General features: G+C 61.4%; 1 protein-coding gene across 4 annotated transcripts; it reads right to left on the reverse strand.

Moving 5' to 3' along the window:
- Positions 1 to 12629: 12629 nt before the first annotated feature.
- Positions 12630 to 58424, reverse strand: PHF24 (PHD finger protein 24). Of its 4 annotated transcripts, XM_084628806.1 has the most exons (9): positions 58289 to 58424; positions 57985 to 58133; positions 42821 to 43214; positions 39341 to 39526; positions 35205 to 35283; positions 32317 to 32519; positions 24183 to 24349; positions 23636 to 23737; positions 21845 to 22156 (listed from the first exon to the last, which is right to left on the reverse strand). In XM_084628806.1, exons 3-9 carry the CDS (start codon positions 43208 to 43210, stop codon positions 22006 to 22008), a joined length of 1278 nt encoding a protein of 425 aa, XP_084484932.1. In that variant the 5' UTR covers positions 43211 to 43214; positions 57985 to 58133; positions 58289 to 58424; the 3' UTR covers positions 21845 to 22005. The 4 variants fall into 4 exon arrangements, with proteins under 4 accessions (XP_084484934.1, XP_084484933.1, XP_084484932.1 ...); XM_084628808.1 differs by lacking the exon at positions 21845 to 22156 and adding an exon at positions 12630 to 18245 and having other exon boundaries at positions 57985 to 58424; XM_084628807.1 differs by lacking the exon at positions 21845 to 22156 and adding an exon at positions 12630 to 18248 and having other exon boundaries at positions 57985 to 58424.
- Between the last annotated feature and the right edge of the window lie 10456 nt (positions 58425 to 68880).

Genomic DNA, 68880 nt, shown 5'->3' on the forward strand with positions numbered 1-68880 from the left:
CCGACACCCAGCCGTCTGGGCAGCCCTCCCCCAGACATGCCAGGCTCAGCTCCGACACCCAGCCGTCTGGACAGCCCTCCCCCAGACATGCCAGGCTCAGCTCCGACACCCAGCCGTCTGGGCAGCCCTCACCCAGACATGCCAGGCTCAGCTCTGACACCCAGCCGTCTGGGCAGCCCTCCCCCAGACATGCCAGGCTCAGCTCCGACACCCAGCCGTCTGGGCAGCCCTCCCCCAGACGTGCGAGGCTCAGCTCCGACACCCAGCCGTCTGGGCAGCCCTCCCCCAGACGTGCGAGGCTCAGCTCCGACACCCAGCCGTCTGGGCAGCCCTCCCCCAGACATGCCAGGCTCAGTTCCGACACCCAGCCGTCTGGGCAGCCCTTCCCCAGACATGCCAGGCTCAGCTCCGACTCCCAGCCGTCTGGGCAGCCCTCCCCCAGACATGCCAGGCTCAGCTCCGACACCCAGCCGTCTGGGCAGCCCTCCCCCAGACGTGCGAGGCTCAGCTCCGACACCCAGCCGTCTGGGCAGCCCTCCCCCAGACGTGCCAGGCTCAGCTCCGACACCCAGCCGTCTGGACAGCCCTCCCCCAGACATGCCAGGCTCAGCTCCGACACCCAGCCGTCTGGGCAGCCCTCCCCCAGACGTGCGAGGCTCAGCTCCGACACCCAGCCGTCTGGGCAGCCCTCCCCCAGACGTGCGAGGCTCAGCTCCGACACCCAGCCGTCTGGGCAGCCCTCCCCCAGACGTGCCAGGCTCAGCTCCGACACCCAGCCGTCTGGGCAGCCCTCCCCCAGACATGCCAGGCTCAGCTCCGACACCCAGCCGTCTGGACAGCCCTCCCCCAGACGTGCGAGGCTCAGCTCCGACACCCAGCCGTCTGGGCAGCCCTCCCCCAGACGTGCGAGGCTCAGCTCCGACACCCAGCCGTCTGGGCAGCCCTCCCCCAGACATGCCAGGCTCCGCTCCGACACCCAGCCGTCTGGGCAGCCCTCCCCCAGACATGCCAGGCTCAGCTCCGACACCCAGCCGTCTGGACAGCCCTCCCCCAGACATGCCAGGCTCAGCTCCGACACCCAGCCGTCTGGGCAGCCCTCCCCCAGACATGCCAGGCTCAGCTCCGACACCCAGCCGTCTGGGCAGCCCTCCCCCAGACATGCCAGGCTCAGCTCCGACACCCAGCCGTCTGGGCAGCCCTTCCCCAGACATGCCAGGCTCAGCTCTGGCATGGCCCAGCCGCCCAGAGGTGAGGCCTGGAGGGGACGTGGGGTCTCGCCTCAGCCTTGCTGAGTAATCTCCGGGCAGTGCAGTCCTCGCTGTCTCAGAGGCGAGCGGACGACGGCAGAGGGCAGCCTGGGCACTGCTGCCGGGACGCTGTGCCGGGCTTGGGCAGAGCTCACAGGAATCCAGCCAGGAGGCAGCGAGAGGAGGGGGCCAAGGCCAGACCTAGGCCCGGGCTCAGGGCCAGCAGGAGCCCGTTCAGGATTCGTCCTGGCGCCTAGTCTCCTGCCGGGGCGAGTTGCTCTCAGACCCCTCGGGAGTGACTCCAGGCAGAGATGGGCCGGGACCAGAACCACTTGGGAAGGGGGGGGGGAGGGGCTGGACTGGAGGCTGCCCCATTGCAGTTCTGGCCCCGAGACGTGTGCCCACCCGGTTGTTTTCTCAACCCGGACCAGCTGATCTCAGCAGCTCTCCCCCGCCGGCGTGTGTGGGGGGATCAGCCGGCAAGGCCAGCTCTCCCAGACCCACCTGCAGCCCTGATCCAAACCCTGCCCTAGCTCCAGTCTGGACCCAGCCACGGGTCCCCGGCCAGCTCTGCGGGACACCTCCTTGCTGCCCCACGTGCAGCTGGAAAGGGGGGTGCTGGCATGTCCTGTGACCCCTTTGGCCACAGGGCAGCCCTGGCCGGGAGGGGCCAGCCCGAGGCAGAAGGGCAAACTTTGTCCCCCTGACCAGGCTGTTTGGTGGCCCCATGTGTGAGATGAGTGGGAGGGTCTCAGCCCCGGGCCCACGTCACAGCCACCCCCACCTCCATGGCAGGCACTGGCTGACCCTCTGGCTCGCAGAGGGGCTGGGATCGGAGCCCACGCTGCCAGGGGCTCTCTGGTACCAGACGGCTGAGGCAGCTGCCAGGGCAGGGTGTGTGTGGTGGTCTTGCTGGGGAGGGGTTGTGGGGCGGCCGTGCTGCCTGGGGGGAGCCCTGGACGTGGCTGTTCCTGGGGCCGGGCTGCGGCCCACGCTCTGGTTCACCGCAGAGGTTGCTGAGCCGCACAGCAGTTGCCAGCTGCGGACGCTCCTGCTGCCCCCAGCTCCCCCCAGGCCCTGGGGGCTGCCCATGCCGCGGAGAGTCCCCAGTGGGGCTGCTAATCGCTCCTTGCTCGCACGGGCTGCGGAGCAGCAGCCGCGCGGAACAAAGGGCAGGGCCCAGCGGCCGGCAGGGGGGAGGCCAGCCAGCCCCGGCCACCTGCTGCCCTAATTAGCCAGCTCCCCGCCAGCGGCTGGAGGGAGCGTCTGGGAGCTTGGCCTCGCCTGCATGGAGCCCGGGTGGGAGCACTGGGCACAGCAGCGGGAGCGGAGCTGCAAGGACAGGCTGGGCCCTGCAGGGCGAGGAGCAGCCTCTCCTCCTCACCCCGAGCGCTGGACTGTGGCTGCCTGACCCCCCGCAAGGCCTCGCCGAGGGAGCCCCCAGCTATGGGGACGTGGCACAGGGTGGCTGGAACGACACCGAGGCCCCCGCGCTGCAGCAGGGCTGGGCAGGGGGCTGGCAGAGGCTGTCACTGTGCAGGGGGTGGCAGATCCCTCCTGTCCCAGCAGAGCCGTCTCGGTACCTGTCCGGTTGTATCTGGCAGGGGCGTTAGCCGCCCTCCCTGGGATTCTCTCCCCCTGGCTCTGCAGCGTCCCCAGCCCCCAGCGGGCAGGAATCGCGCGGCAGGCCCCAGGCAGGCCTGGGGTCGGCCCTTTGCCGCCGGGCGCTGGAGGATTTCAGGGCTGGGGACGTCCGGGTGCTCCTAGCGAGAGCTGAGGCTCCCCGGTGATGCCCTGGTTGCAGGAGCTGAGCTGGTGGAAAGCGCCGAGTGCGGCGAGACTTGCGGTAAAACGCCGACAGCAATTCCGGGCCCCAGGGCAGACCTGTCCATGGGCCCCCTACCACAAGCCGCGCCCGCATGGGCCGCCTGACGTTTGCGCTGCCCCCAGAACCCCTAGCTCCAGCGGGGCTCTTTCCCCCTCCGCCCCAGCCTCCCCATCAGGGCGTGCCCCCCCAGTGCAATGGGGCGTGATTGGTACCTTGCTTCTCCTCCACCACACCGCTGAGGCAGAAGTGGGTGAGGAGCAGCACCAGGACAGCGGCTGCCGGCGGCTCCAGTCCCCCATCCTGGGCTGAGAAATAACCCTCAGGGCTCGGTGCGTCCCCCCGGCGGCGCTCAGCTCCTCTCCCCGGGTCTGCGCCCCACGGCTCTGCTGACCACGCTGAGTGGGTGGGGTGGCGGCGGTGGCACCGGGGCTAAGAGGTACGGGCATCGTGCTCCCCGGCGCCTGGCAGCGGCTCCCACCCCATGGGCCTGGCAGAGAAAGTGCCCAGGGTGTGGCTGGGAGCTGGTGATTTAAAAGGGCCTGGGGCCCCTGGGCAATTGCCTCCTTCGCCCCATCCCGTCAGCGGGCCTGCCCTCGCTCCCTGTGGGAAAGGGCTGAGCCTGCCCCCTCTGCGGGCCTAGGGCTTCCTGTTATAAGAAAGGGCTTATATGCTATTTTATATGAATGTTCAATAAGTTTGCTCTTATAACTTAGCCTAAGTGACTAACTTAGCATAAGTGATTAAAGTAGTTGAAGCCTTAGGCCGAGGTCAAGCTGACCTGAGAGGAAGGTTGAAGAAGCAGCTACAAAACCAGTTGAGACTGCCCGTTATCCCTGAAGAGAAGCAAAGAATGCAAGGAGTAGGACTGACTGTCTCCGGAGCACATCCAGCACCCGACAACAGACTGTCCACTCAGCAACAGAGCTGTCCAATGGGAAAAAGCAGAGACCCCTACTCAGATTAGGGGATTGGACTTTGGACATGGGCGAGGGCAGTGTTACCAACTGTAGAGGGTATAATTGCTTGCAATTTCTGCAGGGCGGGGTTCCCTCTCCGGAGGCACCCAGCTCGAGCTGTATTTCTGTACACCGATAAAAGATGCCCGTGTAGATTGGACTCTGAATCTAGAACTCTGTGGGATCCTAGAGTCGAATCAAGCACCTAGAGGGGTGAGAGAAAGAGCTAATTGTTCTTTTTTCTTAACACTTCCCTCCCCGCTCACATCTGCAATTAGGGGGAGAGCATGGCCCTTGTCTCCCCACGGGCAGCGGCTGATTGGCCGTGGCTGCTGAGCAGCATCTGGCTGGCCCAGAGGGGCCGACGCGTCGGCTTGGCAGGAAAACACGCACTGCCGGGCAAACGAGCCCCTGGAGCGCAGCGCCTCCCCCCACAAACCGAGCAGGGTCTGAGCTCATCTCCAGCACAGGCCACGAAATCGGACCTGCTTTTCCCTGCAGTGAGCCCAAGAACTTGTCTGCTTACAGCGGCTCCTCACAGACTCAGAGATACTAAGCCCAGAAGGGACCCTTGTGATCATCTTGTCCAACCTCCCGCAGAGCACAGGCCTGAGACGGCCCTGAATTGAGAAAAACAGCCAGTCTTGATTTAAAACTGGCCAGTGAGGGAGAATCCACCAGAACCCTCGGTAAATTGTTCTAGTGGTTAATGACCCTCACTGTTAAATGTAGGCCTTATTTCCCCCAGCCTGAGTGTGTCTCGCTTCAACTTCCTGCCACTGGATCATGTTAGACTTTCCTCTGCGAGACTAAAATGATCAAATTTCTGTTTCCCGTGTAGGTCCTCAGACTATGCTCAAGTCACCCCGTAACCTTCCCTTTGCTCAGCTAACCAGACTGAGCTCCGTGAGTCTATCACTGTAAGGCAGGTTTCCAGTCCTTTAATCATTCTCGTGGCTCTTCTCTGACCCCTCTCTAATTTCTCAACGTCCTTCTGGAACTGTGGGCCCCAGACCTGGAGCCAGGATCCCAGCAGCGGCCGCACCAGAGCCAGGTACAGAGGGAAAATCACCTCCCTGCTCCCACTGGAGGTTCCCGGTTTATGCATCCTGGGATCGCATAGCCCTTTTGGCCAGTGTCACACTGGGAGCTCCTGTTCTGCTGATTATCCACCATCATCGCCAAATCCTTTTCAGGGTCATGGCTTCCCCAGGTAGTGTCCCCCACCCTGTAACTGTGGCCTGCTGCATTCTTTGTTCCTAGCTGTGTGACCTTACCTGTGGCTGTATTGAAATGCATGTTGCTTGCTTGCACCCCTTTCCCAAGCCCCCCAGATCGCTCTGTATCGGAGACCTGCCGTCAGGGTTACTTACCACCCCTCAATCCTGGGGTCAACTGCAAACTTCTTCAGGGAGGATTTTATGTTTTCTTCTAGGTCGCTGATAAATATGTGGGACCCAGTGAGAAGTGGGACCTCCTCCCCCTTTATGCTGGTGAATCACAACTCCTCCAGCCCCACCTGAGGGGACAGGCAGATGTGACATTGACAAACACCCGTGAAGGGAGAGCGCAGGAGGAAGCAGCTGGCTTATGAACACTACAGCAAAGCGCATAGGGGAGGGGAGTGCAGTGCCACCCTCCTGATCCACCACCCCAGCCCAGAGCACGGGGGGTGTCCCGGCTTGGCAGGATGGATGAAATGTAATGTGGATAAATGTAAAGTAATGCACATTGGAAAAAATAACCCCAACTATACATACAATATGATGGGGACTAATTTAGCTACGACTAATCAGGAGAAAGATCTTGGAGTCTTGACAGTGGACGAGAAGCTGGATATGAGTCAGCAGTGTGCCCTTGTTGCCAAGAAGGCCAATGGCATGTAGGAATGTTATCAGGAGGGCCAAATCGCACCTGGAGCTGCAGCTAGCCAGAGATGTCAAGAGTAACAAGAAGGGTTTCTTCAGGTATGTTGGCAACAAGAAGAAAGCCAAGGAAAGTGTGGGCCCCTTAATGAATGAGGGAAGCAACCTAGTGAGAGAGGATGTGGAAAAAGCTAATGTACTCAATGCTTTTTTTGCCTCTGTCTTCACTAACGAGGTCAGCTCCCAGACTGCTGCGCTGGGCATCACAAAATGGGGAAGAGATGGCCAGCCCTCTGTGGAGAAAGAGGCGGTTAGGGACTATTTAGAAAAGCTGTATGTGCACAAGTCCATGGGGCCAGACGAGTTGCATCCGAGAGTGCTGAAGGAATTGGCGGCTGTGATTGCAGAGCCATTGGCCCTTATCTTTGAAAACTTGTGGCGAACCGGGGAAGTCCCGGATGACTGGAAAAAGGCTAATGTAGTGCCAATCTTTAAAAAAGGGAAGAAGGAAGATCCTGGGAACTACAGGCCAGTCAGCCTCACCTCAGTCCCTGGAAAAATCATGGAGCAGGTCCTCAAAGAATCAATCCTGAAGCACTTGCATGAGAGGAAAGTGATCAGGAACAGCCAGCATGGATTCACCAAGGGAAGGTCATGCCTGACTAATCTAATCGCCTTTTATGATGAGATTACTGGTTCTGTGGATGAAGGGAAAGCAGTGGATGTATTGTTTCTTGACTTTAGCAAAGCTTTTGACACGGTCTCCCATAGTATTCTTGTCAGCAAGTTAAGGAAGTATGGGCTGGATGAATGCACTATAAGGTGGGTAGAAAGCTGGCTAAATTGTCGGGCTCAACGGGTAGTGATCAATGGCTCCATGTCTAGTTGGCAGCCGGTATCAAGTGGAGTGCCCCAAGGGTCGGTCCTGGGGCCGGTTTTATTCAATATCTTCATAAATGATCTGGAGGATGGTGTGGATTGCACTCTCAGCAAATTTGCGGATGATACTAAACTGGGAGGAGTGGTAGATACGCTGGAGGGGAGGGATAGGATACAGAAGGACCTAGACCAATTGGAAGATTGGGCCAAAAGGAATCTGATGAGGTTCAATAAGGATAAGTGCAGGGTCCTGCACTTAGGACGGAAGAACCCAATGCACAGCTACAGACTAGGGACCGAATGGCTAGGCAGCAGTTCTGCAGAAAAGGACCTAGGGGTGACAGTGGACGAGAAGCTGGATATGAGTCAGCAGTGTGCCCTTGTTGCCAAGAAGGCCAATGGCATTTTGGGATGTATAAGTAGGGGCATAGCGAGCAGATTGAGGGACGTGATCGTTCCCCTCTATTCGACATTGGTGAGGCCTCATCTGGAGTACTGTGTCCAGTTTTGGGCCCCACACTTCAAGAAGGATGTGGATAAATTGGAGAGAGTCCAGCGAAGGGCAACAAAAATGATTAGGGGACTGGAACACATGAGTTATGAGGAGAGGCTGAGGGAGCTGGGATTGTTTAGCCTGCAGAAGAGAAGAATGAGGGGGGATTTGATAGCTGCTTTCAACTACCTGAAAGGGGGTTCCAAAGAGGATGGCTCTAGACTGTTCTCAATGGTAGCAGATGACAGAACGAGGAGTAATGGTCTCAAGTTGCAGTGGGGGAGGTTTAGATTGGATATTAGGAAAAACTTTTTCACTAAGAGGGTGGTGAAACACTGGAATGCGTTACCTAGGGAGGTGGTAGAATCTCCTTCCTTAGAGGTTTTTAAGGTCAGGCTTGACAAAGCCCTGGCTGGGATGATTTAACTGGGAATTGGTCCTGCTTTGAGCAGGGGGTTGGACTAGATGACCTTCTGGGGTCCCTTCCAATCCTGATATTCTATGATTCTATGATTCTATGATTTTGGGATGTATAAGTAGGGGCATAGCCAGCAGATCGAGGGATGTGATCGTTCCCCTCTATTCGACACTGGTGAGGCCTCATCTGGAGTACTGTGTCCAGTTTTGGGCCCCACACTACAAGAAGGATGTGGATAAATTGGAGAGAGTCCAGCGAAGGGCAACAAAAATGATTAGGGGTCTGGAACACATGACTTATGAGGAGAGGCTGAGGGAACTGGGATTGTTTAGTCTGAAGAAGAGAAGAATGAGGGGGGATTTGATAGCTGCTTTCAGCTACCTGAGAGGTGGTTCCAGAGAGGATGGTTCTAGACTATTCTCAGTGGTGGAAGAGGACAGGACAAGGAGTAATGGTCTCAAGTTGCAGTGGGGGAGGTCTAGGTTGGATATTAGGAAAAACTTTTTCACTAGGAGGGTGGTGAAACACTGGAATGCGTTGCCTAGGGAGGTGGTGGAATCTCCTTCCTTAGAAGTTTTTAAGGTCAGGCTTGACAAAGCCCTGGCTGGGATGATTTAATTGGGTATGGGTCCTGCTTTTGAGCAGGGGGTTGGACTAGATGACCTCCTGAGGTCCCTTCCAACCCTGATATTCTATGATTCTATGATTCTATGAGTCATTGTGGATAGTTCTTTGAAGGCGTCCATGCAGTGCACAGCGGCAGTCAAAAAAGCAAACGGGATGGTAGGAATCATTAAAAAAGGGATAGAGAATAAGACGGAGAGTATCTTATTGCCCTTATATAAATCCATGGTACGCCCACATCTTGAATACTGCGTACAGATGTGGTCCCCTCATCTCAAAAAAGATATACTGGCATTAGAAATGGTTCAGAGAAGGGCAACTAAAATGATGAGGGGTTTGGAACGGGTCCCATCTGAGGAAAGATTAAAGAGGCCAGGACTTTTCAGACTGGAAAAGAGGAGACTAAGGGGGGTGGGGGGGGGATATGATAGAGGTCTATAAAATCATAAGTTATTTACTTGTTCCCATAATATAAGAACTAGGGGCCACCAAATGAAATTCACGGGCAGCAGGTTTAAAACAAATCAAAGGAAGTTCTTCTTCACCCAGTGCACAGTCAACCCGTGGAACTCCTTGCCTGAGGAGGTTGTGAAGGCTAGGACTATAACAGGGTTTAAAAGAGAACTGGATAAATTCATGGAGGTTAAGCCCATTAATGGCTATGAGCCAGGATGGGTAAGGAATGGTGTCCCTAGCCTCTGTTTGTCAGAGGGTGGAGATGGATGACAGGAGAGAGATCACTAGATCATTACCTGTTAGGTTCACTCCCTCTGGGGCACCTGGCATTGGCCACTGTCGGAAGACAGGATCCTGGGCTGGATGGACCTTCGGTCTGACCCAGTATGGCCAGTCTTATGTTCTTATGGGTTTGTCTGAACACCTCCCTTGCTAACGCAGTGCTGGAGCCACGGAAATGCTCCCTTTCATGCCGGGCTGCCCGGTTCTGCACCTTGTTAGCTCTTTGCAGCTGCATGCTGCACCCACTGCTGGAGGAGCCCATTGTGGCTTTGTTAGCCCAGGTGGGCTGGGACTTTGGGAAAGCCCCAAGCTGTCGCTCTGGACTGGCCTGGGCCTGGAGGGGGAATATCAAGCTGTGACAAAGTGGGAATTCGGCTTAATATTTTGTATGAATACTGTTTGTGCCTCAGGTTCCCCTATGTGCTGCAGGGTTAACTAGATGGTGGGAAAAGGTGGTTTATTCTTTGAAACGATCCAGGTGTGACTAATGCCTGGCTGTCGGGGGCCCCAAGCCCATGACAAACCCAGAAGACAATGGCCAGGACATCTGGTACCTAGCAGCTAACGACCTGGGACTGTCGGCCCCCTCTCCAGGAAGCCAGCCGGTTTTGGCCAGCGGGAGAACAAAGAGCCAAGGAGGCTGACCAGGTGACCTGTTTTGCCTGGCAATCAGAACAGAGTACGGAGGAGGCGCCCTTGGGTGCGGTATAGTGTGGGTGGCTGAAGCGGGACTCACGCTTCTGGACTGGGACAAGGAGGAGGCTCCAGGGGGCGGGGAGGAGGGGGGCAGGACTGACCCAGCTGGACTTTGCTGTAACCACGGCTGGCCTTAGGGAAAATGGCACGCTGCTCTAACTTGCATTTTGGTGCCCCTGACCCCCATGGGTGTGGCACCCCCCCATTGCCCCTGGCCCCCATGGGCTCCTCAGACTCCCCGCCCTCCTTTCCCCCCAACCCCTGCACTGTGCCCCCTTTGTCCAATGCATGCTCCTCCTCCTGCACCCCTAATCCCTACCCCCCCATCACTCCCAACCTCTGCCCCCCCCCCGCACCCTAATCCCTACAGTGGGCCACCTTCACCCGTAATTCCTGCACTTCCCTCCTGTGCCTCTAACCCCTGCACTGGGCATGCCCCCTTCACCTCAACCCCTGCCCCCCTCCTGTGCCCCTGACCCCTGCACTGTGTGTGTTCCCTCACCCCAACCCCTGTGCCCCAATCCCTGCATCCCCTTCACTCCTATCCCTGCACCTCCGTCCTGAGCCCTTAACCCCTGCACTGTGCCCCTTTGCCCCTAACCCTTGCATCCTCCTGCACCCACGTTGAGGAAACTGACCTGGATCACAAAGCAGCTGGCATTGCTGCTCGCTCCCCCATTGGACTGCTGCTCCTCCACCCCTGTGCAGCCCTAGGGGTTGTGGGGGGGGCCGGGATTTCCGTACACCCCTCCTCAATTTCCCCAGCACCCCACAATTACATGCAGTGTTGCCAATTTAGTCGTTGGTTGGAAATTTGAACTGAAATGAAGTGAACAAATCACTCATGAAATGATTTGTAAGCAAGGTCTGAATGAGCTCTCCCTGCCCTTGACACGGTGATCAGTTTTGTAACCCGGCACCCGCCAAAATTGATCACTTGGGCAGCACAGCTCTGGCTGCTGAATATGTAGGCAGAATAGGTATCCAGTCTGATCCGGAAGCCTTTCCACCCACCACTGGCTCATCACTAGCTGTCAGGGGAGAGCTCAGGCAGACCTTGCTTACAAATCACTTTATAATCCCTGGCTAATGCTCAGCCACCAAGCTTCCAACCCATCGCATGTAAAGATGTGGGGTTTGGAGGGACAATTTGTCCTTGATTCTGGGCGTAGACGTCTAGCCGTTAGAACAGGAGAATGGCCAGACTGGGTCAGACCAGTGCCCCGTCTAGCCCGGTGTCCTGACTTCCAAATTCCCGCTGCCCCCTCCCCCAGAGTTGCGTCTGGGTGGGAATTCCCGCTGCCCCTCCGCCTGGCAGGATGTGGTGGGGTGCAGGGAGGGGGCTGGGCCGGTGAGCTCCATTGTCAGCTGTTTCACTGAACCTGCTGCTTCTTCATTTATGTCCCGTGCCCTGTGCCCGGCTCCCAAACCGCCTGGCGGCATCAGCTCAACCTGCCAGATTCTGCTCCCAGTTACCCTGGGGGAAATCCAGAGACATGTGCCCCGTGTAAACGCCCCAGACCCCCTGCCTCAGAGCAGGCCGGGAGCGGGGAGCGGCTCTGGGCTAGGCTGGGGAGAGCTGTCAGCGGCTGTGACTCAGCACCTCACAAGCTCCATGCTCTGAAATGCAGCCTCTGGTTTTTTTCCTCTGCACAATAATCCTGTATTCCAAGACCAGTACATCCCCTCCCCCTTCCCCGCTGCATTCCCAACAGGCCCCCAAAGCCCCAGGCTGCTCACGCCCGCCTCCAAGGCGCTGCTCCATCTGCAGGACAGTAACCAGCCGGGAGCCCCCGAGGGGCTCGCTAACGGGCCAGCAGGGTCGCTGCCTTGCCAAGCCAGCTGTTCCCCACTGCCAGGCCCAGAGCACTGATCTGGGAAGCCAGACACAAGAGGGGTCATCGTGACTGGGGAGGGGGGCGGGGGGGAGCATTGCCTGGGCACAGCTCCCAGCACCCCAGGGAGCAAGAGCCTGGGGCTGGAGAGAGCATCTCCCCCCTGCACTTTCCTCAGCTCCCCGCCCCCCGAAAGCTGCAGCCAGCGCGGCCCCTTCACAGGAGCCCAGCCCAAGGCAGGAGCCTTGGTGTCTCGGGCTGAGGCTCAGACAAGAAGGATGGCCCAATGGTCAGGGCACTAGCCTAGGACTTGGGAGACCGGGGTTCTAAGCCCCTGCAAGGCCACAGCCTCCCCGTGTGACCCTGGGCGAGTCCTGTCACCTCGCCGTGCTGTGGTTCCCCAGCTGGGGATAACTGGGCGGCTAATGCTGGGGTGGTGCTCAGTTACTGCAGCCGTGGGCACCAGGGCAGTGCCGGAGCTGGACGGTGTCTCACCAGGCATAGTCCTGGTGGGCCCTGGCAGCCTGTCCCCCTCTGCTTTGGGTGGCTCCATCCCAGTGCCCAGACTGGATGCGCCCACTGCTGGAGTGTATCCCGCCAGGGGCTGAGGCCTGAGCTGCACAGGCCACGCCACTGACGAGGATGCTAAACAAAGGCCCAGGAGGGAGCTGAGTTCAAGTTCACAGCAAGTCCCCTGGCTAGGGAGCTCGGCCCAGGGGGTCTGGGCCTGCCCTGGCTAGTGCTGAGGGGAGGCACTGAGGATGGGCTGCTCATGGCCTCTCTGGAGCGAGGGAACCGGGAGTCACCTCACAAGCCATTGGCACTCGAGGGCAGCCACAGCGTCCAAGGACAGAATGGGCCACTGCGTGAAGTTCCCATCTCAGCAACTGGGATACGGACTCACCAGGCGCCGCGGGCCCAGGGTGCACCAGCCACGGTCACTGGACCCCTGCATCATTGCAGCAGCCCCTCGGGGTTACCGCCCTTAGGAACTCCCCAGAGCTGCTGGTGACCGAGCGATACCGAAATCCAAAGACCAACAGATCTATCGAGGTTGGACACAGCTGTTTAATGAACACATCTCGCTGCACAGCCCTTCTCACGCCTCGCGGCACCTCCCAATGACCAGCCGTTGCCCCGGTCCCACTGACAGCAGGCCATGGGGCTGTCTCAGCAAACCTGGGGGGCTGACTCCCCCATGCTCCCCGCTCCCGCTGCAGCCATTGGCACCTGCGCAAAGCGGGGGTAAAATGCAGCCCAGGCAGAAGGGTCGGGCTCCACACAAGGCGCAGGGGAACGGGCCCCTTTACCTGTCCAGTGCCCCCCAGCTGCCACATGGGGTGTGGGAATTTGGGTAACTGACTGGCTCTGCCCCCCCGACCCTGGCCTCCACGCGGCCTGGCTGGCTGGGTGTAACCCATGCACTTCTTACCCAGCGAGCCAAGCGAGACCTGTGTCCCCAGCCAGCCCGTGGGGCTCACCACCACAGGCCCCCAGAGACGACACTTCCCAGCCGTGCACAGGCTGCAAGGCATGTTGGGGCACGTAGTCTCCGCAGGTCGGGCCTCTGTTAAAGGTGGAGGCTGCACGCAGCTCCATTTCCCGCAAACGAAGGGCAGCCTTCAGTGCCCAGGGCTGGAGCATCACCCTGGGTCACCAGCCAGAGAGAAGCAGGCTGAGGGCGTCAGAGCGGCGCAGAGGGTACAGATGCAGGACTGCCCTCATATCAACAGAGAACATGTCTAAATCCCCTGGGTGCATGGGGATAGCTCCCCATTTGGTTATCTCCTGGGCTCAAGCAGAAAGATCCAGGAAACTACCTGCCCCCGGGTCCCTGAGCTTTCCTTTGCCCGTGTCTCCTCTGGCCCATTAACTCAGCAGTGGGCCTCTTGGAGGGAACCCCCCGTATATTATCCCTGCCTCGTAAATGCGCTCTCCTGCTGCCCTCATTTCAATCCTGACGTGCGCTCGGCGATGTGCCAGCCCTGGAGTGCGAGTACGAGGAGCGCTCGTCCCTGGCACACCGGCTGCGAGAGCTGCCTGAGAGCCTCGGACCCACTGCGAGCGCTGCTCCCGACTGCCCCGGGGAGGAAAGGCACCGCTGGGGGCTGACGCGTGTGTGAGAGCAGGGCCGGCTCGGACGTGCAGCTCGTCCCTGGCACACCGGCTGCGAGAGCTGCCTGAGAGCCTCGGACCCACTGCGAGCGCTGCTCCCGACTGCCCTGGGGAGGAAAGGCACCGCTGGGGGCTGACGCGTGTGTGAGAGCAGGGCCGGCTCGGACGTACAGCTGCCTCTCGTGGCTTCTCGCCAGGCCGTGTCCCGGGTGGTGTCTGTTGGGGCAGTTCCATGGCCCTAACTCTCTGCCACCGTTAAATGGGCTGCCCCACGGAGGGACGGCTTTCACAAGCAGGACCGGTAGGGGAGCGGCCTTGGCTCAGCATCGCGGTCCGTGCCTGGGACGCCCACGGGCCGAACGTGACCGAGGGTGCATTGCAATGCAGCCCGCGGCTCCACTCCTTTCCGACGCAGGGCTGTGGCGCGTGGAGACTGTGGGTCCCAGGATGTTGTGCTCCACCTTGATCTGGGGGGCACTGTGGGCTGGGGCCTGTCGTCTCCTCACCTGCACCTCCTCTGGGGCCGTACGGGTGGGCACAATCTGCTCCGGGTTAGGCATGGTTGGTGCAGCTCGCCAGCTGTTTGCAAGGTGCCAACAGTCGTGTGGTGACAAAGTCTGGGCGTGTTGCTCCACGCCGTCTGTGCCCACGCACCAGGACGAGAGGCGCCAGAGGAATCCCCTAGATAGACAGCATGGTTGGGCTCCTGTTTGGGTCACTCCTGTGCACTTGAATCTTTTACGTTCAGCAGCAGCAACCCTTCAGCCTCTCCCCACGCCGGGCCCACCCCACGCACACCCTGTGTGGCCCCAGGTTACATTCACCATCCCAGTGGACACGGGGCAGGGCTGCTGAGACGGTGACTCGGGCAAGCCTGTAACGAGGAAGGTTATAGTCTATAGTGTATGGACGGGGATGGAGCAGGAGAGGGCGTTGCAGGCAGCAGGGCAGGCTTCCTTCTAAAAACAGGACGATGGTCTGGGCAGGTCCCTGAGAAGCCAACAGCTGTTGTGCTCCGAATATACTTGAAACAAAGCTAATTGGCCAGTGAACCCCCAAGAACGGAGAGCTGCAAGATCTGGAGTGAGCGGTCATCCATGAGCTGCTTCCCAGGAGACAGAGCAACCCCACTGGCCAGACATGACTCATTGTGCCAGAGCGACCCCACTGACCATGGACTCATTGTCGCTGGGGTGGGGTTGCACCTAGGCCCTCCCGTCACAATGGGATTGATTCCTCCAGCAATCTCTGGCGCTGTGTCCTCTCCTTTCAGCCTTCCCAAGCCAGGCCCACTGGACGATCTAGCAAAGCGAAAGCGAAAGCATTTGCCACACTGGATCAGACAGTTGGATCCTGCCTCCGGCAAGTCTTGGATCCTGCCTGTGGCAAGGGCGGCAATCGGGTGCTTCCGAAGTGACCCCCCGACACGTGACAATGCCCCATGGGTGGAAATTCCCTCCTGAGTCCTGTGGTGCTCCAGGCAGAGCTGTCAGGAAGGACTTTATTTCCGGCGGTGGCTGGGCCTGGCCAGGAAGCAGGCCATGCCTGATGTAGCCATTTTATCTCCGCTAGGTTGAACTGTGACCGATTTCCCTCTCCCCTTAGCTGAGCCAGCATTTGCTGCAGCCGCTCAGCTCATATGCAGCTGGCTCTGGGGATGGCCAAGTGCTTATTAATGAGAGGCAGAGCCCACCGAGGGGGGAGGCCCTCTCTGCTGTTCTCGGCGCAGCTCACGGAGCCTCTGTCTACACAGGAGAGCTCTTGCTGTGGGAGCCTCACACCTTCTGCTTTCCCTGCCCGAAGAAACAGCACAAGAGCAAACCTCAGTTCTGCCCAGAACTGCTCCTGGAGAGGCCCAAGCCTGCTGATTCTGATCCCTGCCCTTGCCGGAGGCTAAGGGATCCAGTGACCTCTTGTTGCTCCCCATGGATCTCCTCTCTCAGGCTCTCAGCTTCTGCTCGAATAAATTGGTTAGTCTCTAAGGTGCCACAAGTCCTCCTTTTCTTTTTGCGAATACAGACTAACACGGCTGTTACTCTGGAAGCTTCTGTACCGGCTTTAGACATCGTGAATGCAGGCTGGTTCCTAGCTCCCCTGATGCACTGCCATAAGCTGATCCAGGCCCTTTTATAGGCTTTGGGGGTGGGGGATCTGTGGGTCAAGTAGCTGGTGGAGTCCATGGCCACCTTCCTAGTGAATACGTAGGCGCGGAGACTACAGATGCCAGCATGCAATGCTCTGTCTCCAACCAAGCACCCTCTGCTTGGGTTGGGTCAAGGCACTGCATTCTGGGCAGGCTGCGCCTTTGCGTTCAAGGGGAAGGTAGCTGGTCCCTGTGGCCGTGTTCTGTGGTGGGTAAGCTGGGTGGGGTGGAAATCTGGTCCCTCCTGATAGTGTCTCAGACGAGTTTGCTGATCTTGCATCATGGTGCAATACTGGCTTCCCTTTGTAGGGAACAGGAGGCACTGTTATGAACAGCTATCGGGTCCCGAGTGCCAATGGGGGCTGCTAGCACTGTGCCTGTGAAAGATGTGCAAAGCTAGTGCACGTGTGTCACCATTGCCCCCGGTAGGTGGAACTGGAACTGCTCAGCTGTGTGTCACAGCTCCTGTACGGCTAACAGTAAAAGAAGATTCTTCTTTGACTCCGGGCACTGGCCGGTGCTTTTGGAGCAGGAGGGCATGACTTCTATCCTGGCTTATGGCTGTGAAGTCACGGGTGGCTACGGATTCCATAAAGTCTGGCGGAGGGCTCGGAATTCGCAGACATGCGATGCTGTGTAGTCAAGGCAGGTAGCTGGCGCCTGACAACTTTGAGAGGACTAAGAAATACAAGAAACTCGTCTCCCTTCTTCACGCATGGCAAGGCCAGAAGGGACCACTGTGATCCTCCAGCCTGCCCTCCTGCCTAACCCCGCCCCATGACGCCTGCATCCAGCCCAGTACTGGTGAGTGAGCTAGCAAGCGTCTTCTAGAAAGACATCCCGGGGGGAGGCCCAGGTTACGTTCGCAGCAACGCTTCGACAACTCCGGCCACGTCCTCGTTCCATAAACACAGGGGGCCTGATCCTCCTCCCCCCCCACCGCAGTGAACCCGACTCACTTCACTGGAGCTGACACTGATGGGAGCGAGAGGGGAAGCCGGCCCCGTGACAAGCAGCCGACACACCGCCCAGCTCTCAGGATTGTCCTGATGGGCCTCCTGGCTGGCAGAGCAGCGCCTGGCGCCTGACCCGGGAGGTGGAGCTGCTCAAAGGGAGTTCTCTGTGGCTCGTTTATGCAGCCGCAGCGGTGGGCCGGGTATTTCCCAGCCTGAGGAAAGCAGTTCCCCACATGCCCGCTCCTGGGGACACGGAGCCGCTCTGCCCCGAATCCACCCTGCCCCCCACCCAGCCCTCTCGGCCAGGGCAGGACTGTCGCTCGGACAGAGACCAGGGTCTGACTCTTCTCCAGGAGACGGGTGTGAACCAGGAGCAGCTCCGTGGCGGCGGTCACACTGCTGATCTGGTGGTGGTGGTGAGGGGTGACCCAGGCCCGGTATGCCATGTCCTAGCTGGGGTCTCATGGCGTTCAGCTCTTGCTCCATGCCCAGCTCCCCGGCAGGCTGCTCTCCCAGCCGGAGATCTGCTCACACAGGGAGGCTGGAATATGGGTGTCGAGAGCCACCGTGCAGAGCGGAGAGGGTAACACTGCCCTGGCCGCTGGGGACCAGCCCTGAGAGCCTTTGGTGAAAGCGGATGGCGTGTGTCTGGGGGCGGGTCCCAGAGAGCAGGGGAGAAGCTGGGACGGTGCCCGGCCCAGCTTGCCAGCGGCAGGGCAGCCCCGCAGGCCTTGCTGCCCCGGCTCAGCCAACACACCTCCCTCTGCTCTCCACCGGGCACGCCCGTGCCATTGCTGGGCCAGCAGGGGCCTCGTTAGTCCACAGCCACCGGGGTCCGCCAACCTGCCGCGACGGCACAGGGCTACCTCGACTCTGGGAACCGTCCAGCCGCGTAAGTGGGGGCTTGCATGGGCTTTCTCTGCCAATCAGAAGCCAGAATGGTGCTGGACTGTTTGTGTTCAGTCCTCTCTCCACTAATCAGAAGTCTGCCGAATTTCGTGGGGGTGTGTGGGGGGGGGCAGCTCCCTCTCAGCCAATCAGAAACCAGAACTCTACTGAGCTGGGGGTGTGGCTGGGCGTGGTGCGGGGTTTGGGGCCTCGCTCCACCCATCCGAAGTCTGCTGGGCCGTGGTGAGGGAGGGGAGCCGGGTGTGGCTACCTGAGGCCCATGGGAGATGGGGCAGCAGGCTGGAGCGCCCTTCTGGCGGGTGAAGCAGACTGTCAGCTCCTTCAGCTGCAAGCTCGGCGAATACAGAACACAATGGCTAGGACTGGGCTCCGTGCATCCGGCCTCCCGCCCGCTCATGCATTGTCCAGGTTGGGAGCCCTCGCCCGGCCCCTGTCCCGGGCAGCGGCTATGCCAGCGGCTTCAGGTGGATGGCGGCGCTGTTGGGGCGGGCGGCGAGGATGTAGATGACGTTCTCTTTCAGGAAGGTCGGCCAGTCGACAAGCCTGCTGGGGAGAGCGGAGGGGGCTTAGTGTGGGGGCCACATAGAATCATAGAATATCAGGGTTGGAAGGGACCCCAGAAGGTCATCTAGTCCAACCCCCTGCTCGAAGCAGGGCCAATCCCCAACTAAATCATCCCAGCCAGGGCTTTGTCAAGCCTGACCTTAAAAACCTCTAAGGAAGGAGATTCTACCACCTCCCTAGGTAACGCATTCCAGTGTTTCACCACCCTCTTAGTGAAAAAGTTTTTCCTAATATCCAATCTAAACCTCCCCCACTGCAACTTGAGACCATTACTCCTCGTTCTGTCATCTGCTACCATTGAGAACAGTCTAGAGCCATCCTCTTTGGAACCCCCTTTCAGGTAGTTGAAAGCAGCTATCAAATCCCCCCTCATTCTTCTCTTCTGCAGGCTAAACAATCCCAGCTCCCTCAGCCTCTCCTCATAACTCATGTGTTCCAGACCCCTAATCATTTTTGTTGCCCTTCGCTGGACTCTCTCCAATTTATCCACATCCTTCTTGTAGTGTGGGGCCCAAAACTGGACACAGTACTCCAGATGAGGCCTCACCAATGTCGAATAGAGGGGAACGATCACGTCCCTCGATCTGCTTGCTATGCCCCTACTTATACATCCCAAAATGCCATTGGCCTTCTTGGCAACAAGGGCACACTGCTGACTCATATCCAGCTTCTCGTCCACTGTCACCCCTAGGTCCTTTTCCGCAGAACTGCTGCCTAGCCATTCGGTCCCTAGTCTGTAGCTGTGCATTGGGTTCTTCCGTCCTAAGTGCAGGACCCTGCACTTATCCTTATTGAACCTCATCAGATTTCTTTTGGCCCAATCCTCCAATTTGTCTAGGTCCTTCTGTATCCTATCCCTCCCCTCCAGCGTATCTACCACTCCTCCCAGTTTAGTATCATCCGCAAATTTGCTGAGAGTGCAATCCACACCATCCTCCAGATCATTTATGAAGATATTGAACAAAACCGGCCCCAGGACCGACCCTTGGGGCACTCCACTTGATACCGGCTGCCAACTAGACATGGAGCCATTGATCACTACCCGTTGAGCCCGACAATCTAGCCAGCTTTCTACCCACCTTATAGTGCATTCATCCAGCCCATACTTCCTTAACTTGCTGACAAGAATACTGTGGGAGACCGTGTCAAAAGCTTTGCTAAAGTCAAGAAACAATACATCCACTGCTTTCCCTTCATCCACAGAACCAGTAATCTCATCATAGAAGGCGATTAGATTAGTCAGGCATGACCTTCCCTTGGTGAATCCATGCTGGCTGTTCCTGATCACTTTCCTCTCATGCAAGTGCTTCAGGATTGATTCTTTGAGGACCTGCTCCATGATTTTTCCAGGGACTGAGGTGAGGCTGACTAGCCTGTAGTTCCCAGGATCCTCCTTCTTCCCTTTTTTAAAGATTGGCACTACATTAGCCTTTTTCCAGTCACCCGGGACTTCCCTGGTTCGCCACGAGTTTTCAAAGATAATGGCCAATGGCTCTGCAATCACAGCCGCCAATTCCTTCAGCACTCTCGGATGCAGGGCATCCAGCCCCATGGACTTGTGCACGTCCAGCTTTTCTAAATAGTCCCTAACCACCTCTATCTCCACAGAGGGCTAGCCATCTCTTTCCCAGTTTGTGATGCCCAGCGCAGCAGTCTGGGAGCTGACCTTGTTAGTGAAAACAGAGGCAAAAAAAGCATTGAGTACATTAGCTTTTTCCACATCCTCTGTCACTAGGTTGCCTCCCTCATTCAGTAAGGGGCCCACACTTTCCTTGGCTTTCTTCTTGTTGCCAACATACCTGAAGAAACCCTTCTTGTTACTCTTGACATCTCTTGCTAGCTGCAGCTCCAGGTGCGATTTGGCCCTCCTGATTTCATTCCTACATGCCCGAGCAATATTTTTATACTCTTCCCTGGTCATATGTCCAACCTTCCACTTCTCGTAAGCTTCTTTTTTATGTTTAAGATCCGCTAGGATTTCACCATTAAGCCAAGCTGGTCGCCTGCCATATTTACTATTCTTTCGACTCATTGGGATGGTTTGTCCCTGTAACCTCAACAGGGATTCCTTGAAATACAGCCAGCTCTCCTGGACTCCTTTCCCCTTCAAGTTAGTCCCCCAGCCCAGCCCAGCCCATCTGTGCTACGCGGCAGCTCCTGGCCAGCCCAGCCTGGCCACGGAGCAGCAAGCCCATGGGCCCTACAGAGCCCAGCATGCCGTGCTCCATCGGGGCATGAGGGGCTCTGCCTTTGTAGGGACCACTGGGGAGACAGGGTCCCCTCACCAGAGCCTGGCATGATGGACCTGCTAAGCAGGGGTCTACATTTCCCATCAGCCCCGCCCCATTGCACATCCCCTTCCTTCTGGCCAGGTAAGGGGACACAGAAACCCTATGAAAGACCCTGAACCAGGATCTGACTGGGCACCTAGGGGAAGCAGCAGCCACCTGGCAAGCCAGGAGCTGCAGAGAGGACCCCCCAGGAATTGGATGGAGAGTCCTGGATGGAAGGCTGTGACGGCCGGACATCACAGCTGGGTGCAGGTCTGTGTGGCAGCTGGCAGGGAGCCAGGGCAGAGGGATCCTGATTAGATACACTGCTAAGTGATCCTGGCCTGGGAGCCTGCACGCGCCTATTTGCTGGACGAGAGCCTGGACTGGAGAGGGCAGCCCAGGCATGGAAGAGCCACCCATGACCCTCGAGTGGGCTGCCCCCCAGACCCAACCAAGAACTGCTATTGCTCACCTTGCACCGTACCTGTTCAAACCTCGGTACCTAGGGTATCGGCAACCTTCCCCTTCCCTGCCTGCCCAGTAAAACACCCTTCCCTTAGCACATGTCTGAGTGATTATGGGAACGCCAGCCTTGTGCCTGCAGGGCCTTCAGTGCTTCTCAGTGTTTGTCTCCGAGTCGAGTCGCGGTGCAGCTGGCAGGCTCCTGGCCCTGGGGGTTGGGGCACTCCCGCCCTAAGCAGCTGCACACAGGAGCTCAGAGGGTAGCGCTCTGGGGCCTCCCCGTGATTCCCGGCCTGCGTAGCAGCCAGGGCAGTGGAGCCGGCAATGGGGGGGGCCGACAGGTGGCAGGGGCACAGAGTAGCACGTTTTCCAGCCCAGCAGCTGGTTTCTGCAGCGCTTGGCACAGCTCCAGCGTCTTCTGCCCGCCCACCTGCTGCGTCATGCTCCGACCTTTCAGGGCCCGACCCCGAAGTCCGGGGTTTGTCCGGCAGCAGCCGCGGAGCGGCTTTAGGGGTCTGTGCCTGTGCTGTGACTGTGGAAATGGAGGATCCTGATCTTAAGTTAACAATACTTAGCACCTCACAAACGTGAATGAGCCGTCCCACACCCCCAGGAGACAGGGCAGCACCATTTGTACAGGTGGGAAACTGAGGCACAGGGAGGGGAAGGGCCTTGGGTCACACAGTGCGTCGGTGACAGAGGACTAGAAACCAGGAATCCTGACGCTCAGTCCCCTGCTCTAACCACTAGCCCCGGCTCCCTCTTTCCTGGGCAGGAGAACGAAAAGGAAGAGAGGATTTGCGGACTATTCCATTTCAAAATGTATTCACTTGCCAGCAGATATCTGTCCCCTGGGAGGATTCTGCTAACGAGCCGGGCTCCCAAACACACCCACGCCTGGGTGCTTTAACCAGAGTGCTCCCGCCCGCCTGGGAAAGGGACGCCATCACACGATCCTTCCCGGGGCGGAGAAGCCGAGGCGTCTGGCAGACAGAGAGCCCCGCTCAGCCCTCTGTCCCTGCAGCTTTGCACTGATGGGACGCCGTTAACTTCAGCGATGAAGCTGGCCCTTTCTGCGTGGACTGAACGCCATGAAATACATGGAGCTCCAGCTTACCGAGGTGATTTCCCATCTGGGTGAATTTCCTCAACCACCTAGTGATTTTAATAGGAGACAGAACATTTTCTCCAGACGCATGGACTGGGGGGGGTGGGGGTGGGGGAGATAATTACACTGTCTGTCTCATATATCTATAGTGCTTTTCATTACCCTGGAGACGCTCCAGCTGCTTTCCAGACTGAATATAAAGGGATCACTCCCCTCACCACCACCCCCCACTACAGAAATGCAGCCACCTCTGGGGGGTAGCAATACATCTGTTTGCTGCTGGCTGTGATGGGAGACCATCAGCATGACGCTCCGGGCTGACGGGTGCAGCCCTGCTCTAGCTGTCATAGAATCATAGAATATCAGGGTTGGAAGGGACCTCAGGAGCTCATCTAGTCCAACCCCCTGCTCAAAGCAGGACCAATCCCCAATTTTTGCCCCAGATCCCTAAATGGCCCCCTCAGGGATTGAACTCACAACCCTAGGTTTAGCAGGCTAATGCTCAAACCACTGTCGAAGAAGGCCATCTTGATTAAGCTGCTCCTTTCTGTGGATTCCAGGAAAGCTGCTGAAGACAAGTTTTCCTGGAAAATGTCACCACTCTTGCAAAAAGGCACCGGAGGCTCTGTGTGGGCCTGTGTATAGAGCACTAGGGTGGGACTCTGGAGACCGGAGTTCTAGTCCTGGCTCTGCTCCTCGCCTACTGGGTGACTTTGGGCAAGTCACTAGACTTTCCCCATGTGCAAAATGGGGGCAAGGACACTGGTCGACTGGGGAAACGAGCTGCAATTACTACTGACCACAAGGAGGTACCAGCTCAGTCTGACCCGGCAGATGGCACCTCCAGCAGCCCATGCTGGCACACCGGTTTCTCGCCAGCACTATGCTTAGGAAGGAAAACTCCAGTGTACAAGGGGACTCGCTGGGTGGTCGGACTGCAGCAAAGGCTGGGGGCGTTAGAGTGGGTGCCAGGTGAACACCAGGCAACGGGGTGAGGTAGTTGTGAAACAGGCTCGTACTGTTTAGTCCTGAGAAAAGCAGGCTATGGGCGACCCACCGGATAACAGCCCTCGGCTGTGTCAAGGGCTGTTCTAAAGGGGACAGAGATCAATGGTGACAGGACGTAGTCTGCAGCAAGGGAGCGGCTGGTTGGCTCTTAGGAAAAGCTTTCTAACGCTCAGGTTGTTAAGCTCTGGAGCAGGCTCCCAAGGGAGGTGGTAGGATCCCCATCTCTGGAGGTTTTTAAGGCCAGGCAGGACAAACCCCCACCAAGGGGGGTCCAGGTTTACTTGGCAGGGGGCTGGCCTAGATGAGCTCTGCAGGACCCTTCCAGCCCCACCCTGCTATGATACCCCTTTAACACCCCACCCCCCCAGCAGTGGGGGGGGGCCCTCCGGACAAGCTGCACTGGGATGTGGGGGAGCCCGGCTAGCCTGCGCCGAGCAGAGCTGAACGGAGGCTGTGGCCATGGGCCTGGAGACTCCTGCGGCAGGACCCACCTTCCCTCCACGCCCCGCCCCACTCACCTGGATTCCTCCTGCTCTGTGCCCAGCAGGGTCTTCTCCTGGCTCTGGCTGCTGCCACTGCTGGCTGGGCTGCTCTCCGACATGGGCCCCACGTGGCTGATGCTGCGGAGGAGAAAGGGCATTTCCCGCCTTTGCAGACGTGCCCCTGGGCCACAGGAGCTGGGCTGGGAAGCCACCGGCGCCCTGGGGTAGCCTTATGACGAACGTGCGTTGCCAGGGCCGGCTGCGCTGCAGCTCTGCCCCACACGCTGGGCACGTGGCGTCAGGGGTGTGAGGGGAGATGGGGGGGCTCCCCATGCCAATCTCAGGCAGCTGGGAGGGAGATGGGGGGACGCAGAGGGAAGTGGGAGCTGTTGCTTGGGGGGATGCGGGGGGAGGGCCGGGGGGTCTGGCTGACGCTGGGAAGACACAGGGCAGGGGTTCCGGGTAGAATCGCCCCGCTAACTAACCCCAGGAGTTTGGGCCTCCTGGTGCTCCCCCGGCTCTGGGGTTCGTCCGTAGCATGTGTGGGGAAGGGTTCTCCCCCTGGGCAGCCCGGCCCCGTTACCTGACATTGCAGGACGGGGCCTCCTTCTGGTGCTTCCGAAACCACGTGTGCTGGGCTTTCCGGCACTCGCCCTCACTGATCAGCCCCTGGCCGTCCTGGTTGAGGGGCAGGAAGGTGGCTCGCGCCCGCTCCCGCTCCTTGGCTGTCAGTAGCCGTAGCAGGGAATTCTGCAGGAGGGAGAGAATGGAGGAGGACAGGGGGGCTGGCTGGAGCTCCTGGGCATGGCTGGAGAGGCTGCAGGGGGGCAAAGCTCCCCTCAGGCACAGGGACACAAGCCAAGGGGTTGGGTTCATCATAGCCATGCCAGCCCCAGGCAACACTGAGGGATGTCCTGGGCAGGTCCCTCTCCAGCTATCCCAGGCCGGGGCGGTGGGAATTCAGCCCCATCCTGGTGATTGGTGTGGGGAGAGGAGACCACACCTCAGCTGGGACGGCCACTGTCTCAGCCTGATGTACAAAGGGGGAGGCTGATCTAGTGATGGGGCCTCCATATAATCTACCCCTCTCGGGCGGACTGAGGGGTTCAAATCTGGGACTCTCTCTTAGCATGGGAAGGTATGAGCCTCTAGGGCTGGAGCAAAAGGAGAAGTTCCTTGGGTGCCTGCATTAGTAGGCTCTTATCCTCTTTTGTGGACCAGCCACTCGAAAATATGAACAGCCACACTGGATCAGACCAATGGGCCAGCTAGCCCAGTATCCTGTCTGCTGACAGTGGCCAGTGCTGGCCTCAGAGGGAATGAACAGAACAAGACAATTTTGAGTGATTCATCCCCTGTCATCCATTCCCAGCTTCTGGCAGTCCCGACGTTTACAGACACCCAGAGCATGGGGTTGCATCCCTGACCATCTTGGCTAATAGCCATTGATAGACCTGTTCACCATGCACTTATCTAGTTCTTTTATGAGCCCAGTTATACTTTTGGCCTTCACAACATCCCCTGGCAATGAGTTCCACAGGTTGACTGTACGTTGTGCGAAGAAATACTTCCTTTTTTTTGTTTTAAACCAGCTGCCTATTCATTTCATTGGGTGACCCCTAGTTCTTGCGTTATGAGAAGGAGTAAATAACACTTCCTTATTTATTTTCTCCACACCAGTCATGATTTTATAGATCTCTATCACATCCCCCCCATAGTCGTCTCTTTTCCAAACTGTATAGTCCCGGTCTGATTAATCTCTCCTCATATGGCAGCCGTTCCGTACCCCTAATAATTTTTGTTGCCCTTTTCTGAACCTTTTCCAATTCCAATAGATCTTTTTTGAGATGGGGCGACCAGATCCACATGCAGTATTCAAGGTGTGGGTGTACCATGGATTTATAGAGAGGCAACATGATATTTTCTGTCTTATTCTCTGTCCCTTTCCCAATGATTCCCAACATTCTGTTCCCTTTTTTGATGGCCGCTGCACATCGAGTGGATATTTTCAGAGAAGTATCCGCAGTGACTCCAAGATCTTTCTTGAGTGGTGTGACGATGTGACTCAGCAGGGAGGGGGGAGTGTTGACCTGGGAATGTGCCCTGGGGATGGGAGACCTGAGAACCTGTCACCTGAGCCAGGAGGGGGAGGGGGAGGTAACACCTCTGCCCAGGAATGTGAACAGAGGCTGCAGCAGGGAACCTGCTGGGTGAGTTTAGTTTCAGTTTGGGGCTGGGGAGAGGAACACAGGGAACCCCAGGGCTGGGGTCTAAGCTCCCTGCTCCCCCAGAAGGACGTGATTGAGGGGTCCTGGTTGTACCCACAAGCTCTGTTTTTGGACTGTGTTCCTGTTGTCCAATAAACCTTCTGTTTTACTGGCTGGCTGAGAGTCTCAGTGGATCCCAGGAAGAGGGGTGCAGGGCCTGGACTCCCCCACACTCCGTGACAACTGGTGGCAGCGGTGGGATCTACTGCACCCCGTGAACGGCGCTTCCTGCAGTAAGTGACTGGGGAGCAGTAAAACGAAGGGGAATTGACGGGGACCAGGCGTGCTGAAGATTCAGAGAGAGACGGTTTCGGGGGGCGGTTAACCCCTGGGAATGTGTGACCAGAGAGAAAGACTTTTGCAGTAACAGGGTCCCCCGGGGGATTGCAGCGAGCGGTCCCAGGGGCGGAGGAATCTGCAGCTCGACCCTGGCAAAGAGGTGGTGACCTCGAGAAGGACTGGCACACGAGGGGCTTTTCCTGGAAACCGTGGGAAGCTGCCCGGCCTGCGAGGGGCCAGCAGGGAGATGTACGCTAAACGCCTGAAGAGCGACCTGGTGGAGCTGTGCAGGCAGAGGGGGCTGCGCATCGGGAGGTCCACCAAGGAACAGCTGATTGCCCAGCTGGAGGAGAGGGATCGCTTGGATGACCCGATCCCTGTCCCTGAGGGAAGCCGCCCGGCAGACACAGCGTGGGCCCTGGGGCCTGACCGGGCTGGGAGGGGTCAGACTGCTGCTGAGGGCATCCCGAGACCCTTCCTACCTATGTCCGGGGGAGGGGTTGGGGGAAGCCCGGCGAATACCGAGGGCACCCTGACCCCGGCACCCAGCAGGGGATCCTCCCGGCGGAGCTCCCCATCCCTGGAGCGGAGGCGGCTGGAATGGGAGAGGGAGATGAAAATGAGGGAGCTGGAGGATCATGAAAAACAACGTCAACATGAGCGTCAGGAGAAGGAGAGGGAGCGTCAGGAGAAGGAGAAACAAAGACAGCATGAACTGGAGCTGGCCAGGCTGAGGAGTAGTGGGGCCCCGGCTGCGGCTGCGGTGAGTGCGGGGGGACCCAAGACTGCAAGGAACTTTGATAAGTGCTTCCTGGCCCAGCGGAAGGAGGGGGAGGACATAGATAGCTTCCTGACGGCCTTTGAGAATGCCTGCGAGATGCACAGGGTTGACCCTGCAGACAGGCTCCAGCTCCTCACCCCCTTACTGGACCCCAAAGCCGTGGAGGTGTACAGCCGGATGAAAGGGCCGGAGGCAGGGGACTATGAACTGTTCAAACAGGCCCGACTCCGTGAGTTTGGGCTGACCCCCGAGATGTACCGGAGAAGGTTCCGGAGTCAGCGTAAAACGCCTGAGGTCACCTACCTACAACTGGCCAACCGGATGCAGGGGTATGCCCGCAAGTGGACAGCTGGGGCCCGAGCTAAAGAGGACCTGCTGGACCTAATCGTACTGGAGCAACTGTATGAACAGTGCCCTTCCGACCTGAGGCTGTGGCTGGTGGACAAAAAGCTCGAGAACCCCCAGCACGCAGGGCAGCTGGCCGACGAGTTTGTGAACAGTCGGTCAGGGGGTAGCAGGGAGGAGTCCCAGAAGAACAGGCCCCCCCCGATGCAGAGAGAGAGTCACCAGGGGGCCTCCCAGCGGGGAAATAGGGAGAACCCCCTCCCACGGGGAACGCCTGGCGTCAAGACCGTCCGACCCGCTCGAGGGGACCAACGTGACCTGAGCTGCTATCACTGTGGCCAGAGAGGCCACGTACGGACCCAGTGCCCCGGGCTCAGGGACAAACTGAGCAGACCCAACCTACCCAGGGTTAACTGGGTAGGGACCCAGCTGGACGAGGGGCAGACGACCCAGGAAAGGGGGCCTACCAGTTTACCACCTGCCCCGGAGGGAAGAGTACCCCAGGCCAGCTCCACCAGAGGGCTGGAGGCTCTGGACTCAGGGTGCTCAGTTTACAGGGTGGGCGCGGGGCTGTCCCTCCGGAGAGAGGGCCTTGTTCCCCTGGAGGTGGATGGGAGGAAGGTCAATGGATACTGGGATACGGGCGCGGAGGTGACGCTGGCCCGGCCCGAGGTGGTGGCCCCAGATCGGGTGGTGCCCAACACCTATCTGACCCTGACAGGGGTGGGCGGGACCCCATTTAAGGTGCCCGTGGCAAGGGTACACCTGAAATGGGGGGCCAAGGAGGGCCCCAAGGATGTGGGGGTACACCACCATTTGCCCACTGAAGTTTTGATGGGGGGAGACCTAGAGGACTGGCCAAGCAAGCCCCAGGCCGCCCTGGTTGTGACGCGTAGCCAGAGCCGGCGAGGGGCACTGCGCCCTGACCTCGGGGAGGGTACCACACCGGAGGTGCAGGACCCTACCCTGGTGGGGAGGGAGGGCCGAGGGGCACGGCTCAGAGAGGCGGAGGCCTCGGACCTGGCCAGCGAGAGGGAACCGGGCCCCATCCCTTCCCCAGCCGCTGAGTTCCAGGCCGAGTTGAGGAAAGATCCCTCCTTGCGGAAGCTCAGGGACCTGGCCGACCTCAGTGTGGTACGGACCATGAGGAGAGGCTGCCAGGAGAGGTTCCTGTGGGAGAAGGGGTTCCTGTACCGAGAATGGGCTCCCACAAGGGAAGCAGAGTCCTGTGGGATCAGGAGGCAGCTGGTGGTCCCCCAGAAGTATCGCCGCAGGCTCCTGTACCTGGCCCATGACATCCCCCTCGCAGGGCACCAGGGAATCCGGCGCACCCGGCAGAGGTTGCTACAGAACTTTTACTGGCCCGGGGTCTTTACCACGGTCCGGCAGTATTGCCGATCCTGTGACCCCTGTCAGAGGGTGGGGAAGGCCCGGGACAAGGGGAAAGCGGCTTTGAGACCTTTGCCCATCATAGAGGAGCCTTTCCAGAAGGTGGCCATGGACATCGTGGGGCCTCTCAGCAGGACGACCCAGTCGGGGAAGAAATACATTCTGGTGGTGGTAGATTTTGCCACCCGCTACCCCGAGGCAGTGCCCTTAGCTTCCATTGAAGCAGAGACCGTGGCCGACGCGCTCCTGACCATTTTCAGCCGAGTGGGGTTCCCCAAGGAAGTCTTGACAGACCAAGGCTCCAACTTCATGTCGGTCCTGCTCCGGTGCTTGTGGGAGAAATGTGGGGTCCGGCACGACTGGGCCTCAGCTTATCACCCCCAGTCCAATGGGCTGGTGGAGAGGTTTAACGGGACGCTAAAGATGATGCTGAAAACCTTTATGAACCAGCACCCACAGGATTGGGACAAGTACTTACCTCACCTGCTGTTCGCATACAGGGAGGTGTCCCAGGAGTCTACCGGATTTTCGCCTTTCGAACTGTTATATGGCAGGAGGGTGAGGGGCCCCCTGGACCTGATGAGAGACGAGTGGGAGGGGAAGGCCACTCCCGATGGAGAGACAGTGGTGGAGTATGTCCTGATCTTCCGAGAGAGACTGGCTGAACTCATGGGCCTGGCCAGGGAGAATCTGGCCAGAGCCCAGAGGAAGCAGAAGGTCTGGTATGACTGCACGGCACGGGCCCGTGCCTACGCCACCGGGGATCAGGTGATGGTTCTCATCCCAGTGAGAAAGAACAAACTACAGGCCGCCTGGGAGGGCCCTTTCAAGGTCGTCAAGCAGCTCAATGAGGTAAACTATGTGGTGGAGCTGTCAAACCGGGCGCACCACCGCCGGGTGTACCATGTGAATATGATGAAGCCATATTATGCCAGGGGGAATGTGGTGTTGGCCGTGTGTGGACAGTGGGAAGAGCAGGGAGATGACCCTTTAGTAGATCTATTCCCTGGGACCAGAGCTGGTTTCCCCCTGGAAACAATTCCCCTCTCGGATCAGCTAACCCCTGCCCAGCAAGCTGAGGTCAGGGAGGTGCTGCATCCATACCGACAGCTGTTTTCCAACCAGCCTGGACGCACTAATCTGACTGTCCACCGGGTGCAGACAGGGTCGCACCCGCCGATAAGATGCTCCCCCTTCCGAGTCACAGGGAAAACTGCTCAGGACCTGGAAAGAGAGGTCCGGGACATGCTGGCTTTGGGAGTGATCCAGCCATCTGCCAGCCCTTGGGCCTCGCCGGTGGTGCTGGTCCCCAAAAAGGACGGGTCGGTCCGGTTCTGTGTGGACTATCGGAAGCTCAATGCCATCACTGTATCTGATGCCTACCCCATGCCCAGGCCGGACGAGCTCCTAGACAAGCTGGGAGGAGCTCGGTACCTTACCACCATGGACCTTACAAAGGGCTACTGGCAAGTGCCGCTGGATGCAGATGCCCGACTGAAATCGGCCTTTATCACCCCTCTGGGGCTCTATGAGTTCCTGACCCTGCCTTTCGGCCTCAAGGGAGCACCGGCCACCTTCCAGCGCCTGGTGGACCAGCTCCTGAGGGGGATGGAGAGTTTTGCCGTGGCGTATATTGATGACATCTGTGTCTTTAGCCAGACCTGGGAGGACCACGTGTCCCAGATTAGACAAGTGCTGGACCGACTCCAGGGGGCTGGGCTGACTGTAAAAGCGGAGAAGTGCAAGGTGGGGATGGCGGAAGTATCTTACCTGGGCCATCGGGTGGGGAGCGGCCGCCTAAAGCCGGAACCAGCCAAGGTGGAAGTGATCAGAGACTGGCCCGCTCCCCACACCAAAAAGCAGGTCCAAGCCTTTATTGGGATGGCAGGATACTACCGAAGATTTGTGCCCCACTTTAGCGCCATTGCCACCCCCATCACGGAGCTATGCAAGAAGGGGAAGCCAGACAAGGTGGTCTGGACCGAGCAGTGCCAGGTGGCTTTCCGGGCGCTGAAGAAGGCTCTGGTCAGTGGCCCAGTTCTGGCAAACCCAGACTTTGACAAGCCCTTTGTGGTGTTCACCGACGCCTCAGACACGGGACTGGGGGCGGTGTTAATGCAGGAGGATGAAAAGGGGGAGAGACACCCCATCGTGTACCTGAGCAAGAAGTTGCTACCCCGGGAGCAACACTACGCGGCCATCGAGAAGGAGTGCCTGGCCATGGTGTGGGCCCTCAAGAAACTAGAACCCTATCTCTTCGGGCGGCACTTCACCGTCTACACCGACCACTCTCCCCTGACCTGGCTGCACCAGATGAAAGGAGCCAACGCCAAACTCCTGAGATGGAGCCTGCTCCTGCAGGATTACGACATGGACGTGGTCCACGTGAAGGGAAGTGCCAACCTGATAGCGGATGCGCTGTCCCGGAGAGGGGGCCCCGAACTTCCCCAGGTCACTGGTCAGCGTGACCCCGCTCAGTTCAGTCTCGAAGGGGGGAGAGATGTGACGATGTGACTCAGCAGGGAGGGGGGAGTGTTGACCTGGGAATGTGCCCTGGGGATGGGAGACCTGAGAACCTGTCACCTGAGCCAGGAGGGGGAGGGGGAGGTAACACCTCTGCCCAGGAATGTGAACAGGGGCTGCAGCAGGGAACCTGCTGGGTGAGTTTTTAGTTTCAGTTTGGGGCTGGGGAGAGGAACACAGGGAACCCCAGGGCTGGGGTCTAAGCTCCCTGCTCCCCCAGAAGGACGTGATTGAGGGGTCCTGGTTGTACCCACAAGCTCTGTTTTTGGACTGTGTTCCTGTTGTCCAATAAACCTTCTGTTTTACTGGCTGGCTGAGAGTCTCAGTGGATCCCAGGAAGAGGGGTGCAGGGCCTGGACTCCCCCACACTCCGTGACAAGTGGTAACAGCTAATTTAGACCCATCATTTTATATGTATAGTTTGGATTATGCTTTCCAATGTGCATTACTTCGCATTTACTTTGAATTTCATCTGCCATTTTGTTACCCAGTCACCCAGTTTTGTGAGATCCCTTTGTGACTCCTCACAGTCTGCTTTGGTGTGTTGGGTATGAACCCTGGAGATTGGTGCTCTAAAATAACTAAGGTAGATAGCTAGATAGATAGAGGGGGTGGATGGAGATAGATAGATAGATAGATAGATAGATAGAGGGGATGTGTGGGGATGGATAGATAGATAGATAGATAGATAGATAGAGGGGATGTGTGGGGATGGATAGATAGATAGATAGATAGATAGATAGATAGATAGAGGGGATGTGTGGGGATGGATAGATAGATAGATTAGATAGATAGATAGATAGATAGATAGAGGGGATGTGTGGGGATGGATAGATAGATAGATAGAGGGGATGTGTGGGGATAGATAGATAGATTAGATAGATACAGGGGGTGTATGGGAATAGATAGATGATAGACGATATGGGGAGGGCCGGACACACAAACAGAAGTTGGGCACAAAGAGAGATCTCGAGGAATGGGCAGCTCATTGGGATGGGGAGAGGCCCTGGGGCAGTCTCTAGGATGCTCAAGGATCCCCCTGGGCCTCCACGGGGTGCCCAGCCCCCGCCCTGTGGCATTGCCCAGGGGGCCCGGCTCCGTGCGCTCGTGGGGGGGGGGGGCTGTCTCAGTACCTGTGGCCGGAGTTTCTGCAGCAGCACGATGGACTCGTGGGAGAGGAAATCCGGCCACTCGACGTGGCCCTTCTTGTCGGGGTCCAGCGCGGAGAACTGCAGGGCAGCTCGCTCCTCCTGCTCCTCGCTCATCGGCCTGTCCAAGTGGCGCTGGTGGGCCAGGTGCTTGTAGCGCAGGAATCTGTCCTGCATCAGGCAGGTCTCTGCAAGGCCAAGCCCGGCGCCCGTCAGCCCTGCGCTGCGCCCAGGGGAGAGCGCTGACCCGCGGGTCCCGCCCAGCCAAAGGAGCCGGCGCCCGTCAGCCCTGCGCTGCGCCCAGGGGAGAGCGCTGACCCGCGGGTCCCCGCCCAGCCAAAGGAGCCGGCGCTGCCGCCAGCCCTGCGCTGCGCCCAGGGGTGAGCGCTGACCCGCGGGTCCCCGCCCAGCCAAAGGAGCCGGCGCCCGCCAGCCCTGCGCTGCGCCCAGGGGAGAGCGCTGACCCGCGGGTCCCCGCCCAGCCAAAGGAGCCGGCGCTGCCGTCAGCCCTGCGCTGCGCCCAGGGGAGAGCGCTGACCCGCGGGTCCCGCCCAGCCAAAGGAGCCGGCGCCCGTCAGCCCTGCGCTGCGCCCAGGGGAGAGCGCTGACCCGCGGGTCCCCGCCCAGCCAAAGGAGCCGGCGCTGCCGTCAGCCCTGCGCTGCGCCCAGGGGAGAGCGCTGACCCGCGGGTCCCGCCCAGCCAAAGGAGCCGGCGCCCGTCAGCCCTGCGCTGCGCCCAGGGGAGAGCGCTGACCCGCGGGTCCCCGCCCAGCCAAAGGAGCCGGCGCCCGCCAGCCCTGCGCTGCGCCCAGGGGAGAGCGCGGACCCGCGGGTCCCCGCCCAGCCAAAGGAGCCGGCGCTGCCGTCAGCCCTGCGCTGCGCCCAGGGGAGAGCGCTGACCCGCGGGTCCCCGCCCAGCCAAGGGAGCCGGCGCTGCCGTCAGCCCTGCGCTGCACCCAGGGGAGAGCGCTGACCCGCGGGTCCCGCCCAGCCAAAGGAGCCGGCGCCCGCCAGCCCTGCGCTGCGCCCAGGGGAGAGCGCGGACCCGCGGGTCCCCGCCCAGCCAAAGGAGCCGGCGCTGCCGTCAGCCCTGCGCTGCGCCCAGGGGAGAGCGCTGACCCGCGGGTCCCCGCCCAGCCAAGGGAGCCGGCGCTGCCGTCAGCCCTGCGCTGCACCCAGGGGAGAGCGCTGACCCGCGGGTCCCGCCCAGCCAAAGGAGCCGGCGCCCGTCAGCCCTGCGCTGCGCCCAGGGGAGAGCGCTGACCCGCGGGTCCCCGCCCAGCCAAGGGAGCCGGCGCCCGTCAGCCCTGCGCTGCGCCCAGGGGAGAGCGCTGACCCGCGGGTCCCCGTCCAGCCAAAGGAGCCGGCGCTGCCGTCAGCCCTGCGCTGCGCCCAGGGGAGAGCGCTGACCCGCGGGTCCCCGCCCAGCCAAAGGAGCCGGCGCTGCCGTCAGCCCTGCGCTGCGCCCAGGGGAGAGCGCTGACCCGCGGGTCCCCGCCCAGCCAAAGGAGCCGGCGCTGCCGCCAGCCCTGCGCTGCGCCCAGGGGAGAGCGCTGACCCGCGGGTCCCCGCCCAGCCAAAGGAGCCGGCGCCCGCCAGCCCTGCGCTGCGCCCAGGGGAGAGCGCTGACCCGCGGGTCCCCGCCCAGCCAAGGGAGCCGGCGCTGCCGTCAGCCCTGCGCTGCACCCAGGGGAGAGCGCTGACCCGCGGGTCCCGCCCAGCCAAAGGAGCCGGCGCCCGTCAGCCCTGCGCTGCGCCCAGGGGAGAGCGCTGACCCGCGGGTCCCCGCCCAGCCAAGGGAGCCGGCGCCCGCCAGCCCTGCGCTGCGCCCAGGGGAGAGCGCTGACCCGCGGGTCCCCGCCCAGCCAAAGGAGCCGGCGCTGCCGCCAGCCCTGCGCTGCGCCCAGGGGAGAGCGCTGACCCGCGGGTCCCCGCCCAGCCAAAGGAGCCGGCGCTGCCGCCAGCCCTGCGCTGCGCCCAGGGGAGAGCGCTGACCCGCGGGTCCCCGTCCAGCCAAAGGAGCCGGCGCCCGTCAGCCCTGCGCTGCGCCCAGGGGAGAGCGCTGACCCGCGGGTCCCCGCCCAGCCAAAGGAGCCGGCGCTGCCGTCAGCCCTGCGCTGCGCCCAGGGGAGAGCGCTGACCCGCGGGTCCCCGCCCAGCCAAAGGAGCCGGCGCTGCCGCCAGCCCTGCGCTGCGCCCAGGGGAGAGCGCTGACCCGCGGGTCCCCGCCCAGCCAAAGGAGCCGGCGCTGCCGTCAGCCCTGCGCTGCGCCCAGGGGAGAGCGCTGACCCGCGGGTCCCCGCCCAGTCAAAGGAGCCGGCGCTGCCGTCAGCCCTGCGCTGCGCCCAGGGGAGAGCGCTGACCCGCGGGTCCCCGCCCAGCCAAAGGAGCCGGCGCTGCCGGCGCAATCACGCCGGTCCGCTCCCCAGCCGGGACCTGCAGCCAGGCCTCCCGGGGTCCCTTGCCACCCCACCCCCATGACGTCACAGGCACACTCTGCATTGGGCACCTCTGATGTCCTCGATTTGGCCAGGGAAACATGGAACCTGAGCCTAGGTCTTGGCAGGTGAATAAACAAGGAGCAAATCTGGGCCCAAAATCTTGCTCACCTGCTGACCCAGGGCTTTCAGAACTGGGGGTGCGCTGCTGGAGTTCGGGGTGCCTGTGTGAGGCTCTAGGTATCCCACACGTGTACAGAATGGGCCTAACTCTGGGCCTGCAAACCCTGGTCTCTCTGCTTGAGTTAAAGGAGAAACTCCACCAGCTGTCAGCGGTAGTAGAGCTTTTATCTTCTGTAGCCCCTAGGGGGAGCAATATACACACCCAGGGGCCAGTACATTGCAACGTGAGGCGGGGCGAAGGGCAGCGCTCACCGGGGATGATCTTGCATTGCTGGAAGGTCTCCATCAGGCTGTACATCTCCTCTTCCGTCAGCAGGAGGTTGAGGTTATCCTGCCGCAGGGAGAGACGTTCAGAGAGAAACACCCAGGGGTTCGTTAGCACCTGGAGAACAGCCCCGGAGCTCCATCCCAGCTGCCTGGCGGGATCCGTAATCCCGCCAGGGACTTTGCCAGCCCCATCCCAGCAGCATCTGGCGCCTCCCGAGCGTGTAGCCATGGAAATACGGAGAGCCACCCGTCTGTCTCTTTCTCCCTTCCCGGTGTGCAGTGGAACTAGCTCAGTTCGCTTGAAGGCCGCACGTTACGGGAGGGAAGCTGTGCTCTGTGCGTGTGGACGGGGGCGGGGTGCTGTGCACACACGTGTGCGTGTGGAGGGGTGTGCGTGCAGTGCGGTGTCGCACAGCGGGGTCAAGAAGGATTTGGCAGGGGAAAGCCGAAGTGACAAAGCAGGTTTTGCATTTTGTTCTGAACATGGCGAGGTCTGTTGACAGGTTACAGGCGCGAGCGCAGGGCTGCGGCATGCTGGGGTGTTATTGTAGGGCTGCTGGGGAATGCTGGGGGGGCGGGGGTGCTGGGGTGTTATTGTAGGGCTGCTGGGGAATGCTGGGGGGCGTGGGGGCGCTGGGGTGTTATTGTAGGGCTGCTGGGGAATGCTGGGGGGGAGGGGGTGCTGGGGTGTTATTGTAGGGCTGCTGGGGAATGCTGGGGGGTGGGGCGCTGGGGTGTTATTGTAGGGCTGCTGGGGAATGGTGGGGGGTGGGGGCGCTGGGGTGTTATTGTAGGGCTGCTGGGGAATGCTGGGGGGGTGGGGGCGCTGGGGTGTTATTGTAGGGCTGCTGGGGAATGGTGGGGGGGTGGGGGCGCTGGGGTGTTATTGTAGGGCTGCTGGGGAATGCTGGGGGGTGGGGCGCTGGGGTGTTATTGTAGGGCTGCTGGGGAATGCTGGGGGGCGTGGGGGCGCTGGGGTGTTATTGTAGGGCTGCTGGGGAATGCTGGGGGGTGGGGGCGCTGGGGTGTTATTGTAGGGCTGCTGGGGAATGGTGGGGGGGTGGGGCGCTGGGGTGTTATTGTAGGGCTGCTGGGGAATGGTGGGGGGTGGGGGCGCTGGGGTGTTATTGTAGGGCTGCTGGGGAATGCTGGGGGGGTGGGGGCGCTGGGGTGTTATTGTAGGGCTGCTGGGGAATGGTGGGGGGGTGGGGGCGCTGGGGTGTTATTGTAGGGCTGCTGGGGAATGCTGGGGGGTGGGGCGCTGGGGTGTTATTGTAGGGCTGCTGGGGAATGCTGGGGGGCGTGGGGGCGCTGGGGTGTTATTGTAGGGCTGCTGGGGAATGCTGGGGGGTGGGGGCGCTGGGGTGTTATTGTAGGGCTGCTGGGGAATGGTGGGGGGGTGGGGGCGCTGGGGTGTTATTGTAGGGCTGCTGGGGAATGGTGGGGGGGTGGGGGCGCTGGGGTGTTATTGTAGGGCTGCTGGGGAATGCTGGGGGGTGGGGCGCTGGGGTGTTATTGTAGGGCTGCTGGGGAATGCTGGGGGGTGGGGGCGCTGGGGTGTTATTGTAGGGCTGCTGGGGAATGCTGGGGGGTGGGGCGCTGGGGTGTTATTGTAGGGCTGCTGGGGAATGCTGGGGGGCGTGGGGGCGCTGGGGTGTTATTGTAGGGCTGCTGGGGAATGCTGGGGGGTGGGGCGCTGGGGTGTTATTGTAGGGCTGCTGGGGAATGCTGGGGGGTGGGGCGCTGGGGTGTTATTGTAGGGCTGCTGGGGAATGCTGGGGGGCGTGGGGGCGCTGGGGTGTTATTGTAGGGCTGCTGGGGAATGGTGGGGGGTGGGGGCGCTGGGGTGTTATTGTAGGGCTGCTGGGGAATGCTGGGGGGGTGGGGGCGCTGGGGTGTTATTGTAGGGCTGCTGGGGAATGGTGGGGGGTGGGGCGCTGGGGTGTTATTGTAGGGCTGCTGGGGAATGCTGGGGGGTGTGGGGGCGCTGGGGTGTTATTGTAGGGCTGCTGGGGAATGGTGGGGGGTGGGGCGCTGGGGTGTTATTGTAGGGCTGCTGGGGAATGGTGGGGGGTGGGGCGCTGGGGTGTTATTGTAGGGCTGCTGGGGAATGGTGGGGGGTGGGGGCGCTGGGGTGTTATTGTAGGGCTGCTGGGGAATGCTGGGGGGTGGGGCGCTGGGGTGTTATTGTAGGGCTGCTGGGGAATGCTGGGGGGCGTGGGGGCGCTGGGGTGTTATTGTAGGGCTGCTGGGGAATGGTGGGGGGTGGGGGCGCTGGGGTGTTATTGTAGGGCTGCTGGGGAATGGTGGGGGGTGGGGGCGCTGGGGTGTTATTGTAGGGCTGCTGGGGAATGCTGGGGGGTGGGGCGCTGGGGTGTTATTGTAGGGCTGCTGGGGAATGGTGGGGGGTGGGGGCGCTGGGGTGTTATTGTAGGGCTGCTGGGGAATGGTGGGGGGGTGGGGGCGCTGGGGTGTTATTGTAGGGCTGCTGGGGAATGCTGGGGGGCGTGGGGGCGCTGGGGTGTTATTGTAGGGCTGCTGGGGAATGGTGGGGGGGTGGGGGCGCTGGGGTGTTATTGTAGGGCTGCTGGGGAATGCTGGGGGGTGGGGCGCTGGGGTGTTATTGTAGGGCTGCTGGGGAATGCTGGGGGGTGGGGCGCTGGGGTGTTATTGTAGGGCTGCTGGGGAATGCTGGGGGGTGGGGCGCTGGGGTGTTATTGTAGGGCTGCTGGGGAATGGTGGGGGGGTGGGGGCGCTGGGGTGTTATTGTAGGGCTGCTGGGGAATGCTGGGGGGCGTGGGGGCGCTGGGGTGTTATTGTAGGGCTGCTGGGGAATGCTGGGGGGCGTGGGGGCGCTGGGGTGTTATTGTAGGGCTGCTGGGGAATGCTGGGGGGTGGGGGCGCTGGGGTGTTATTGTAGGGCTGCTGGGGAATGCTGGGGGGTGGGGGCGCTGGGGTGTTATTGTAGGGCTGCTGGGGAATGCTGGGGGGCGTGGCGCTGGGGTGTTATTGTAGGGCTGCTGGGGAATGCTGGGGGGCTTGGGGGCGCTGGGGTGTTATTGTAGGGCTGCTGGGGAATGCTGGGGGGTGGGGCGCTGGGGTGTTATTGTAGGGCTGCTGGGGAATGCTGGGGGGCGTGGGGGCGCTGGGGTGTTATTGTAGGGCTGCTGGGGAATGCTGGGGGGTGGGGGCGCTGGGGTGTTATTGTAGGGCTGCTGGGGAATGCTGGGGGGTGGGGGCGCTGGGGTGTTATTGTAGGGCTGCTGGGGAATGCTGGGGGGCGTGGGGGCGCTGGGGTGTTATTGTAGGGCTGCTGGGGAATGCTGGGGGGCGTGGGGGCGCTGGGGTGTTATTGTAGGGCTGCTGGGGAATGGTGGGGGGGTGGGGGCGCTGGGGTGTTATTGTAGGGCTGCTGGGGAATGCTGGGGGGTGGGGCGCTGGGGTGTTATTGTAGGGCTGCTGGGGAATGCTGGGGGGTGGGGCGCTGGGGTGTTATTGTAGGGCTGCTGGGGAATGGTGGGGGGGTGGGGGCGCTGGGGTGTTATTGTAGGGCTGCTGGGGAATGGTGGGGGGGTGGGGGCGCTGGGGTGTTATTGTAGGGCTGCTGGGGAATGCTGGGGGGTGGGGCGCTGGGGTGTTATTGTAGGGCTGCTGGGGAATGCTGGGGGGTGGGGGCGCTGGGGTGTTATTGTAGGGCTGCTGGGGAATGCTGGGGGGTGGGGCGCTGGGGTGTTATTGTAGGGCTGTCGGGAGTGACACCGTCTGTCTGGGCTCGGCGGGGGGGTGAAGGGGCTGGGGGGGACGCAGGGTTTCGGTTATGGGAAGCGGAGCCTCTGCCGTGCGGGTCTGGGCCCAGCCAGGTGCCTCCGTCAGCCTCTGGCTCCTGCCCTGTGCCCCATGGGGCAGCGGGGCCCTGGCCCAGGCACGGCCCTGGGCCTCGGGGCAGGTCAGGGCGCAGCTCACCCCATGGGGCAGGGGTCGGGGACTTGCCTGCGGCTGCCCGGGCAGAGCCTGCTGTGGGCGTCCCCAGCTCGGAGCTGCCTGCCCACCCTGCGTGCGCTCCCCAGGGCGCCGTGGGGCCCGGGGCTGGCCCTAGGGCAGCGCCCCCCCGCCACACTCACGCAGTAGTAGCAGCTCCAGCCTGTCTCGGTGTGCGCCGTCTCCGTCACCTCCACGGCGCTGCTGTTGTGCAGGAAGCCCATGCGACGCAGACAGCCGTCGTGGTAGACCCGGGTGCACACCCTGCAGGGGAAGAGGCTCTCCGCCGTCCACACCTCGCAGATCTCGCACATCTCGTCGCTGCTCACCTGGGCGTGGCAGGCGGGGGGGCGGGGTGAGCAGGCGGGGACCCGGCACACGGACCGCCTCGGCGCCCCGCTCCCCCATTCCCTCCGCCTGCCCGGGGCAGCAACGCAGGGCGCAAGGCCCCGAGGCCAGGATCTGTAACCGGCGAGGGGGCTGTGTGCGGGGAGAAGGGGGCTCAGCTCCTTTGGGGATGGGGGCCACACGAGAGAGAGGGCAGTGGACAGATGCATTGATGGGTACATATGGGGAAGGATGGAGGAGGGGTGTGTGTCGGGGGGGAGAAAGACAGAGGGCTGTGGGGGGTAGAGGGGGTGGATAGAGAGGTGTGTATGGCAGTGGATGGATGGATAGATGGTTGGATGGAGCGGTGTGCAAGGGGAGGGATGGAGGGACGGAGGGGTGTGTATAGGCAGGGATGGGGGATAGAGGGTGTGTGTAAGGAGAGGGATGGAGGGGTGTGTAGAGGGATGGATGTGTAGGGGGATGGGGAGGGATGGAGGGATAGAGGGAGTGTGTAAGGGGAGGGATGGAGAGGTGTGTATGGGGAGGGACGGATGGAGGGGTATGGATGGGGAGAGATGGAGGGATGGGTGTGTAGGAGTATGGAGGGGTGCGTATGGGGAGAGATGGATGGAGGGAGGGAGGGATGGGTGGAGGGAGGGAGGGATGGGTATGGAGGATGTGTGTGTGTGTGTAAGGGGAGGGAGGGATGGAGGGGTGTGTATGGGGAGGGAGGGAGGGAGGGAGGGGTGTGTAAGAGGATGGATGGATGGATGGATGGATGGATGGAGGGGTGTGTAAGGGGAGGGATGGGGATGGATGGAGGGAGGGAGGGATGGATGGAGGGGTGTGTATGGGGATGGATGGGGAGGGAGGGAGGGGTGTGTAAGGGGAGGGATGGGGATGGAGGGAGGGAGGGAGGGAGGGAGGGAGGGATGAATGGAGGGGTGTGTATGGGGATGGATGGGGATGGAGGGAGGGGTGTGTATGGGAATGGATGGGGATGGAGGGAGGGAGGGATGGGGAAGGATGGAGGGAGGGAGGGATGGAGGGAGGGGTGTGGATGGGGAGGGATGGGGATGGATGGAGGGAGGGAAGGATGGAGGGAGGGGTGTGTATGGGGATGGATGGGGATGGAGGGATGCGGATGGATGGAGGGAGGGAGGGATGGGGCTGGAGGGAGGGAGGGAGGGAGGGGTGTGTATGGGGAGGGATGGGGGATGGATAGAGGGATGGATGGGGATGGAGGGGGGAATGGAGGGAGGGAGGGAGGGATGGGGATGGAGGGAGGGAGGGAGGGGTGTGTATGGGGTGGGATGGAGGGATGGGGGATGGATGGAGGGATGGATGGGGATGGAGGGGGGAATGGAGGGAGGGAGGGAGGGAGGGGTGTGTATGGGGTGGGATGGAGGGATGGGGGATGGATGGAGGGATGGATGGGGATGGAGGGGGGAATGGAGGGAGGGAGGGAGGGATGGGGATGGAGGGAGGGAGGGGTGTGTATGGGGTGGGATGGAGGGATGGGGGATGGATGGAGGGATGGATGGGGATGGAGGGGGGAATGGAGGGAGGGAGGGAGGGATGGGGATGGAGGGAGGGAGGGAGGGGTGTGTATGGGGTGGGATGGAGGGATGGGGGATGGATGGAGGGATGGATGGGGATGGAGGGGGGAATGGAGGGAGGGAGGGAGGGAGGGGTGTGTATGGGGTGGGATGGAGGGATGGGGGATGGATGGAGGGATGGATGGGGATGGAGGGGGGAATGGAGGGAGGGATGGGGATGGAGGGAGGGAGGGATAGATGGAGGGGTGTGTAGGGGGAGGGATGTGTACAGGAAGGATGGACAGATGGGGAGCTCCTTCTCCCTGTCCCCAAGCTGAGGTTGCCTGCGCTGTGGAACCACCCCCCCAACCCACACCCGGGGTCACCAGGTCTCTCCGTGGCCTCTCTAGCCCCTAGTGGGGGGCTGCAGGTCAGGACTGAGGGGCCTGGGCCCTGGAGCTGTGGGGAGCACTGCACGGGCCGTTCGAGGGCATCAGCAGATCAGCCCCTGGCCCATGGGGGAGCGCTGCAGCCGAGGGCCGACAGGTGCTAGACGTACTGAGTGCAGAGCCCAGGGCCGGGGGAGCGGGGGGTCGGGGTGGAGGGGCGCCGAGCCCAGGGCCGGGAGAGCGGGGGGTCGGGGTGGAGGGGTGCCGGCAGAGCCGGTGCGGAGGAGCCCAGGGCCGGGGGAGCGGGGGGTCGGGGTGGAGGGGCGCCGAGCCCAGGGCCGGGAGAGCGGGGGGTCGGGGTGGAGGGGCGCCGAGCCCAGGGCCGGGAGAGCGGGGGGTCGGGGTGTAGGGGTGCCGGCAGAGCCGGTGCGGAGGAGCCCAGGGCTGGGGGAGCAGGGGGTCGGGGTGGAGGGGCGCCGAGCCCAGGGCCGGGAGAGCGGGGGGTCGGGGTGGAGGGGCGCCGAGCCCAGGTCCGGGAGAGTGGGGGGTCGGGGTGGAGGGGTGCCGGCAGAGCCGGTGCGGAGGAGCCCAGGGCCGGGGGAGCGGGGGGTCGGGGTGGAGGGGCGCCGAGCCCAGGGCCGGGAGAGCGGGGGGTCGGGGTGGAGGGGTGCCGGCAGAGCCGGTGCGGAGGCGCCCAGGGCCGGGGGAGCGGGGGAGCGGGGTGGAGGGGCCCTGGCTCTCCGCTCGGCTTGGGCAGGCTGGCACGGCTGGCTGGGCTCCTTTCCTGGGGACCATAAAGGCCTCTCTAGGGCCAAGAGCCCCAACTCCCTGTGCACGTGACCCTTCTCCAGCACCCACCGGCCAGTGGCATCCAGAGCAGCACACACACCCCCAGGCCACAGGCCTGGGCACAGCGGGGACCCATGCCCCCCCCCACGTGCTGCCAAGCTGACCCAGGCTGCAGGCCTGTGGCCGAGGGTCAAAGGTTAAGGCAGGAGGGGGCCAAGCCCCCCATGGCCCGTGGCTGTGATTGCTGCAGTGACTTGTGCCATGGGCCTGCAGCACCCAGACGGTCTCCCCACACCGAGGGGCAGCCAGGGGCTTTCAGCAGCACCCGAGGCGTCGCCCACCTCGGCATGGTCCCCCGCTGGGCCCTGGCGCCCAGGACGAGGGGATTTGACCTGCCCTGGAGCAGCGGGTCCGTCTGCCAGTCCCAAGCTCTGGGAGCCCCCTGCCCCTTCCCACTCGCTGGCTGCTGGTGCCTGCCCCAGTCTGGGGAGTGACGGGGAGAGCAGGTTACGCCGGCTCCTCTAAAGTGTCCACCTGGGCTCCCCCGTCTCCATGCCCGGTGCCCCCCAGCACTCACCTGCTCCCGTTGCTCCAGGCTGATCTCCAGCGGCTCGTCATCGTGCAGCTCACGCGTGGGCCGGACGAAGGCCGGCGGTGTGAAGCGGTTGGCGCGGTCGAACTCCTCTGGCTCCACGCCCCGTCCGTCCCGCAGCCGTTCCCAGGCCGCCCGGTTGGCATGGCTCTCCTCCCGCTGCGTCTGCGAGGGGCCAGCGGCCTCCGGCCTCTCTTCCTCCTCCTCCTGCACCTCCCGCACCTCGTGCTCCAGTGTCCCCCGGCGCCCGCCCCACGCCTCCGCCTTGCGCTTGGTGGAGGGCCGCTCCCGCAGCCCGTCCTTGAAAGCGGAGACGGCCAGGCTGACCTTCTGCACCTGCTCCACCGTCTGGCGCCGGGACATCAGCACCCCCATGGCTCTGCTGGCAGGAAAGAGGGGGTGGGGGGGTCAGGGGCAGCCTGCCTCGCGGCTACCGGCCGACAGCTCCCAGCCCTTCCCCTCACCAAAAGCCAGCCTCTCCTGGGGTGCGCCATGGCAGCTGCCTCTACAGGACTCACTCACCACTGAAAGGCCACTGCCTCTGGGGCAGGGCGCAGCAGCTGTTTAATAGCGCACACCAACGCTGCACAAGACTCACGCGCCCAGCTCAGAAATGCAGCCACCTCTGGGGCAGGGTGCAGCAGCTGTTTAACAGCGCACGCCAACGCTGCACAAGACTCACGCGCCCAGCTCGGAAATGCAGCCACCTCTGGGGCAGGGCGCAGCAGCTGTTTAACAGCGCACGCCAACGCTGCACAAGACTCACGTGCCCAGGTCGGAAATGCAGCCACCTCTGGGGCAGGGCGCAGCAGCTGTTTAACAGCGCACACCAACGCTGCACAAGACTCACGCGCCCAGCTCGGAAATGCAGCCACCTCTGGGGCAGGGCGCAGCAGCTGTTTAACAGCGCACGCCAACGCTGCACAAGACTCACGTGCCCAGGTCGGAAATGCAGCCACCTCTGGGGCAGGGCGCAGCAGCTGTTTAACAGCGCACACCAACGCTGCACAAGACTCACGTGCCCAGGTCGGAAATGCAGCCACCTCTGGGGCAGGGCGCAGCAGCTGTTTAACAGCGCACGCCAACGCTGCACAAGACTCAAGCGCCCAGCTCGGAAATGCAGCCACCTCTGGGGCAGGGCGCAGCAGCTGTTTAACAGCACTCAGCAACCCAGCACCACAGAGTGGGACAGGAGGTGAAGAAAAATTCCTTGTCCAGCTGAAGCTGCAGGGAGGGGTAAGGGAGAGTGGTGGGGAATCGACTGATCCGTGTTAGGGTCTGACCCGGGTTTATACCCAGATTCTTGTAGAAAGTGCCCAGGTCCTGCCCTCGGTGTGGTTGTGGCTCTGGCCTGAAAGAGGCGCTCAGGGGAGGATGGGACAAACAGATCAGCCATGGAGAATCCCCTCAGCTCTCCTCTGACCCTTTCCCGGGGCCTGGGCAGCCCCAACCCTTCACGCTGCTCCCCCGTTGGGTGGCGCTCGCCAGACTCTGGTGTAGACACAATCAGAGACAGCCCCACACCACACACAGATACGCACCTGCAAACACAACCACGTGCTCCCTCCCCTCCCGGAGTGGCGGAGGAGGGGTCTGGGCCAGGCTGTGGCAGCTCCAGGCCCAGCTCAGACACCAGCTCCAGGGCCTTGAGCTAGTCCCTGCACCCCTTTGCTTGCCTGGCCTTCCCTTCCCTGGAGAGCGGAGCCCAGGGTGTTCTCCTGGCCCCGCCGCGGGGAAGGGGCGTCAGCCAGCGTGTGGATCCAGCTTTGCAGATGCAAACCCTGCAGCGGGATGGTCTCTCCGGGAGCAGATCGTGCCTAAGCCGGCGTGGAAATCGTGCTTTGCGCGTCGTCTGTCAGATGAACAGTTCAAAGAGCCCTGGCCCAGCCAGGGAGTGTGAGCCCAGCTCAGCCCCAGCCCTGCACCCCGAGCTGGCTGTCACACGCAACACGCTCCGCATGCCAGCGCACACCCGTCTCCCTCCTCCACGCACAGCCCCACAGCCCTGTCGCATGCAACACACTCACCTAAACACCGGCACGCTCATGCACCCACCCCCCTCCCTCTCCTACCCACAGCCCCCTGTCACGTGCAACACAAACCCCCAAACACCGGCTCGCACACAAACACCCCCCAGCCCCCTGTCCCGTGCAACACACCCAAACACAGGAACGTGCACAGACGCCCCCCACCCCATACGCACATTCAAGCCCCCCGCTATCCACAGGTTTGCCGTTCAGGTGGAGGACACAAAACCCCAGTACGTCCCATTGCACCCTCTGTTATTGGGCCCGGGGTCACCCGGGCGACTCCGTGTCCCCTGCCAGTCGTGTGCTATCAGTGAGGCTTCCCAGCGGCCCCACTTGCCCCCACATCACGCGTGCGCCCCCCCGCCCCGCGTTCCCGCTGGGCCAGCGAGCGGCCCCGCGCCCCAAACGCTGCCCGTCTCCCTGCGCGCTCTGCTTGGCTGGCGGGCGCGATTGATTTCCTCCCCGGTTGCCAGAGCAACCCAGGCTCCCGCGGGCCGGGGCTGGCAGGTAAGGGATTTGCGGATGCTGTGCTGGGGGAATCGCGTGCAGGTCCCGGGGCCCCCCGCTGCAGCGTGCCCGCGGGGCATGCCGAGGGCCCCGCAGGGCGGAGGGAGGGTCCAGAGCCCCCGGAAAGCAGCGCCCCTCCCTGTGGCACGGCCCATTGACGAGGGAGGGGAGAGCCAAGGGAGGCGCTGCCATTGCCAACCAAACGCCCGGGAGAGCCACGCTGCAGGCCCAGCCAGGAGCATTGGCCCAGCCCGGGCGCTCTTGTCTGGACAGGCCCAGCGCCAGGAGAACCATGCAAGGAAGGAGCCCAGGGCACGGGGCGGGCAGACAGCAGCTGCTGGGAAGCAGCAGCGTGGGCAGGCGGGCGCCACGCTCCCAGGGGAGCGTCGTGTGCACAGTGAGGGCAGGGCCATGGGGGGCTCTGCCATGGGGGCACCATGGCACCAGGAGAGGACATGAGCACAGCTGGGGCAAGAGGGTGCTGGCGGGCGGCGTGGGGCCCTGTGCCATGGGGCTGCTCGCTGGTCACGCTGCGCATGTGGGCCTCAGGCTCCCACCACCCCTTTGGGCCCCGTGGGCCCTGCCCCACATCTCCTCCCCCACCTTAGTGCCAAGGAATAAGAGCAGTGGAAGTACCGTCTGCTGCAATGGGAGAGACCGGGCCAGGCTGGCTGGCAGTCGTGGGGCAGGGCCCATCGCCTTCCCTGAGACTAGCCTCCCCCAGCCACAGGGATGCAGCCCAAAAGCCAGTGTCCTCGCTCCTTAGAGCCTGTGACATGCACGCTGCCCTCACATCCACACACTGCCCTCACACACACACACACACACTGAAACACAAACACACACACTGCCCTCGCGCACACACACACACTCAGAAACACAAACACACACCGCCCTCGCACACACACACACACTGAAACACAAACACACACTGCCTTCGCACACACACACACTCAGAAACACAAACACACACTGCCCTTGCACACACACACTCAGAAACACAAACACACACACTGCCCTCGCGCACACACACACTGAAACACAAACACACACTGCCCTTGCACACACACACACTCAGAAACACAAACACACACACTGCGCTCGCTCACACACACTGAAACACAAACGCACACTGCCCTTGCACACACACACACTCAGAAACACAAACACACACTGCCCTCACACACACACACTGAAACACAAACACACACACCGCCCTCACACACACACACTCAGAAACACAAACACACACACTGCCCTCGCACACACACACACTCAGAAACACAAACACACACACTGCCCTCACACACACACACACTGAAACACAAACACACACACTGCCCTCGCACACACACACACTCAGAAACACAAACACACACACTGCCCTCACACACACACACACACTGAAACACAAACACACACACCGCCCTCGCACACACACACACTCAGAAACACACACGCTGAGAAAGACACTCACACACTGCCTTCATACATATACGCATTGAGAAACACCCACACACTGCCCTCACACGCACACACTGCCTTCACACACACACACACTCACACCACACACACAGAGCCAGCAGGGCACCCTCCCCCCGCCAGCCCTGCAGGAAGAGGTGTGTATATGCACACAAACACCGAGCAGAAACGCCCCAATTCCCACACTGCTAATCCGCAGCCACAGCCCTGCGGAGAGCGCGGCAGCCTGGGAGCCTGGCAGCCCCGCCGCCCCAGCTCGCCCCGCCGCAGCGCTGTGAGAGCTCGAGGACACGGATAGTCTGATTAAAGAGCGAGCGCTCTGCAATATCACCGGAGCCCGCGGGAGCCGGTTCAGGGCTGGCTACGGGAGCTCTCGAAAGGGGAATCCGCATCGAATGGGGCCCTAGCGGGAGGCCGCCAAGCTCCATCCTAGGCCTGACGCTTTTCAACGTCTCCCCCGCCCCGATCCGGGCAGTAAATATAAAATCCCTGCTGGGAAAACGTGCGGCGGGCACACAGAGTGGCGGAGCTATAAACGGTGACGAGGCCCCACCGAGCGATTGGGGTCACTGCGTAAGCCGGGCCTGTGAAAAGCCAAGCAGGGTTTTAGCCATGTGGCGTTCTAGGGACAGGGCATCCGGCCAGACCCATGGAAGCGGGGCTGTGCCCTGGGAGGCAGTGACTCGGGCCAGAACGCAGTGCGAGGCTGTGGCCAAAAGGGTGAATGCGACCCCTGGCTGTACAGACGGGAGGAGAACAGGGGGGTGATTTTGCCCTGCATGCAGGGGAACGTCCTGGCCTGTGAGGGGCAGGAGGGTCAGACTAGTGAGCTAATGGGCCCACAGGGCCTTGACAATCATTATCACGGTTATGGGGCTGGAAAAGTCCTGAGGAGCAGGAGCACACAGCTCTGAGAGAACACAGCGCTGAGCCTGCCTTGCTGTATAAAATACGCCCCGGTGCATTCGCCGCTGTGCTCGGAAGTATCATCTGAAATAATTACAGCTACGCGGTGCGTGTCAAAGGAAACGAGCAGACGTGAGTGGCTTTGATCGTGTTTGTTCACCTGCTCACTAGGCTGTCAAATACGGTGCCCGGCAATGGCTCTGCCAGTCAGTGAGTGCTCGCCAAGCTCTGCTGTAGCCACAATCAGAGACACCCACACACTGCACACAGATACACACCTGCAAACACAAACACTCTATTGTGCTCCGATCCCCGGACATAACTCTGCACAAACACACTCAGCCAGGTGTATAGCCACCCCCAAACACTGACTACTGCACACACGTGCACCAAGGCATGATCATACACACCCAGGCAGAAAAACACATACACACACTCACACTCAGCTCTCTAGTCACACACACAGACATGCCTGCGGTAGATTTACAAAGGCACACATACATCAAGATATGTTCATGGCCACTTGTGTGTTCAGGCAGACATATGGACATGTATCCATGCACACCCCCCCACACAGGGCCATTTTCTTGCACACCCACACACAGAGAGGGGCATTTTCATGTGCACACACAAACACACACCCAGGTGTGTCTTCATACACCCCCCACTCACACACAGGCATGTATTCATGCACCCATACATGCATACACACACAGAAAGATGTGTATTCACGCACATGCACACACAGAGGTGTGTATTCACATGAGTGCACACACATGGGTGTGTATTCATGCACACACCGAGGCATGTATTCATGCACATGCACACACAGAGGCATGTTTTCATGCTTGCACAGAGGTGTGTATTCACGCACACGTGCACACATAGGTATGTATTCATGCACATGCATACACAGAGGTATGTATTCACATGTGTGCACAGAGGTGTGTATTCACACACATGCACACACTGAGGCATGTATTCACACACATGCACACACATCAGTGTGTATTCACACACACACAGAGGTGTGTATTCACATGCACATGTACACAGAAGCATGTAGTCACACACATGCACACGCAGAGGCATGTATTCACAGGCATGCATATTGGTGTGTTTTCACACACACAGAAGTGTGTATTCATGCACACACACAAAGGCGTGTATTCACACACACAGAGGCGTGTATTCACACACACACAAAGGCGTGTATTCATGCACCCTCCCATCCCCGTCTGGAATCCGGCCCACCGTGTGGATACGTGATTTCCAGAGAGGCGTGAGTGGAGAGGAAAGGGAAGGCGGGTGTGTGAGTCGCAACGCAGCGTCTGTGTGGGCAGCCACCTCCGGGAACCCTCAGCTAATCTGCTCTCGCCAGCCTCGCCTCCCCCCCCCCTGCGCTGCCCTGCCAGCAGGCGAGGGAGAGACACAGGGACAGGCGCACAGGGAGGGGCCGCTGCCCCCCACGGGATGCTGCTCCATCCCCCGCCCCTGCCCAGCTGCCTGGCACGAGAGGCCAAGCCTACTGCTGGGAGCGGCGCAGAGAAGACACCGGTTCCAAAGGGCCAGAAACTGGCCCCTGGCCCTGTGGCTACGCAGGGAGGGGAGGGGGCAACCAGAGATGGAGTTACACAGGGGAGAGGTCAGAGAGAACTGAGCAGCAGCTCCCTGAGTAACGGTACCCCAAGTAACAGCCCTCTGAGTACCAGTGCCCTGAGAAACAGCCCTCAGAGGAACACCACCAGCACCCTGAATAACAGTAATAGTGCCTCAAGTAACAGCAGAGTGAGTACCAGTCCTGGTACCCTCAACAGTACCCAAGTAACAGTACCCAAGTAACAGTACTCTAAATGCCCTTTCCAACAGCAATGGTGCGAGGGGTGACAGGACCTGAAGAACAGCACTCCAAGAACAGTATCCGTATCCCAGATCAATGTGTCTGGAGGAACCATACTGCAAATAACAGTGCCCCCAAAACCCTACCCACACCCCAAGCAGCCGTACTCCGAGTGCAGTACCACCAGTCAGCGTGCCAGCCCCCTGCCCCCGTAGGCATCTGGTGCTAAAGGAGCCATGTCCCCCGTGCCCTGGCGCCGTCCCTCGCCAGCCTCCACGGCTCCGCCACGCTGATCTGTGGCCAGAGGAATTGCTGATTTTCCTTTACTGAGGCCGAGATCAACACCTCCTCTGTGGGCCCCCCAATCACTCCTCATCCCCCACGCCAGCCTGGGCCTAGAATCTCCTTAGCCGGGGGCCTGGGTGCTCCCTGTCCCCAGCCAACGCGTCTTGGGTCCATTGGCAGCCCTGCCCGGCCAGAACAGACGACTCCCCTGTATTTATTATCAGCCCCGCACCCGCGCGGGCCCTTCCCACAGCCCCGGGACCCCTTTGCCAAGCCCTCCCTGCTGGCAGAGCTGCCGCGGGGCACAGGGCCTGCTCCACGCTCTCATGGGCTCAGAGCGTCGTGAGCTCCCTCCCTGCCTGGCTGAGGGCTCTGGGCTCCCGCCACCCCGGCCTCCACCCCCTTGCCACTGCAACAGCCTGGCGCGAGTGGTGCCTAGTGTGCCCCAGGGTGTTGCCGTGCCCCCCGGCTTTAGGGGAGCACCGAACAACGTGGCTAGAACCTCAGGCTGCAGCATCCTTCTCCCAGGCTGCCCTCCCCATGCCCCAGGTCAGCGCACAGGCCCTCGGGATAGGCAGGCAAAGGCAGCTGGTGCAGCTACCCCTGCCCTCGGCGCCGTCCCTGGCGCCCACGCTCCCCATGTCACAGTCTCCCACGCGCAAGGCAGCTCAGGGGGAAATGCCCCCAGCGGCTCCCTGGGTTCCCCGGGCACTGCAGGCCTCAGCTTGCAATGGTTCTCCCGGGCTCTCACCCACCCAGGCGCTGGGTCCAGCCAACCTCCTGGACGTCCCCCGCTCCCTTCACGTGTTCAGCGCGTCCGCTCGGGGTGCGAGAGCCTTCCCCTCTGCAGCCCCCTCCCGTCTCTCTCCAGCCAGGGCATGTTCTCCCCTGACCCTTGCTTGGCTGTCTCCAGCTCTCCCGCCCCACAGCCATGGCAGAGACGCTACGCAGCAGTGCTGCTGACATGCCAGCCTTGTCCGCGGCACGCTGAGCCCTGCCCCCCGGGGCACGCTGAGCCCTGCCCCCCGGGGCACGCTGAGCCCTGCCCCCCGGGGCACGCAGAGCCCTGCCCCCCGGGACACGCTGAGCCCTGCCCCCCGGGGCACGCAGAGCCCTGCCCCCCGGGGCACGCTGAGCCCTGCTGGCGGGTCCCTCAGCATGTGCTGACACCTTGGCATGGAGTATCCGGTGCCGCCGCTCACCTTGGCACAGGCTAGTGCCAGCCTGACCTTGTCGCCCAGCACAGCCTAGGGGCTATTTTTAGATCTCCTCTCTGGAGACGCCAAATCTGGCCGCAGACAGCTGCAGTCTCCACACGCTGTTCTGTCCTCAACCTTCACACGGCAGCGCCAGGCTTCATGCAAGAGGCTGCAGCATCCCTCCACCCCTGCGCCAGCTCGCCACCCATCCCTCCCCACTGGGAGCCGGGGGCAGAGGCCACCCCCCTGCTGGCAAAGGGCTCAGCCCCGGGGAAAGGCTTGGGGGTGAAAGCGCTCGGCTACATCACAAGCACCTCCCAGGCTCGAACTAACGCTTCCTCCCCACCCCTGCTAAGCAGACCCGGAACTGCACCCCCACATACAGAAGGGGAAATTGAGGCCCAAGGGTCACACCCCATATGTGTCAGAGCAGGGCACAGCCCTCAGGAGGAGCTGGCTCCTAGACCTATGCTCCTCCCACAGTGCAGAGCGATGACCACAGACCCTGGGAGCAGCACATGCCCAGGGGACAGCCAAGAGCAACTGAGGCAGGGGGCCTCTTTGCAGGGCGTGAAACAAACTCCCAGCGACAGGAGGGGTACATAGGAATGGGAAGGGCTTTCAGGAGGGGGGGAGGAGGAATCTTTGGAGGAGTGTGTAGATAGATGCCATCCCAGGGCACAACCCCCTGGCCTGGGGAGCCCTGCAGGCACCCTGCCTCAGTTTCCCTCAGGTTCCAAAAGTAACTCACTCACACGCAGAGCCTTTACAATAACAGCCCCCTCTCCCGGGGCCTAATGGAGTCAGATTAACCCGCTCCCCTTTTAGAGTCAGGGATTTGCACCCTCCTTCCTGTGGCCGGGTGGTCCTGAGCCCCTTGGCCCAGAGCCTCTTCCCCCCAGGCTCAGGGGATACCCCGACTGCCTTCCTGGGGCTGCATCTGCACTGACCTTTCCCCTCAGCAGCTCCCCCTTGACTGTTTTTGGAGCCTCCTTTTTGAGCCACCTGCCCAGTCATTTGGCCCCAGGCGGGTCTCATCACCCCACACCTCTGGCTGGCCCAGCTGGGACAGAGGGGATCCCCACCCTGCCCGCTCCTGGACCCTGCCTTCCCCTTCCCTCGCAGGCCCATCTTCCTCTCCCACTCTGACCCCATTAAGGCCTTCGTCCACTTCCCCGGCACAGGCGGAGGAACGGGGAACTCACCATCTCCTCTGGCCGCCAGGGCCAGCCCGACTACAGCCGCGGTGCCGGGGTGCATGCACGACTCACACACGGCTAGAGGGGCCGAGCTGGCGGACGGGTGGCTCAGGGCTTGGGAAGAGGGCCAGGGCTCATGCTGGCAGCGGCACGAAGCCAGCATGGTCTGCTGGCCAGTTGAGATCCCATGTGACACGAGCTGGCAAGTCTCAGCCTGGTTCCTAGGGGACAAGTGTCCACTGCAGGGGCACCCTCCCCTGCCCTGGCAGAGTGGCTGTGGGGACTGACCCCCCTTCCGGGGCAGGGCTCAGGCACTGTGGGAAGGTTCGGGGGGGGGGGTGCCTGGCGTAATGCTGGTACTGCCGGCTCTGTGCATGGGGCACGTCAGGCCTCGCCTCTCCCCTGGGCGAAGAACGCGGTTCCCTAAACCCCAGGGCTCTGTGCCGCCCTGCCCTGCCTGGTGCCCGGCAGCCCCATCAAACACAGACTGGAGAGAGGAGCTGCCAGCTCAGCCAGCCGCCAGCCGGGGGCCAGCTCAGAAGCCCCCCTCCCTCTGCCCCCCGCAGGGCTCTCTCCAGCCCAGGCTCCTCTGCAGCAGATTGCCCCGCTGGGCGGCCTTTGGAGCCCCCTTCGGCCGTCAGAGGGCATTAAAAATGCCTCTTGGCTCCCCCCGGGCTCAGCTCCAGCCCAGCAAGTGAGGGCCGGGGGACAGCTGCCTTGATCTTCCCTGGGAGAGGAACCTGCATGATGGCAGGTCTCTCCTGCTTTGTATCCCCCTAGTAAAAGCCCCTTTTCCCCTCCCCAGCCCCCCTCCCTCCAGGGCCTGTGCCTGGCTTCCCCAAACAGGGCAAGGCAGGGTGGAGATTCCCCCCCCCGCCTTAGAAGGGGGAAACTGAGGCATGGAGAGGGGCTGGGATCAGTGCTCAGGAGATCCCATCTCCTCTGAGACAGGTGAGCAGGTCCATGGTGGGAAGGTGCCAGGGGCTGGGGGTGAGAGCTGGCTGCGGTGGGGGGCTCTGCAGGGCATGGAGCTGCTATGGGAATGGCTGGCGCAGTCAGTGTGGTGAGGGGGGGTGAGGGGCTGGGCTGAGGCAGGGAGGGATTGTTCCAGTGGGAGGCAATAGACCCAGCCCTGGCACCATGGGCACCTTCCTGCTGGCAGCTCCGACCTGTAAAACAATTGCTCCCGGCCCTGCCCCCTTCAGAGCTGCCCTCCCTGCCAGGTCCCACTCCTACCCCGCCAGCCCCTGAACTCGCACCACATGGGCTCCACACGCTCCGCCCCAGCCTGGCCAGGGCTCCCTGGACCCTGGCATGGAGTCGCTGGGGCTGGTCCCTTGTCCTGAAATCCCAGTCCGGAATCTGGAGGGGCCACGTCCCGGGATCCCCCCTGCTGCCTGGAGAGGAGAGGGGGTGGTGGGGTGCTGCACTGAGACTTCCTGCCTCCCTGTGCCCGCTGCGGAAGGACAGTTTGCGGGGCTGGGATCAGGCACCGTTTCCGTCAGCAACTAGTCCAGGCCTGGGCCCCCTAACCCCGCCTGCCAGGGGCCCTCAGCCCTGACCTGCAGCTCCCTGCCCTCCCCAGCTAGTCCCCGCTCCGGCCCCTCTGCTCAACCCTGACTACGCCGGCCCTGCTGGAGCTGTGCTAACTGGGATTTGAGCAGCCGGTCTCCAGCAGAGTGCACAGCCCCCCCCCCCCCCCGTGTCGTTCCCCAGCCACCTACGCCCAGGAATCTGCCCCCACCCCCCACAACTACAAACCACTGACCCAGCCCCCAACGCAAATCGTCCTAGGCCCCAGAGTCCCCGCCCCACTACACCATTAAGGTCAATGCATCACCCCTGCTCCCTGAGCTACAATCCATTCACCCTCAGCCCCCTCTGCTCCCCAGGCCAGTCACTGCCCCGGCCCAGCCAAAATCCCGCTGACCCCCAAGCATCTGTCGGTGTGCTGTCTTAGGGCTGTGAGAAAGAGGGCTGGGTTGTTATGGTCAGGTTTTGGAGCACAGGGCTCGTTTGTTATGGTAGGGTTGTGAGCATGGGCTGGGTTGTTATTGTCAGGAGGAGAGCCCAGGACTGGGTTGCTATGGTAGGGTTGTGAGCCCAGGGCTGGGTTGTTATTGTCAGGCGGAGAGCCCAGCGCTGGGTTATTATGGTAGGGTTGTGAGCCCAGCGCTGGGTTGTCATGGTAGGGTTGTGAGCCCAGCGCTGGGTTGTCATGGTAGGGTTGTGAGCCCAGGGCTGGGTTGTTATTGTCAGGCGGAGAGCCCAGCGCTGGGTTGTCATGGTAGGGTTGTGAGTACAGGGCGGGGTTGTTATGGTAGGGTTGTGAGCACAGGGCGGGGTTGTTATTGTCAGGGGAGGGCTGGGTTGTTATGGTAGGGTTGTGAGCCCAGTGCTGGGTTGTTATGGTTGGGTTGTGAGCCCAGGGCTGGGTTGTCATGGTAGGGTTGTGAGCACAGGGCGGGGTTGTTATGGTAGGGTTGTGAGCCCAGCGCTGGGTTGTCATGGTAGGGTTGTGAGCACAGGGCGGGGTTGTTATGGTAGGGTTGTGAGCCCGGCGCTGGGTTGTCATGGTAGGGTTGTGAGCACAGGGCGGGGTTGTTATTGTCAGGCGGAGAGCCCAGGGCTGGGTTGTTATGGTAAGGTTGTGAGCCCAGCGCTGGGTTGTCATGGTAGGGTTGTGAGCACAGGGCAGGGTTGTTATTGTCAGGCGGAGAGCCCAGGGCTGGGTTGTTATGGTAGGGTTGTGAGCCCAGCGCTGGGTTGTCATGGTAGGGTTGTGAGCACAGGGCGGGGTTGTTATTGTCAGGCGGAGAGCCCAGGGCTGGGTTGCTATGGTAAGGTTGTGAGCCCAGCACTGGGTTGTTATGGTAGGGTTGTGAGCCCGGCGCTGGGTTGTTTGAACCCCGCCCCCTGCTCCGTCCCCACTCCAGTAACTGGGCCTGGCCCATACGTCTGTCACTAGTGCAAAGGGCGGCTCACAGCTGGCGTCTGCATGGGGCCCTCTGGGCTTTCTGTGCCGCAGGCTCCCTGGAGCCGGGAGGGAAGGAGCTTCTCTCTTGCCCTTCCTGCCCCAGCCCCCTCGGGGGAAAGCCCCTGGGAAGGAGGGAAGCCAGCCGCGGCTGCGCATCTAGCTACTGAGATCTCCGTGCTGGGTCTGTCAGACAGCGGGGCGGGGCTGGCAGTCCCAGCAGCCGGGCTGCCCCTGGGGCTGGCGTCTCCTCCAGCTGCTCCGCCTGGTCTGGGTGCAGCTCCCCTCCCTCCTTGGGCCTCCCCAGGGCTGCAGCCTGTTGCAGGGTTACAGCCTCGCAGGCACCGCCGGGTAACGTGCCGGCTAAACGTGGGCACTGCTCCTGCCCGCTACGGGCTGCCATGTCAGGGCGGCTCCCTCGTCTGACAGCCCACGGCTAGAGGAGATCCCCAGCTGGGCAGGCCCGCGTCTCCCTGACGGAGGGCATACGCTCTGCCCCTGCCGGGGCGCAGCGACGGTGTCCATGCCAGGGCAGCTGCTCCCACTATACTGGGTGAGGGGTGCATGCGGGGAAGCACATGGCAGCCAGACGCCCAGGCTGGCGCACGGTGGAGAGGGGAAAGACGCCCTCCTGCTGCCTACCCCGAATCCCCGCATGGGAGCAGGGCCCTGCGCTGGCCGGGGGAGAGTGCGGCTGGAGGCAGGTGGCCTGTGTCTCGAGGAGGAGGCTGCAGTGGCTTGAGGAGGAGGATGCAGCTGGGGTGCCCTGTCCAACGTGGCGCTGTGCCGGTGGCTGTCACTGAGTGCCCCGGAGGGGAGCAGGCCACGGGACGGTCACTGCTCTGTTATACGGCGCCCGGAGCTCGCCGGCTCCCTCCGGTCCAGGCATGCGCCCTGCCCCTCTCTCGGCTCTGCCAGTCACCCGCCACCCATCCCTTCACCCCTCGCTTTTCCCCACTGGAGCCCGGGGGTACCCGGCCTCCTGGCTCACGGGGCTGGCATGTGTGCCGGGCGATGAGGGTGTGGAGGGGAGGCTGCAGTCAAAGGCTGGGGAGGGCTGGGCTAGGGCTGCCCTGGGAGGGCACTGGGGGCGAGCGGGAGAGAGCCAGGAAGAGCTGCTGAGCGCGAGGTGTGGCCAGCTGGGGAAGCAGGGAGCCGGGAGCACTGAGCGCGGGGTGCCCAAGTCCTGATGGGCACAGCCCTGCCGTGGGTCCCGGGGGAAGGAAGGGCTGGGAGCAAGTCACCGCGCTGCGCTCTCTGGATTCCAGCCGACGCTGGCCGGGCAAGGAAAGGGCTGAGGTGGGCACCTGGAGCCCGTGATGCTGCCCCAGGGCCGAGGTGCCCGGCCCCAGTTGGGCCAGACGGACAGACAGACTTCAGGCCAGGAAAAGCTCCAGAAGTGGCTCCGGGCGATGGCCCAGGGGGTGGAAGTGTGGGGAGCCTGGGGCTGGAAAGGAGACAGGGTCTCAGGGCCCATTGTCCCCCCAGCTGGGCTCAGGGCGATTCCCTCACAGCCGTGGGGCTGGGAGAGGCCTGCAGTCTCCTCTGTAGCATCCAGCGTTTGCCCCTTCTTGGAGCCTGGGGAGCAGGCAGCATGGGCCAGTAGCCTGCGCCGGTTGGCAGGGGGTAGGAGGCTGGGCTAGCATTCCTGGGAAGCCAAAGAGGGTGCTCCCCGCACCCTCTGCTCCTGCTTCCTGGTGGCCCCTGGGTCTGGTCACCCGACGCGGTCCTGCTCGCCGCTTGCACTGGGGCCGGGGTGCTGCAGAGTCGCCTGTGGGGGCGGGGGAGGCAGAGGGACTGACCAGCAGCCGTGCCAGGCCCGTGCAGTGCAGCTGGTGCCAGGCTGCTGGCCCCCTTTGCTTGGCCTGGGCGTGGGCGTGGGCAGGGGCAGGCAGGCCTGCGCAGCTGAGCAAAGGTGGGTTCTGGAGGCAGCGCTGAGGGGCCCAGGATGCTATTTCCACTGGCTCTGACTGCCCCCCGCCTTGGCACTGAGTTGCACCGGGACCCAAGTGGCAGCCCCGGGGGCACAGGGGCACAGCCGGTGCCCATGCTGCCCCTGTTATGTGGCTAGCCGGGGATTCTAGCCCCGGGGCTGCCCGCCAGCACCTTCCCCAGCGCTCAGGTCACTCGGACAAGATTCAAGCAGCGGCCGGAAGGGAAGGGCTGGAGCGGCTTGAATTGGGGCATTTCCAGGCTGCTGAGCGAGCTTGCAGCAAGGCAGCCGATGGGGCTCAGGGCAGCCTGGCACCCTGGCCCTGGGGCAGGAGGCTCGGCTCTGCGGGCTCAGAGAGCAGGAGATTTTGTGGTTCTGTCGCACGTCTCCATCTCCCAGAGGGCGGCAGAAATACCAAGACCGCACAGTCCCCTCCTCTGCAGCATACTCAGCATCCCCCCCGGCACGGAGCTCCCACGCCCACCCGCCCTTAGGAGACCTCCTCAGCCCAGCACCCACATCGGGACCCTGCACCCAAGGGAGAGAGCCAACGGACTGGCCCCGGTGTCTGACTTTCCGCCCCAAGGCAACACCAAGGCCAGTCCCCCACAGCTCAGACCAGCTCTGAACCCCTGCTCCCCACTGCCAGCGAGAGGGGTGCCAGTCCTGGAGAGGAAGGGGGCCAGCAGGGTGAAGTGCCCCACCCTGTCACTAACGAGTTCCCGAACGCTCTCCGCCGTGCATTCGCAGCAGGCTCGGCGCTGCTCCCCCGACGGAGGCTACGCCCCACTTACCGGGGTGGGGATCCGGACGCGCCGCGGCGCGAGCCCTAAGGAGCTGCCCGCACGGTGCCCATTCCGTCTGCTTCTCCCAACAGCCTCCTCCTTGCCCGCCTTCACTGCGTCCCTGGCGGGGCTCCCTCGCTGCCCCGGAGAGGCGATGCCTGTGGATGGAGAAGGGAGGCTGGTACCCGGAGCGGATGCTGCTGGAGGATGCGGGAGGAGGAAGATGCTGGCAGCTGGTGGCCGAGGCTAGCGCGCACGCAGGCAAAGAGAAAGCGGGGCTGAGCAGATGCCGCCTGGCTTGCTGGCCCCGTACCAGCTATGGCCTCAGTTGCGCTAGGCTCCTCGCTGGGAGAGGAAGCGGGTTTTTAACCATTCTGACGTTTGCTGGGAGATACCAATGAAATCCTTCCCCACGTCTCCTCTCCGGCTCCCAGGCTGAGCTGCTTTCATTAGTGACAACCTCAAGGACTGCAGCGCCAGGACTGCATCCACTCAGGAAAGAGAGGAGCAAGGTCAGCCCAGCCTCTCCCCACCCCGCCCAGCCCCAGCCCTGGAGATCCGGCAGCTTTCGGGTGCTTTAACCCTTCCCCGCCTAGCAGAGGTACCTTCACAGAGCCGGAGCAGCAGAGACGGAAAGGCAGGGGGCTCCCCAGCCCATGCCCCAGTGGCCAGGGCAGGCCCAGCACGCCCGGAGTACACCGACTGGCCTCTGCCGCATGTCAGCTGGTCTGGGGGGCGTCTCTGGGAACATGTGCATTGGCCATTCTCCCTTGCAGAGCTGGGATCAAATCCCAGGCTAGGTCACAAGTGAAATGAGTTTGGTGGATTCTCATCCTTCTGAATGGGCCATGGTACCCAAGAGCACAGGGTTGGCCACACGAGGGAGTAACAGGGGGAGGACTAGGACTGGAGGCCAGGATGGAAGGGCACTGACTGAGATGGTGATGGGGGTCTGTGAGCACAGGGCTGGGGCAGCAGGGGGCAGGATGTAGGGACACTGGCAGAGCTGGGGAGTCAGCACCAGCCTGGGGCTGATTCATGCCCCCCACTCCCCGCAGGGCTTCCCCAGCAGCTTCTTCCCTCTCTGCTCTGCACCAGAATCCAGCCCCTCACACTTCCGGGGCAGAACTGCAGTGGGGCGGTGCGAACAGAGGGGCAGCAGGACAGACCCACACTCCAAACCTCCTCTGGGCCAAAGGAACCAGTTCAAGGCCAGGCAGGAACGGGCGCTCCCAGGAGAGCGCGGGAGGGAGGGAGGGAGCCTGAAGGACATGGGGGATATGGGGCAGTGGGTCCCAGCTGACCCCTGTGACTGTCCTGTAGATTCTCCCCTGGAGGCAGAGGAGAGACGTGGCTGCTTCCAGCCCACTGGCCAACTCATCGCTCTCCCATGCAACTGCTAAAACACCATCTGCGTCCCCGTCCCCCCCCATACACAGCAGCGCTGCTCATGACCCATCATCCCAACGCTTCCCACATCCTTCCCAGGCTGCCCACTCAGGGCTCACCCACCCACCTGCCGCGGAAATGCACCCACCTCTGGGGTGGACGGCATGCGACAGAGTTTGGGCCAGGACGTGCAGAGGAATCCCACGTCTGAGTGAAGCTGAAGTGGGGACTGAGGGAGGCAGAAAGTAACCGCACACGCGGGGACTGGCCAGGACGCTGCAATCACAGATTCCCTTCTGATCCCAGTGACAGCACCGGGACAGGAGCTGTGCTCAGCTCCCTCAGAGGGACGGCACCATGGCACTGCCTGGGGCACCGGGCACAGTATTATTCAGCGGGTCACATGTCCACTACTTGCCACCCTGCTCCCTGCAGCCCAGCGCCCCCTAGCACTGCACCGGGCACAGCACGGATTCTGAGGGGAGCCCCCCCTCACCCCACTCCCTGCACACCTGGATATTCCTTGGCACTGTCTCCTCCAAGCCCCGCCAGGCTCAGCACCTGCAAACTGACAAGCTCCGACCCCAAGCTGGCCACACGGGAGGCAACCCCTGACTGGGGGTGTCACGGAGTCCCCGGGCGATGCTCTGGAACTGCTCCCAGGCAGGACTCTGGGGCAGTTGCCTTTCTGTGAGCAGCCTGTCTGCAGGACACACAGCTCACCCGGCTTCCACCTTCCTGGGTCTGACCTTGGAGCATTCAGCCTCCTCTGCCCCTCCGTGCGCTTCCCACAGCGAGTCCGCCCAGGCGGGGTCCTGGGGAAGCCAGAGGGTCCTGCCCCCCAACTCCGCAGTCAGACGGGACCCTCAGCCAGCCAGTAAAACAGAAGGTTTATTAGACGACAGGAACATGGTCTAACACAGAGCTTGTAGGTGCAGAGAACGGGACCCCTCAGCCGGGTTCATTGTGGGGGGCAGTGAGCCAGACAACCCCGTCTGCCCTTCACTCCATGTCCCAGCCAGCCCCAAACTGAAACTCCCTCCAGCCCCCCCTCCTCTGGGCTTTGTCCCTTTCCTGGGCCTGGAGGTCACCGGATTCCTTTGTTCTCCAACCCTTTAGCTCTCACCTTGCCGCGGGGAAGGGCCCAGGCCATCAGTTGCCAGGAAACAGGGTGTCGGCCATTCTCTATGTCCAGACTCCTGCACACACCTGCCCTCTGGGGCTCTGCAATGATCACACCCCCTTACCCCACCCCCTAGATACTTAAGAACTGCCTAGGGGAAACTGAGGCACCCCCACACTATTCAGAGGAAACATTAAGAACAGTCCCACTTCGTCACACCCGCCCTGGGGCTGGCCCAGCCGGTGGTGAGCAGGGCACGGTCAGTCCCAGGGCGAGGGCTGTCCAGCTCCGGGGCTCCACCTCCAGACATGCCAGGCCGCAGCACGGCTGTGCGCAGTGTGAGCAGGCCTCACCACACCTGCTTGGCGAGGGGCCTCGGCCCAGCTCCCCCGCAATGGCAGCCCTGTGTGCCCTGTGTGCCCTGTGTGCCCGCCGGGGCAGGGGGACAGCCTGGGCTGGGGCTCAGCTGCCAGGCTTACTCCAGCCAGGCAAGTCCCTGCTGCGTGTGTGTGTGTGTGTGTGCTGGGTGGGGTGCGCACGTGTGTGTGTGTGTATGTGCGCATGTGTGTGTGAGCCGTGTGGTGTGTGCATGTGTATGTGTGTATACTGTGTGTTGTGTGTGTGCGCCATGTGGTGTGTGTGTGTATGTGTGTGGTGTGTGTATGCTGTGCGGTGCGTGTGTGCGCCATGTGGTGTGTGTGTGTGGTGTGTGTATGCTGTGCGGTGCGTGTGTGTGTGTGTCGTGCCGTGTGTGTGTGGTGTGTGTATACTGTGTGGTGCGTGTGTGTGCCGTGCGGTGCCGTGTGTGTTGTGTGTGTCGTGCCGTGTGTGTGTATGTGTGTATGCTGTGCGGTGTGTGTATGCTGTGCGGTGCCATGTGTGTGTGTGTATGTGTGTGTGCTGTGCGGTGCGTGTGTGTGTGTGTCGTGCCGTGTGTGTGTGTATGCGGTGCGGTGCCGTGTGTGTTGTGTGTGTGCTGTGCGGTACGTGTGTGTGTGCGCGGTGCATGTGTGTTGTGTGTGTCGTGCCGTGTGTGTGTGTGGTGTGTGTGTGTGTATGTGTGTATGCTGTGCAGTGTGTGTGTGTGTGTGTTGTGTGTGCCGTGCTGTGTGTGTGTATGTGTGTATGCCGTGCGGTGCCGTGTGTGTGTGGTGTGTGTGTGTATGTGTGTGTGCTGTGCGGTGCGTGTGTGTTGTGTGTGTGCTGTGCGGTGCGGTGCGTGTGTGTGTGTTGTGTGTGTCGTGCCGTGTGTATGTGTGTGTGGTGTGTGTGTGTGTATGTGTGTATGCCGTGCGGTGCCGTGTGTGTGTGTGTGTGTGGTGTGTGTGTATGTGTGTATGCTGTGCGGTGCGTGTGTGTTGTGTGTGTTGTGTGTGTCGTGCCGTGTGTGTGTGTGTATGTGTGTATGCCGTGCGGTGCCATGTGTGTGTGGTGTGTGTGTGTATGTGTGTGTGCTGTGCGGTGCGTGTGTGTGTGTGTTGTGTGTGTCGTGCCGTGTGTATGTGTGTGTGGTGTGTGTGTGTATGTGTGTATGCCGTGCGGTGCCGTGTGTGTTGTGTGTGCCGTGTGGTGCGGTGCCGTGTGTGTGTGCGTGTGTGTTGTGTGTATGCTGTGCGGTGCCGTGTGTGTTGTGTGTGTGTGTGTTGTGTGTGTGCCGTGTGGTGCCTTGCGGTGCCGTGTGTGTTGTGTGTGTGTGTGTGGTGCGTGTGTGTTGTGTGTATGCTGTGCAGTGCGTGTGTGCTGTGCGGTGCTGTGCGGTGCCGTGTGTGTGTTGTGTGTGTGCCGTGCGGTGCGTGTGTGTGTTGTGTGTGTGCTGTGCTGTGCCGTGTGTGTTGTGTGTGTGCTGTGCGGTGCGTGTGTGTGTGTGTGTTGTGTGTGTCGTGCCGTGTGTATGTGTGTGTGGTGTGTGTGTGTGTATGTGTGTATGCCGTGTGGTGCCGTTTGTGTGCCGTGTGGTGCGGTGCCGTGTGTGTGTGCGTGTGTGTTGTGTGTATGCTGTGCGGTGCGTGTGTGTATGTGTGTATGCTGTGCGGTCCGTGTGTGTTGTGTGTGTGCCGTGTGGTGCGGTGCCGTGTGTGTGTGTGTGTGTGTTGTGTGTGTGCCGTGCGGTGCCGTGCAGTGCCGTGTGTGTTGTGTGTGTGCTGTGCGGTGCCGTGCGGTGCCGTGTGTGTTGTGTGTGGTGCGTGTGTGTTGTGTGTATGCTGTGCGGTGCGTGTGTGCTGTGCGGTGCTGTGCGGTGCCGTGTGTGTTGTGTGTGTGCTGTGCGGTGCGTGTGTGTGTGTGTATGCTGTGCGGTGCGTGTGTGTTGTGTGTGTGTTGTGTGTGTGCTGTGCGGTGCGTGTGTGTTGTGTGTTGTGCCGTGTGTGTGGTGTGTGTGTGTGTATGTGTGTATGCCGTGCGGTGCCGTGTGTGCTGTGTGTGTGCCGTGTGGTGCGGTGCCGTGTGTGTGTGTGTTGTGTGTATGCTGTGCGGTGCCGTGTGTGTTGTGTGTGTGTGTGTTGTGTGTGTGCCGTGTGGTGCCGTGCGGTGCCGTGTGTGTTGTGTGTGTGCCGTGCGGTGCCGTGTGTGTTGTGTGTATGCTGTGCGGTGCGTGTGTGCTGTGCGGTGCTGTGCGGTGCCGTGTGTGTTGTGTGTGTGCCGTGCGGTGCGTGTGTGTGTTGTGTGTGTGCTGTGCGGTGCGTGTGTGTGTGTGTGTGTGCCGTGCCGTGCGTGTGTGTTGTGTGTGTGCTGTGCTGTGCCGTGTGTGTTGTGTGTGTGCTGTGCGGTGCGTGTGTGTGTGTGTATGCTGTGCGGTGCGTGTGTGTTGTGTGTGTGCGGTGTGTGTGTGTGTGTTGTGTGTGTGCCGTGCAGTGCGTGTGTGCGTGTGTGTTGTGTGTGTGCTGTGCCGTGTGTGTTGTGTGTGTGCCGTGCGGTGCGTGTGTGTGTGTGCCGTGCCGTGTGTGCACACCGTGTGTGTGTAAGCTGTGTGTGGTGACCCGGCACCCTCTTCCCTGGGGACGCCGGAGCAGCGAGGGGTCACAGGCTGCAGGGGCCTGGGCAGCCCAGCGTGCCTGGCCAGCAGTGACCGAGCGTGGGCAAGAACCATGGCGACGCTGGGGCTGGAGGAGCCTGCGGGGCCCAGCCAGGCCCTACGGCCAGCGCAGGACGCCCCCGGGGCTGCTCTCCAGGGCTCCGGTGGGAGACTTGTCCGGAGGATCTCGCCAGCATCCGGACGTTTCGCAGCCCACGTTTGCCTTTGCTCAGCATCATTGTGCTGCTGCTGGTTTCACCCCAGGCCCTCTCCCCCCAAACACCCGCATGCGGAGCCCCCTTGGCCTCCTCTGAGCTCCTCAGACTCCCCGGCCCCTCCCACTTTTCCTCTGAATTCCCTGCTCCAGCCAAAGCTGACCCGAAATCACCACCCTGGGGGCAGGATGGTGCACGCTGGCAGACCAGGTGCCAGCTCATGCCAAGGGCCATCAACACCAGACGAACTATTGGGGGACGGCAAAGAGAACAAAAGACTTTGTTGTTCTCCTCTTCCCCCCGCAAAGATGAGTCTTGCTACTGGATTCCTCCCATCAGCTGAGTCTGCAGCTCAGAGCCCATGGCAGGAGGGGGACAAAACCCCCTCTCAGAAGGAACTGATTATCTCCATGCTGCTTGGACTCTGCGGGGGGACAGGTTTCCTAGGAACAAGCAAGAGATCCCCAGCGCTTAGCCTGGGACAGCCCTAAAGGACATTGTAAGGGGGTATCGCTACTCACTGCGAGGGCGCCTCCTTGTGGCTCAGCTGGGGATTAGCTCCTGGCCGCTCTGATGGCCCCATGGTCTCCCTCTCTCTCAGGAGCCAGGTTTCTCCTTCTTCATGACTGGGTGCTCCCTTGTCGAGGCTTGGCTCTCCAGCCAGCTCACAATGGTTTTCTCCGTCTGGGTTATCCAAGTCACTGGTTCGGTCGTCTGGGTATCGTTCCCAGCAGTTCTCCAATTCAAGGCTATGTCACTTCCCTGGTGGCTGGTAGGGGAAACCAGGTCTGCCCACTGCTCTGGGCCCAGCCCACGGACCCTCCAATCAGCCGCCAAGGTCTGCCCCATGCCATCCTTGCTGCCTTTTCCTGTTCTGCCTTTATCAACCTTCCTCTTCACCACCCCTCTGGGTAAACCTTTCCCCTTCGGCCAGGATCCCAGGGCTCCTGCCTTTCCCAGGGTTCCCTCCTTTCCCTCTCCCAGCCGGGACAATGAGTGCAGGCTTCCTGGCTGCAGCCCCTCCTGGGTCAGCCCTTCCTCCAGGTGTGTCCTATCAGGTAACTTAACCCCTTCTGAGACACGTGAACCCTTTCCAGGCTGGTGTGGGGCGGACACCCCATCACAGACTCACAGAGCTCGCTTGATACAGAAGTGTCTATCACCTTTTGAAACTTAGATTGTATCTCATTTGTATGTGTATGTTACCGGCTTTCACCTTGTAAATAATTCTCATTTCCTTCCCCTAGTTAATAGAGCGGTATGTAGTTTGTTATAGGATTGGCTACAATTGCTGTCTTTGGTGTGAGATCTAAAGTACAGCTGTCCTGGGGAAAGTGACGGGTCATAGAATCATAGAAGATCAGGGTTGGAAGGGACCTCAGGAGGGCATCTAGTCCAACCCCTTGCTCAAAGCAGGACCAATCCCCAACTAAATCATCCCAGCCAGGGCTTTGTCAAGCTAGGGCTGGGAGCAACCTGAATATTGCGGTGATACTTGGTTGCAGGGACCATCTATCGCAAAGGCAGGCCCCCCTGTGCGGTGACGGAGATCGGAGCATCCACGGGGACCGTCTGGGACTTCATGATCAGGCTGTTCCAGCACCTGAGGGAGTTCACACCTGATCATTGGTTGGTAAAATCTAAGTATAGAAGTTCCAGCCAATGTGGGGGTTTTGCCCAGCATGCTGCCAGCCTGGCCTGAGGTTGGTACCCGCATTCTTGCATCACTGCAGGCCGCGTTACCCATTGTTCCTTTCAGGGCCCGGGACCAGGGCAAGGCTCCCTTCTCCTCCAGCTGGTCCAGACAGGGGCGTGGGGTTATCACACCCAGCTGGGAAGGGTCAAGGGCATGGCCAGATGAGTGAGTGGGTGGATCAAAAAGGAGGCTCCAAGCCTGCTGAGATGAAAACGCAGCCGGGTCCCAGCCCCCGAGGGAAACCCGTGCTTAAGAAATGGCTAATGGACAAATCCGAAGAGGTAGCTGTCAAAGGGGAACCCTCATGAGTGGGGGTGTTTCCAGTGGTTTTCCACAGGGGTCAGTACTGGTCAATACTTTCACCCCCAGGCTGGCAGTAAACGTAGGATCCCGGCTTCTCAGTCTCGCGGCTGACGCACCGATTGGCAGAGCGGTAAATAATGACCATCGGCCAGTCACACACAGCGATCTGGATCATGGGAAAACTGGGCCCATTCAAACGAAAAGTGCTTTAATAAGCCAGGTGTGGGTGTCACAACCCGGATGGACACCGGCCTGTTGCAAACGGCTCCAACCGCTGCATCCCACGTGTGCCTGAGACAACCGGATCAGGACAGAGCTGCTTACGCTTGGCTGCTTAGACACGCTCCCCAGTGGGGGCACCTGGAGATCGATGAACCTCTTCCGGGACAATGCGGCAGGCGAGCCAGGAGCAGGGGCTGAGCAAAGGGCCTCCTTAGCCAGTCGCTTTCCTCGTGGGAAGCACTAGAGAGTTGTAGGGCTTTGGAAAACTCCAAACTGCCCTGACTGCAGCCCCCGAGTCTGAGCTCACCCGTCCTGTGAGCTGGCCCGTGGCCACAGGCTCAGCAACCCTTCCTGCCTGCCCTCTCCTGCAGGCTTGTGCGATGGACCCCCCTTCACACAGAGCACTCCCCGTACATCCAGTCTCAGACCCCGCTGGCCATGTGTACAGCCCCACCGCCAGCCAGGCTCCTGTGACGAGCATTTATTGTTCCGGGCTGGGCTGGCGGCCGAGAGGCAGCGGAGCTGATGGCCGCACGTTGCCTCTGTCGTGTCCTCTCGGGCACAGTCCTTCCACGCCGCGTCAAGCCCCTACTACTGCTTGGCTGCTCTAACCTGCATGCAGAATCCTCCACCATGACCCCCCTGCCCCTCGACACCAAACCGGGTTAAAAACAAACTGGAGCTCACCCTTCGAGGTGTGCTGGCCAGACCGGCACCACGGGGGCTCATGTCCTGGGGGAAGCGAGGCCTCTAAAAAGGGGTTCTGGTGGATAAACAATTCCACATGAGCTTCCAGCACGATGCTGTGGCCAATGCAGTCCTGGGGTACAAACACAGGGGGATCTCGAGTAGCGGCAGAGAGGTAATTTGACCCTGTCTCTGGCCCTGGTGTAACCTCTGCTGGGATCCTGGGTCCAGTTCTGGTGCCCACATTCAAGAAGGATGTTGGTAAATTGCAGAGGGTTCGGGTGAGAGCCACAATTTAAGGATTGGCCAACCTGCCTTAGAGTGAGAGACGCCGGGAGCTCAGTCTGTTTTCTCAACAAAGGGAAGTGAAGGGCTACTGTGGCAGGGTGCAGCCCCCTCCCTCCGGCTCTATAGTGCACCCCTGTGGCATGAGGTAGGAGGGATGGTGGGGGTGGGTGCCCAAGAGATCAGCGGATTCCCACAGAATGAGACTTTCCCGCCACGGGCCCTCCTTGCCACCCGGACCCGTGCGGACTGATATCTTACTTGGCACATAGCACCGCTACCGTGTGGCAGAATCCAACCCTCGCCTTCCACTGCTGCAAATATGGGGCCCAATCCTGTACCATGGAAGTTAGTGGGATTTTTACCATTGGCTTGAAGAAGACAAGGATTGTTGCTGGCCTGTGGGGACCCATTGGGCTGCCTGACAGGACCCCTCTCAAAGGAAATGAAGCAGGATCCAGGGCAGGGTGGATGCCTGGGGTGGGGTGCTCACATAGGGCCAGGCCCAACTGCCAGCTGTCATGAATTCAGCTCGAGCCTTATGACATTTGCTTTTTTTCTGAAAGCCCCGGCTGCTGGAGTCCTGTGGTTACATGAGGGTCTCAGCTTCCATTTGAAAACGAGGAAGGGAAAATTTAACTGGGAATTGGTCCTGCTTCGAGCAGGGGGTTGGACTAGATGACCTTCTGGGGTCCCTTCCAACCCTGATATTCTATGATTCTATGAAATCCTGGCCCCAGTGAAGTCAGTGGCAAAAAGCCCCCCGGCCAGGATATGCCCTGGAGTCTCAGGGTGCAGAGGGAAGCAGGGAAGGTGACACCTGCAGGCCAAGGTAGAGCAGCCCCACTGATCATTGTGGGAGAGCTGTGCAAATTTTAAGTCTGACTCCTGACTGTGGGGGCCAGCCCCGTGGTGCTGGAGCAGTTGGGCTTGGACATGCTCTTGTCACATGCCAGTGAAGAGATGGGGCCAGCCCCAGGTTGCCTCGCTCGGGGCTGTGAGATCCAGATGGGGCCAGCCCCAGGCTGCCTCGCTTGGGGCTGTGAGATCCAGCTCTCTTCAGCTGCAAACAGAGCAAGGCCCAGAAACCATTCAGCCCTTGGCCCATTGAGTGAATTGCTGCTCCCAGGCCCTGGGCCCTGAGCATCAGCCAGGAGCTGGCCAGCGAGACCCCACCGGGACCGCTGTCTCCAAAGGATTTGCCCCCACTCTTCCTCACCCCTCTGCAATGTCCCTGGCTCTGGAAGGCAGGGCCTGTACGCTGCTGCTATGGGATTAACCTCATGCTGGGGAGGGGAGGGGTGTCAGAGGGAGACTCGGGGATTTGGGTCTATTCTTCCCTGTGTTACTTCCAGCAATCTCAATCCTATGGGAGGATCCTGGGCTAAAGGAGGAGAGCTCCTCCGTGCTCTGCCAGGGGGCTGTTATGGGCTGGGAGGGGAGCACCTGGCATGGGGAGGGGCAGAAATAGAAGCCTTAGAGATGCGGATGGTGCGGGAGCTGGGCCCAGGCCCCAGGCGGTGGCTGGAGATCCCTGGGGGTGGGGAGCAGAGAGAACGGCTGCTGTCCAGGCCGGAGGGCTCCCTGCCCAGCTGCCTCCTGGCACTGGTTGAAGTGGCTCTGCATCGGGGTGGGAGGCTGGCGTCTGAGTGTTGGGGCCATGGCTGGAGAACACTTCCACCCATGGGGCCCGGGGAGCCCCTGCCCCCACGGCTGGGGTGTGAAGCCAGGGTTCTGCTAGCTGCAAGCACAGGCCAGCCTTGGCTTCACCTATCTGGCCGCAGCAGCAGGCATCCTGACGGGGGTCCCTGCACCTGGCGTGCCCAGGGCACGGGGAGCTCACGCACGGGTGCAGTCGTGCCCTGGCCGGGTCAGAACCTCACTCTCCAAAGGGGAGAACTGCCAGGGACTGCCAGAGAGGTGCCCAGGGTGCGGTGGGGGGGCTCTCTAGATTCAGGGTGGGGGTGCTGCTGGG

Source organism: Lepidochelys olivacea (assembly GCF_965140295.1).
Source record: "Lepidochelys olivacea isolate rLepOli2 genome assembly, chromosome: 5".
In the NCBI taxonomy this organism is placed as follows: Eukaryota; Metazoa; Chordata; order Testudines; family Cheloniidae; genus Lepidochelys; species Lepidochelys olivacea.

Excerpts from the sequence above, each read along its gene's own strand:
- PHF24 (XM_084628806.1), bottom strand. The coding sequence starts at position 43,210 with ATGGGGGTGCTGATGTCCCGGCGCCAGACGGTGGAGCAGGTGCAGAAG. Across the intron at positions 35,284-39,340 it reads GCTGGAGCTGCTACTACTGC|GATAACCTCAACCTCCTGCT; the intron begins GTGAGTGTGGCG and ends TCCCTGCGGCAG. Across the intron at positions 32,520-35,204 it reads GCAATGCAAGATCATCCCCG|AGACCTGCCTGATGCAGGAC; the intron begins GTGAGCGCTGCC and ends TTGGCCTTGCAG.